Source organism: Dipodomys spectabilis, unplaced genomic scaffold (genome assembly GCF_019054845.1).
Source record: "Dipodomys spectabilis isolate Male_0828 unplaced genomic scaffold, ASM1905484v1 ptg000018l, whole genome shotgun sequence".
In the NCBI taxonomy this organism is placed as follows: Eukaryota; Metazoa; Chordata; class Mammalia; order Rodentia; family Heteromyidae; genus Dipodomys; species Dipodomys spectabilis.
The window spans coordinates 13,080,406-13,147,588 of record NW_024870695.1 but is presented as its reverse complement, the minus strand read 5'-3'; the positions used below and the strand labels follow the sequence as shown (position 1 = coordinate 13,147,588).

General features: G+C 53.4%; 5 protein-coding genes across 7 annotated transcripts in view; 4 read left to right on the top strand and 1 right to left on the bottom strand.

Moving 5' to 3' along the window:
• Positions 1-13,979: 13,979 nt before the first annotated feature.
• Ppp1r1b (protein phosphatase 1 regulatory inhibitor subunit 1B) lies at positions 13,980-24,406 on the top strand. Its single transcript, XM_042673839.1, has 7 exons — positions 13,980-14,227; positions 15,687-15,747; positions 16,050-16,072; positions 16,449-16,524; positions 21,030-21,224; positions 23,404-23,523; positions 23,612-24,406. Exons 1-7 carry the CDS (start codon positions 14,147-14,149, stop codon positions 23,659-23,661), a joined length of 606 nt encoding a protein of 201 aa, XP_042529773.1. The 5' UTR covers positions 13,980-14,146; the 3' UTR covers positions 23,662-24,406.
• Positions 24,407-25,559: 1,153 nt separating this feature from the next.
• On the top strand, positions 25,560-51,686 carry Stard3 (StAR related lipid transfer domain containing 3). Of its 2 annotated transcripts, XM_042674006.1 has the most exons (16): positions 25,569-25,667; positions 33,512-33,656; positions 41,623-41,895; positions 45,796-45,873; positions 46,188-46,265; positions 46,396-46,449; positions 46,930-47,047; positions 47,270-47,368; positions 47,596-47,651; positions 48,004-48,096; positions 48,636-48,698; positions 48,838-48,933; positions 49,231-49,310; positions 49,403-49,507; positions 50,491-50,584; positions 51,006-51,686. In XM_042674006.1, exons 3-16 carry the CDS (start codon positions 41,674-41,676, stop codon positions 51,108-51,110), a joined length of 1,341 nt encoding a protein of 446 aa, XP_042529940.1. In that variant the 5' UTR covers positions 25,569-25,667; positions 33,512-33,656; positions 41,623-41,673; the 3' UTR covers positions 51,111-51,686. The 2 variants fall into 2 exon arrangements, with proteins under 2 accessions (XP_042529939.1, XP_042529940.1); XM_042674005.1 differs by lacking the exon at positions 33,512-33,656 and having other exon boundaries at positions 25,560-25,667.
• A 1,248-nt stretch (positions 51,687-52,934) lies between these two features.
• Positions 52,935-54,782, top strand: LOC122103357 (titin-cap). The gene is made up of 2 exons (XM_042673932.1): positions 52,935-53,706; positions 53,983-54,782. Exons 1-2 carry the CDS (start codon positions 53,597-53,599, stop codon positions 54,374-54,376), a joined length of 504 nt encoding a protein of 167 aa, XP_042529866.1. The 5' UTR covers positions 52,935-53,596; the 3' UTR covers positions 54,377-54,782.
• Positions 54,783-56,426: 1,644 nt separating this feature from the next.
• Pnmt (phenylethanolamine N-methyltransferase) lies at positions 56,427-57,974 on the top strand. Its single transcript, XM_042670675.1, has 3 exons — positions 56,427-56,595; positions 57,209-57,416; positions 57,527-57,974. Exons 1-3 carry the CDS (start codon positions 56,427-56,429, stop codon positions 57,972-57,974), a joined length of 825 nt encoding a protein of 274 aa, XP_042526609.1.
• Positions 57,975-59,196: 1,222 nt separating this feature from the next.
• Positions 59,197-67,183, bottom strand: part of Pgap3 (post-GPI attachment to proteins phospholipase 3) — a 13,147-nt gene continuing 5,160 nt past the window's right edge. Inside the window, exons 4-9 of one of the 2 annotated variants that reach the window (XR_006146734.1) lie at positions 62,181-62,243; positions 61,352-61,413; positions 60,971-61,107; positions 60,557-60,761; positions 59,647-60,373; positions 59,197-59,424 (exon numbers count right to left, since the gene is read on the bottom strand). Coding sequence is in view for 1 of the 2 variants with exons in the window: in XM_042673819.1 (XP_042529753.1) it covers positions 60,310-60,373; positions 60,557-60,761; positions 60,971-61,107; positions 61,352-61,413; positions 62,181-62,243 (531 nt within the window). In the remaining variant the exon portion in view is untranslated. Of the gene's footprint in view, positions 60,374-60,556; positions 60,762-60,970; positions 61,108-61,351; positions 61,414-62,180; positions 62,244-67,183 lie in introns of both variants that reach the window. The other variant, XM_042673819.1, reaches the window with a different exon arrangement.

Below are 67,183 nucleotides of genomic sequence, written 5' to 3'. Positions count from 1 at the left end.
TGCACACTGGCATTGAAAAGAGGACTCAGGAGAGGGGGGCCTAATAGATGGGAGGACATGGGCTCCTGCTAGGGCAGTGCAGACCAAGTACAGAGGGTCTGCTGCAAACTTTCTGTGAGCTGGGTATTTCTCAGCTGCTTCACCAGGAAGTTAGAGCCAGACTTCTGGGAACCTGATACTGCACAGTTCTGCAGTTTCTTGAGTCCAGCACTAGTGCTGGGGAAAATAGGAGCTGTCAGAAGGCACAGATGCCCAATATCACAGCAGTGTTGGTGTTCACAGGGCAACAGCTCAAGGTCCACTTGGGCAGGGTGTATGTAGAGGAGATGGCCAGGACAGGGGATCACAATTTAACTAGAGACCTCTGGGCTTAGCCTAGTGAGGCTAAGAATAACATGGATCAGATTTGCCTTTATTTCTTCCAGTTCACTACTCTAGGGTTGGAGGCATGGTTCAGGTGGTAGAGCACCAGTCAATGAGCGAAAGCAAGTGTCAGAGAGTTCAAGTCTTGGTTTCAGACAATAAATAAATAAATACTTAGAAAATAAATAACCAGCCTGGCACTGGTGGCCTGTAATCCTAGCTACTCAGGAGGCTGCCATCTGAGGAAAGGATTGAGGTTCAAAGGGATCCCAGGCAAGAATGTCCATGAGATTTTTAAATTCTCCAATTAACCACCAGAAAACCGGAATTGGCTCAAAGTGGTAAAGCACTAACCTTGAGCAGAAGGAATGCAGGGATAGCTCCCAGGCTCTAAGTTTAAGGCCTGACCAACAAAAAAGAAGAGAAAGAAAGAAAGAAAGGGCGAACCAGCTGAGTGTTGGTGGCTCATTCCTGTAATCCTAGCTAGCTACTTTGAGATCTGAGAATCAAGGTTCAAAGCCAGTTTAGGCAGGAAAGTCTATGGGATTCTTGTCCCCAATTAACTACCAAAAAGCTGGAAGTGGAGCTGTGGCTCAGTGGTAGAGCACTAGCCTTGAGCAAAAATCTTAGGGACAGCACCCAAGCACAGAATTCAAGCCCAAGGACCAGTACAAGAAAAGAAAAAGAAAAGAGAACCATTTTACTACCCTGAGGAGTGGGGTGTGGTGGGTGGCAAAAGTCTTTGTCTATAGGGTGAAATTGCCTCCTCCTCCTCCCCCCCTCTTCCCCCTCCTCCTCCTTCCCCTCTCACTCCCTCCCCTTTACCCTTTATCCTCCTCCTCCTCTTTCCTCTTCATTTTCTTTTCCTTCCCCCCCTTTTTTTTCCCCCAGTTGTGAACTCTGGGTCTGGGCACTGTCCCTCAGCTCTTCAGCTCAAGGCTAGTGCTCTACCACTTGAGCCACAGCCCCACTTCCTGCTTTCTGGTGATTAATTGGAGTTAGAGTCTCCTGGACTTTCCTGCCTGGGCTGGCTTTGAACCTTGATCCTCAGATCTCAACCTCCTGAGTAGCTAGGATTGCAGGCGTGAGCCACTGGCACTCAGCCATTCCTTTTCCTTTTCTTCCTCTTCTTCATTTTCCTTTTTCTTCTTTCTCTTCCCCCTCCCTCCTCCTCCTCCTCCTCCTCCTCCTCCTCCTCTTTTTTTTTTTCTTGCCTTTCAGGATCAAACTCAAGGCTTGCACATGCTAAGTAAGCATTCTCCAGGAATTTACACCCGTGACCATAGGAGTGCTGAGTGGGGCCAAGCAGGAAAGAAGGTAGATTCTCTAGGGGTAGAATCTAAGGGTAGGAGCTTCCTGGACCACCCCCTATTTTAGAAAGGAGGAACCACAGCACAGAGACTGGGAGTGATTAGTCTAATGTCACACAGTAAGCAAAACTGAGACTAGAAACCAGGACCCTGATGCCTACTCCAGGGTCTTCTGTCCCAGGAGCTCAGAAAGCTCAATAATGTCATTGTGATGGTGGATTACAGTGGTGTCCGTGATCTGTGCCCTGCCGATTTCTGGATTTACAGTGATCATCTTCCTGCGTTCTCCACAGGATCTTCTAGGGAAGGAAGAACTGGTCCCACTTCTTCAAGTCCAGGGCTGGAACAGAGAGAGGCTGAGGTTAAGGACGATATCCCAAGATCATGACCAGACACGAAGCAAAGCTCTATCCCTGAGTCATGCACCATTTGTTATTATAAACTGCAGAAATAGTGTGTCACTATCCCCCGAAGTCCCAGTAACCCCACAAAGATCAGGACCAGTGACCCACCATGCAAGGAAGGGAGGAGGTCTTGGGAAGGCTTGTGCCTAGACTTTGCCCCATGTCCTGGCCCCCAACTTCCAGGAGCCAGTGCCCCTGCTCTGCATCTACAGAGTTCTCTTCAAGGGCAGGGGGAGCTTCCTGCATTCTGAGAAGAGCAGATCAAACACGGGCTCCTCGGCTCTGCACCTCTTTGGCCCCAGTTCCTACACGAGGTGTCCTCTGCACCCTTGCAGGCCCTGGGAGGGGGCTTCCTCCACCAGAAATTCCTCCTGGCCTCCTCCGAGGAAATAGGGCTCCCTGTGGCCGTTGGCACACGTTGAGCACCTGGGGATGGATGGACAGGCTCCGGGAACGGCAGCTTTACCGCTTGCTCCCTGCCCACGCCCCTCCCCACACCCCCGGCAGCCCTGTCTGTGGAATGGGACTGAGGAGCCCCGTCTGGAAGAATCACCCGGCACCCCGTTGGACCCTGACACTCTCTTCTTCTCCACCTCGTCCTTCTGCCTTGCTCTGGATTCTCTGCTTACCCCGTTCCTCACCCCCCCCGCCCCCCCCCCACATCCCCCGCCCCAATCCTGGCGCAGCGCCCGGGCGCGCCCCTACCTCCCAATCCTGCCCGCAGCCCTGACTTCGTGCCCGCCGCCGGGCTCCCTCGGCACGTGCCCCCGCGCCCTCCCTCCTCCCTCTAGACCCCCCACCCCACCCCACCCCACCGCGCCCCTCCCAGGAGGCCTTGGCGCGCGCGCGCCCGCCCCGGCCCCGAGCCAGCCTTGGGGCTCGGAGATGGGGGTCGGCGGGGACCGGGGTGGGGGTGGAGGGGGGGCAGGAGGGCAGCGGCGGCGGGGAGAGGACGCTGCGCCTTTAAGGTGCCACCGCCGCGTGGCAGGGAAACAGCTTGTGCCAGCCCCATTCCGCCCGGCTCCGCTCGCAACAAGAAACACAATGCATAACAATCAGGCGCGCGCTTGGAGCGGTGCCACGCGGCGGGGGCGGGGCGGGCGCGGGGCCGGCCGGGCGGGGCGGGGGCGGCGGGGTCGCGACCCCCCCACCCCACCCCGGACCCAAGTGGTGGGGGAGGGACGTGGGGGGGGGCCGGGCCCCGCGGGTCCGCAGCCCCTCCCCCCGCGGGCGCCCCCTCCCGCCCCGCCCCTCCCCGCCAGCCTCCCCGCCCTCCCCGCCTCGCGCTCCCTACAAAGTTCATTCCCACTAACTCTTTTCCAGGCCACTTCCCCCTCACATCTGACAATCCGGGGCCCCTCATTCTCCCAGTAATCACTCCACTGCACTAATTGCACATGCAAATATGCAAATGCGTATTAATTAATTACTATACTAATTAGTTCTGTGGTATTTGCGAGTAATAAATCATTGGATGGGAGCGAGGAAGCTGGAGACCTGGCCCATTTTCATTCTGCATAAAATTTTAATGGTCTCTCTGGCTGATCCGGGACGGCAGCGCGCGGAGAGGCTCTTAAAGGGCCAGTGGAGGCGGGAAGGGGCTGGGGCGCGGGGGCGCCCGGTGACCTCAGCGGGGGCTGGCGCCCAGGGCGGGCTCGGGACACAGCCCCACGCCCAGCAGCGGTGCTCGGCAGCGCGCCATCGGCCTTTTCGTTTCCCTCAGGGGGCTGTGTCCCCTGGGCGGCTTTCTAAGGAGAGAATCCGATGGGGTGGGGAGCAAGGGAGGAGGGCCAAGTGGGTTTCTTTAGGAAAGAGGGCAAGGAGCTCTGGGATGCCAATGGCAAAGCTTGGGGACGGGGCGGGGGGGGGGGGGACTCAAAAAGCCTGGGAGATCGGGATGGAGACGCCATTCTGCCTGGAAGGCTGGGTAAACCGAGGCACAAGATAGCTCCATCTATGTTCATATCCCCCCCCCCCGCCCCCGTCATGTTCCCAGGGGATGCCACGGGTACCCCCAGAATCTACTTATCTCTCTCTGATGGGGAGAATGCACCACGGGGGGGGGGGGCATGTGCCTCTAGCTTTCCCTTTCCACATGATCAAACCGCTGCCCCGCCCCCATGGGCACCAGCTGGCACCCTGGCAGAGCAGTCCTGGGCTTGAATGGCCCCCAGGGACCCTGCTTTATTTCCAGGACATAGTCAAGACCTAGGCACAGGAGGGAACTGGCTGCTTCCTTAACTAGGGGAAGCAGACAGAATGAGGTAAACCCAAGCTAGGGTAGAGGCAGATGCCAGAGGCGGGCACACTGCACAGGTGGGGGTGGTGGGGGCTTGTCCTGAGCCAGAACCCCAGTGTATGTCAGGGCCTTCAGTTTGGTTGTGCCCAGCCTGCTGCCACCAACATGCTCCTGGGTGGGGCAAAGCCTCTGAACATCAGCACTCTAGTAGGAACTGACAATAGCCTAGGAGTTCATTTACTTAGAGAACTGTCCTAAGAGCGCTAGATGCTCACAACAACCAGTACCATAGGTTCTGTTATCTCCATTTTATATATCCATTTTCCATAAGAAACGGGCACAGTAGTTGCTCGGGAGGCTGAGATCTGAGGATCATGATTCAAAGCCAGCCCAGGCAGGAAAGGTCATGAGACTCTTATCTCCAATTAACCACCAAAAAGCTAGAAGTGGAGCTGTGGCTCAAGTGACAGAGCACTAACTAGCCTTGAGCAAGAAAGATCAAGGACAGTGCCCAGGCCCTGAGTTCAAGCCCCAGGACACACACACACACACACACTCACACACTCACACACACACACACACACACACACACACACACAGGGCAGAGTCACTTAGCTGTAAGCTATGAAGTGAGATTTAAACCTAGACAGGCCAGCTCTGGCATCTCTCTTCTTCCATCACCCCTACTTTGCCAACCTTTCCACTACCAAGCCAGAAGTTCCTGAATGGGCCAGGTCCTGTGGGTGCTGTGAGTGCCTGTGGTCCTGTGCTAGATGCTTCATAGTCCCATCCCAAGTGCATCGCGCCCCCACTGCCCCAGAAGCAAAGCTCTGGGGTTGTCTTTCTTTCCTTCTTTCCTTCCTTCCTTCTTTCCTTCTCTTTTTCTCTCTTTCTTTTTATGGTCAGACCTGGGGCTTGACCTCAGCACCTGGGCACTGTCCCTGAGTCTTTTCTTCAAGGCTAGCATTCTACCACTTGAGTCACAGAACCACTTCCAGCTTTGTGTGTGTGTGTGTGTGTGTGTGTGTTTTGTTGGTTGTGGGGATTGAACTTTGAGCCCGGGCGCTGTCCCTCAGCTCTTCAGCTCAAGGTAAGCCCTCTACCACTTGAGCCACAACGCCATTTCCGGTTTTCAGGTGGTTATTTGGAGATAAGAGTCTCATGGACTTTCCTGCTTGGGCTGGATCTCAGCCTCCTGAGTAGCTAGGATTACAGACATGAGCATGGTTGCCTGGTCACTTTTTCTGTTTATGTGGTGCTGAGGAATCAAACCCAGGGCTTGGTGCATGCTAGGCAAACACTTTCACTAAGCCACCTTCCTAGCCCTTGTCTTCATTTTATACTTGCAGAAAACCAAGTCTCAAAGAGGTTGAGTAAGTTGCTCAGGGCCACACAGGGAGGATGTGGCAAGGCCAGGCCCACTCAGGGGCTGTGGGACAGCAGAGTACAAAGAGACTGTCTGGCCTTCATCCTGCTGGGGGAGGCTAGGCAGGGGTCATGGTGAGGGAATGCAAGGGCTTTCAGTTAGACTGTGAGGAGAATTTACTTCTTGGGAGGTGGGGGGGGGGGTGGAGGAGGTAAAGGGGGTTGCTAGTAGTTGGGGTGGGGAGGGGAGCCTTTCCTTCCTTTTCCAGGCTGGGGAGAGCCATGGCTGCTGGCATGGGTTAGGGGATGGGGTGGAGGTTGTAGAAGACAGAAGCGACTAGAAGAGGAAAACCCAGGCAGGATCATGACTCCAGAGAATCTAGGTAGTTTTTTCTACTTAATTTTTTTTTTTTTTTTTTTTTGTCGGTCGTGGGGCTTGAACTCTGGGCCTGGGCACTGTCCCTCAGCTCTTCAGCTCAAGGCGAGCACTCTACCACTTGAGCTACAGCGCCACTTCCGGTTTTCTGGTGGTTTATTGGAGATAGGAGTCTAACAGTCTCTCCTGCCCGGGCTGGCTTTGAACCGAGATCCTCAGATCTCAGCCTCCTGAGTAGCTAGGATTACAGGCGTGAGCCACCAGCGCCCGGCTTTCTACTTAATTTTGTCCCTAGCATTCTAACCTGTTCCTCATTTCCCTGGATACTTTCTCTCCAAGATTTGCTACTTGGGGCAGGAGGGGGAACTGCTAACCTACTCTTTCCAGCAGGAGGAAGAGAAGATAATACTGTTTGTAACAAATCACTTTTAGGGGGGAAAAAACTGTATGCTTTTGTGCATCATTGTTTCATTTTCTTTTCTTTCTTTTTGCCAGGACTGGGGCTTGAACTCAGGGCTAAGGCTAGTATTCTATCACTTGAAGCACACCTCCACTTCTAGCTTTTTGGTGGTTAACTGGGGAGAAAAAAAGAGTCTCACAGACTTTCTTGCCAGGCTGGCTTTGAACAACTATCTCTTGAGCAGCTGGAATCACAGGTATAAGCCACTGGTGCCCAGCTAATATGTTCAATTTTCCTGACAATTCTATTATTATCCTCATTTTGTAAATGGAGACAGAGGGAGAAAGGAAGGAGGTTAAAGGAATTGCTCAAGGTCACACTAATAGTACATGAGAGAGCCAGGATTTGAACTTCTGAGCTGGTGTGTTTTACCTCCCAGATCCTTGTCTTAACTGAATTTCTGGAATGGCTAGATCAATACCCCTGGGCAGCAGAGTCAGGGATACAGCAGAGCTGCACCTTGGGTGCCTTTGGACCTTGCAGATAAAAGAGAAACCATGTGCCTCTTGTCTGCCCCTCCTCCACGTGGATTTCATGTTGCCTTGTCTATACTAGCAGAAGCTGAGCCAAGAGAATATTCAGAAGCCCAAGTCCCTCCCCTCTACTCTCCTGAGGAGAGGAGGGGGATGTGGGCATCTCCCTAGAGTGGAATACTATCCCAGAATCCCTTGCCCCCTCTTAGCCTACCCTTGAGAGCAAAGCAGGGTCAGAGCTTCAGTTAGCATCTGTCAAAGGGACCACCCTGATAGGGAACCTGAGATTCCTGTGCTTTCAGGATGAGCCCTGGGCCATCACAGTAAGGAGACCACGATCTTCTTATTTCCCAGTAGCACAGGGGAACTTCTCCAGGGAGGCTGGACATTCATCTCCCCCCAAATTAGGGAAACCTTGGATGTCCATCTTCTGGGCCTGGGAGTCTGGGGTGGGGGGGCGGGTGGGGGTTGTGGGGCATTGGGGTGGACCGCAGTTGGGCTGCAGCCCACTAGGAGATAATACTCAATCTCATTTCAGTTCTACCCTGACAACCAGGAAGTCTGGGTTCATCAAGGGCTCCCCACATGGGCCCCATTTCTGGGAGAGTGGAGGGAAACTGGGGGGGTTGGGGGCGGGAGAAGAGGGTTGGGGAATGGAAGCAGAAGGGGCAGGCTGGCAGCTCTGAGCTTCTCCATGCAGCCCCCCGGGCCGGGTGCCTGGGCAGGAGGAGGGGGCAGAGCAGCTGCTGGCGATTTATTAAGCAGTCACGGAAAAATTGGTTTATAAATTAACAGCTGTTTTAACTTTAGGGCCTCTTCTTCAGGGAATGGAAGCAGCCGACTGGACCGGGATTGGAGTGTGTGTGAGGCTGGTGGAGGGAGTGGGAGGCGGCGAGCTTCAGCAGCTGGCATTCTTCAGGGGCAGCCTCAGCTGGCACCTGGGGGGCACCAGGCAGTGGCCAGAGCAGGGGGTCTCCAGGTGCCGGGGGCTGAGGCTGCCCCTGCGGTGGGCTGCAGCTTGCTCTCCCCTCACCAACATCCCCGCTTCCTAAGCCACCACCTGGGGGCGCCGAAGGCACAGATGTTACAATACATGTTCCTGCCACCAGAGGGCAGCCTCAGCACGCCGATTCCTAGCTGGGAGAGAGAGGGGTGCCCGGGCTCAGGTGCATGCTAGGGATCCAACGATCTTCCTCTTATCTATCCTGTTTTTAAAACCAGCTACAAAGCTGGGCACCGGTGGCTCATGCCTGTAATCCTAGCTACTCAGAAGGCTGAGATCTGAGGATAGCGGTGCAAAACCAGCCCGGACAGGGAAGTCCATGAGAGTCTTATCTCCAATAAACCACCAGAAAACCAGAAGTGGCGCTGTGGCTCAAGTGGTAGAGCGCTAGCCTTGAGCTGAAGAGCTGAGGGACAATGCCCAGGCACAGAATTCAAACCCAGCTACATGCCGGGAACCTTTAATCCTACCTGTTCAGGAGGCTGAGATTTGAGGATCTTGGTTCAAAGCCAGCTAGGCCAGGAAAGTCCATGAGACTCTCATCTTCAATTAACCACACAAAAGTGAGGTGGAGCTGTGGCTCAAGTGGTAGAGCACCAGTCTTGAGTGAAAAAGCTCAGGGCCAAGTTCAAGCTCCCAGGACCCTCCTCACCTTCCCCCTCCCCCATACACACAACCCCAATTATACAGATAAGGGTTCCAGGGCTAGAAATGTAGCTCAGAAATAACCTAGCAGAATAAGGTTCTAGGTCTGATATCTAGTGTGGAAGGAAAAAAAAGCCAAGGGTGAGGTCACTGCAGAGTTAGACTGTTTGAACCTAGGTAGGAACCCGGGGAATGTAATAATAAATGGAATAATGAAGTGGAATGATAGTGAAGGCTAAGTGAGATGCTGAATACATAGGACTCTGTTTCTCTGTTGCATTTCTATAATTTAAGTTTTGTTTTTGTTTTTGTCAGTCGTGGGACTTGAACTCTGGGCCTGGGCACTGTCGCTGTGCTCTTCAGCTCAAGGTGAGCACTCTACCACTTGAGCCACAGCACCACTTCCGGTTTTCTAGTGGTTTATTGGAGATAAGAGTCTCATGGATGTTCCTGCCTGGGCTGGCTTTGAACTATGATCCTCAGATCTCGGCCTCCTGAGTAGCTAGGATTACAGGCGTGAGCCACCAGCATCCGGCTTCTCAGTACATCTTTTCTACATTGTGTTGTGCCTGCTGTATTTTGGATACTATGTGAAAATAGACACTGAAAAAGACATATCTCAAAACACAGTGTTAGGAATTATGATATGCCCGTTTGGGTGGGGCAAATGGACATTTGGGGTAATAAAGCATCCTCTATTTGCATTGTGATGGTGGTGGTCACATTAGATAAAAATGTCAAGAGTGCCAGGTGCCAGTGGCTCATGCCTATATTCCTAGCTACTCAAGAGGCTGAGATCTGAGGATCACAATTCAAAGCCAGGCAGGCAGGAAAGTCAGTGAGACTCTAATCTCCAATTAACCACCAAGAAACAGGAAGTGGCACTGTGGCTCAAGTAGTAGAGTACTAGCCTTGAGCTGAAGAGCTGAGGGACAGTGCCCAGGCCCAGAGTTCAAGCTCTACAACCGACCAAATTAAAAAATGTCAAGGGTTTATTGAAATGCATGTTTAAAATTGGTACATTTTGTTGCTTATAATTCAATAAAGTTGATTTTTAAAAATGTACCTAAGGGGTGACAGAATGGCTCAAGTACCAAAGGGTCGATTAAAAAATGAAAAGCCCCAAGTTCAAAACCCAATACTACTCCCCAAACACTTCAGCACCTAATCTGAATACGCTGAATGGGCAAAGAAATGGAGGTTGTGAATACATAAATCAATGTGTGATTGAATACCTTAGATGAGTGCCTACCTACATTATCCCAGCCTATCCAGCACTGTCGCCGCTGAGGGCGCCCTTGCCCTCTATTTCTCCTCGTTCACGAGTTTCCCTAGAGATGGGCTTTGAGTTCTAATCCAGGTTTCCATCCACTGAGCCCCCTTGACAGTGCTCCTCAGGCCCCAAAAGTCTGGTTCCCAGGACTCCCAGGGGCTTCCTTGCAAGCTGCCACACACCAGCCCAGCCAGCTCCAGCTCAGCTCAGTGGTGCCAAGGTCACCAGTGCTATGCCCAACTACTGACCTACAGTGCCAACACAGCAGTTCAAACCCTGGCTGATTCTGCCACCTCCTGGCTAAATTTAGAACTGCATCTCTAGAGCTGCCAGGAAGATGGAACCTTTGGAGACTACCAGGGGTCCTAAATTGGCTGGGGGGGGGGGGGGTGGAGGGAGAGGGAAGCAGGGACGGGGCGGGGCTTAAGTTTTATCCTATTGAATCATCACAGCCACCATTGCAAGATGGGCAGATAAAAGCTAGGAAATTTATTCAAGTTTTCCCAGTAAGCTGCAGAGCTGAGGTGCTTACCCAGAGCTGTCAAACTTCCCGGTTGAAATTCTGTCCATGCCGGTACAATTTGCTCAGGGAGAAGGAGAAAATTTTCTTGATTGCCCTCTCTCCTCAGCCCCTGCCAAGGAGGACAAAGGCCTCACAGCACCTTTCCAAAGTCACCTTTCAACTGGGCACTGGTGGCTCACACCTGTAATCCTAGCTAGTCAGGAAGCGGAGATCTAAGGATCCCAGTTTGAAGCCAGCCTAGGCAGGAAAGTCCATGAGTCTTTTCTCTTCCACTGAAAAAGATGGAAATGGAGCTGTGCCTCAAGAGCTAGAGCAAGCACTTAGCCTTGAATGAAAAAGCTAGGGGTCAGCTCCCAGCACCTGAATTCAAATGCTTAGTTTTGGCACCCCCACACCTTCCAGAGAAGTGGCTGCTGTGGCTTCTGTATGCCAAGCCCTGTGGCAGGCATGGGGCAACAACCAGAAGGCAAAAGGCGGGAAGACCACACCCCAAGACAGTGTGATGCAGTAACTGACACCCAACCATAAACTTTGTTAGACCATGCAGGAACACCTAATAGTTAAGTTAATTGGAGTTAAGTCAAACAAGGTCTTAAATTTGTTCTTTGGACCTCACCACCCGTGCTTCTAACTCAGGAATAATAACCGAGGAGTGGCATATTATTTTTACATCTTATTTGCATATGATTAATTCCAAGTCAGAGTGAATGGAAGTCACCCTGGCCCCTTGCTTCTCAGCCCCCACCCCATGTGTCTGGCCCTAGCCTTCTCCTCCATCCCCCCGACCCCCCAAAGCTTCTGCCTACCCCTCCCCCAGCTCCCAGAAGTGCTTGTTCTCTTCCTTTTCTGTCGCCCCCACAGCCCCCACCACCTGGCCGCCCACCGGAAAAACTTTTCCTCAAGTTCTTGAGAAGTGGCGTAGGATCCAAGAGAGAAAAATCAAAGTAATAAAACCTCATTTAATTCCTAACGGAGGGCAGAGCTGTGAGCTGCAATTATCTTAATGCTGAGCTATTTTTACTCTCTCTCTCCATCTCTGTCTCCTGCCTCTGTCGTGAAGCTTTCTCCTCTCTCTGCCTCCCTTTGTCTCTCCATCTCTCACATGGGTTTTCTGTCTTTCTCTTTTTGCCTTCGACCTCTCCCCTTCTTTCCTACCTCCTAGCTTTCTGCCTGTGCTTCTTCCTCTTCCTGCCTGTCCCTTGGGGACAGACCTCTGTCAATCCTCATGCCTTTGGCCTCAGGGTTCAGGAGCCAGAGATGCAGTGCCTGGGCAAAGGCTGGGCAGAGATAAAGACCCCTTTCCCCTCCGCAAAGCCCCCGCCTCACTCCCTTCCCAGGTGTCCCAGCCTGGGCTCAAAAGATATGATTTATCTGACTTGGGTCTCCTAGAGCGCAGCCTCTACGGACAAGCTTCCAGGTCAAACCAGGAGTCCTCAGCTCCGATGGGCCCTGAAATGCCACTGAGTATTATGCCCTGCCCCTGTCCCCCCATTGCCCACCTAGCTGTCCTCTGTCCCTTTCTCCCTCTCCCTTACGCCCTACCCAGGGCCACCTAGGGCCTAGTGGTTGTTTTTATTTACTTTCTGAAGGTTTTGCCAACCTAGACTTTTCAATTCCCCACCACACCCCATCTGGAAGAGGGATTCTGGGCCAAGCCAGGGGCTGCCAGAAATGCCCACACCCCTGGGCCAGCAACCTGGCATCAGGCTGTTTCCCAACAAGTACATAAGTCAACAAACATGCAGGGACTGCAGCCAGGCCTGTGGCTGGAGGATGCAAGGCTGAGCTGCCCGGATACCCCATTCCCATGAGCTCGCCCCTCCCACCACTCCTTTCCTCACCCCCCCACCCCCAGTGGGCACTGACTCTGGGGCAGAACATAGTGCCCCTGACCTCATTTCCATGAGACTCCTCTGGCCTGCTCCCTCTGCCAACGAGCCAGCACCGAGGCTGGGAATGGAAAAGTTGCTGGTGGAGTTGGAGGGTAGGGAAGGCTCCTGTTGTCCCTGAGAGTGACCAGGAAATAAAACAGCCAACACAAACAGGGCCCCATGAGGGTGCGCGCACACGCGCGCGCGCGCGCGCGCGCGCGCACACACACACACACACACACACCACCACCACCACCACCACCACCACCACCACCACCACCACCACCACCACACCTTGGGGGTGCTACAGAGAAGCATTCAGACCCTCACACTGAGCCCCACAGGCAGCAATACCAACCCCTGCAAAGACCCCAGGGTCTGGGCAGACAAACAAGGCCACCCCACCCTCCGGAGCAGCTCCTCCCCGCCCCTCCAGAGACACACAAGCACCTCTGTAGAGGAGGAGGCTCACACCTCCGAATGAGCACACACACCTCTCTCCCCCAGCTTGTTCCCAAATGCTCTGAGCTCACACACGTGATGGCACGTGTACTGCTAAGGCAGCCCCCCCCCTGCCCCCTGGGCTGGCACGGTCCTGTCCCTCCCCCCCAACAGCAGGAGAGAAAAGGCTAGAGACACGTGAAAGCAGGGGCACATCCTCCTCCCTCCCGGAAATACACTCACAGTTCCCAGCCCCAAGCCCCTGGACTGCACGCACAGGCCGCGGGGGGGGGGGGTAGAGGCAGCCCCCCCAAACCCATCACCTTGACAGCCTCTGACATCCTCCTCCACACCCACACTCGCCCCCGCACACACGAAGCCTTCCCACGCTCTGCCACTCACACCTACATCTTTGACACTCTGACACACTCACCAAGACTCACACTCACCCCACACCGACCCCCTTCCCCCAGTCACACACACACTCCCAAAGTAGCGCACCCCAGGCCCCTGGCACGCACTCCGCGGACTCCCTGCCAGGATGACTGACAGGTGTCCTCCCACGCGGGCACGCACACATACCTCGCTCACTCGCACCCGCTTGCTAGGACACCCCCATTCACAGCGTGACCGGGCTGCGCTCCGTCCTCGACCTCCCCGCCCCCCGGGAGACGCGGAGGGGCAGTGCCACGCAGTGGTCAGGCCCCCGGGGTCCCGCGGTCCCGGCCCCCTCCTCCTCCACGCCTCCCGCTGGACCCCATCAGTAATGCAGCTCGGAGTTGCGGGGAGACGGCGGTGGGGGGCTCGGGGGGGGCCCACTCCCACCCCGCCCCGCCCGCCCCGGGGCTGGCTCCGGGGGACCCGGCGCTCACTCCCCGCCCTCCTCCCGGCCCCGAGAGGACGCGGTTCTCGACGCTCATTGGCCGCCCTCCCCTAGGCCCTCCCCTCTGAGCAGCCGGGCGCCAGTCCCCGGCCGAGGGGCCGGGCCGGGACCCCGGGGCTGGCACCGGAGGGGCGAACCCCGCAAAAGGCAGAGGGAGGCAGGGCGAGGCAGGTGGGAGAAGGCCGGGAGGAGCTCCGCGGAGACCCGAGGAGAGCGGAGGGCGGGAGGGCGAGGCTCGGCGCGCGCGGTCGGGGCAGCGGGTGGCGGCGCGGGGGAGCCGGGCTGCGGGCGCCCCGGCGAGGGCGCGGGAGCGGGAGCGCGGCGGGCGAGCCCGGGCGGGGGGCGCCGAGCCCGGCGCGGCGGGCGAGCCCGGCGGCGCGGTATTTTTATCTGGGCGGGAGCCGCCCTCCTCCTGCCTCGTCCTCGTCGACGTCTCCCGCGCGGCTGGCAGTGCCGGGGAGCCGAGCCGGGAAGCAGCCGGAGACCCCAAAGCTCAACCCCACCCCACCCGCCAGCCATGGACCCCAAGGACCGCAAGAAGATCCAGTTCTCGGTGCCCGCGCCCCCCAGCCAGCTTGACCCCCGCCAGGTGGAGATGGTAAGGGGGTCGCGCCCCACTTCCAGCATCGCCCCCAACGTGCGCCCCTCCCGGGGGCCGGGGCGCCGGACAGCGCTCCAAGTTCGCGTCCGACTCGCAACTTCCCCCCCCCCCTCCCTCCCCCTCTCCCTCCCCCTTCCCCGGGCCGCCGCGCGGCTGGGGCGCGAAGATCCCGGCCGTGAGCGGAGCGCAGGCTTCGGGCTCGCGGCTTGCTCCAGGGCCACCGACCCGGTCCCTAAACTACCGCCCCGGACCGCCGGGCCCAGCTCCGGAGCTGATCCCGCGAGCGAAGCGCGGTTCCTCGCACAGGGACTCTGTTACCTGGGACATCACCTTGGCCACCCACGGCCCCGCTGGCGTCCGGTCCCAGCCTGCATTGCTTGGCCTGGGGTCCCCGGAACTGTGTTCTGCCCTCTTTTCTATCGGCCTCCTGGCGTCCTAACCCTAAGGAGGCGAGGTCATCCCTTCTCCAGATGGGAGGCTTCCAAAGGCAAGGCAGGGGGAGACAGAGGTCCACACCCCCAAATCTAGCAGGGAGCACTTGTTGCTTAGATGCTGTTGGCTTCCGATGGCGAAGTAAGAATGGGACCAAAAGACTGGGGCCTGCGGGTGGGTTAAGCCTAAGCAGCTTTCCTTCTGGGGTGCTGGAAGCCCGGCAGGGGGAAGGTGACACGTTCAGCCGCACTCACCTGGTTCTCTGCATTTCCCTGGAGCTCCAAGGAGACCTAATTAACTGACAGTTGGTCTGATTGCCAAGCTGGGGCAGCTGTTGGGAGCGCTCAGTGCCCCTCCCCATGGTCTAACGTGGCTCGTGTAGCCAGGAAGGTAACTTTCCATGGGGCCTGATAAAGACTGCAGGAAGGAGCCGACCCTAGTCTACAGAGACACCCAAGTCCCAGGATAGCTGGGACCCAGGCCTACACCTGAGCCTCTGTGTGAGGCTAGAGGTGCCTGCAGGGCTTTCTTCAGTCCCCTCTAAGGCTGGTTCTAGGGTTTTTTTTGGGAGGGGGGATGGGGAGCTTTTTTTTGTCTCATTTTTTGAGCCCTGGAGTTGACAGGGCAGGATCATACGGGTGTCAGAGGGCTCCTGACAGCCGCATCCAGCTCCAGCCACAAAAGCTACAGGAACTGGAGAGAATGAGGGCTTGGCTTCTGTGGGAAAACATGAAAAGGAAGATGTTGGTTCTGGAGTAGCCATGGCGTGGGATGGCTTGCGCTAGGAGTCAGTAAGGGGGGTTTTCTAGTCCTGTGCACACTGCTGAACCTTTCAAGGGCCTCAAGGTTTTCATCTCTGTAGAGGAAGGGGTTGGGTAGGCTACTGAGTTCCTTTGGCCCTGACAGTCTTTGATGCAAAGGCTCCCTGTGGACTCTAAAGCACTGTTCCCTGCTGCTTGTGGGTGGGGGAGCAGGAGGGATACCTAGGGCGTCTCTCCTGTCCTCCCTTCCTCTATCTTCTTAGATCCGACGCCGCAGACCCACTCCTGCCATGCTGTTCCGGCTCTCAGAGCACTCCTCCCCAGGTAGGGCTGCTCCCAATGGGCTAACACTCCCCCCCCAACTCTGGTGTCTTCCTGGGGTCTCTGCCAAAGTCCAGTGAGCAAGGGACAGAGCTGAATGAAGACGGGAGGGGACGAAGTCTGCAAGCCTCAACTTCTTTCACTGGGTCTTGCGTTGGCATGACACCTCGCAGTGCCAGGAGGAAAGGGGCGCACTTCCCCTCTCCCCAGAGGCTGAGTCTTTGGGGGAAAGTGACTCAGATATTTTTCTTTTTCCCTCTCTTCTTCCTCCTCTGCTGGTACATTTGGTGATCCCTCCCCCCCAGAGGAGGAGGCGTCCCCGCACCAGGTGAGTTTCCTGGGCTACTGGAAGGGGGCAAGTCTGGGACCCTGGGTCCTTTGGGTCAAGGTGGACAGGCTCCTGCAGAGCCAGCCACCTACACGGGGTGCCACGGGACACATTAGCATATCAATCACACCACCTCTGAAAAGGGCAGGTGCCAGTGTGTACCAGCAAGTCCTTCTTCCCTCAGACTTGGACCTAAGGTCTTACCAGAGCCAGGGTCTGACTGACAGGTCCAAATAGAGGGTGAAGTAGAGAGGGGCTCAGCTTAGGTTCATGATCTAGCTGCAGAGGTTATAATAGTCTACCAGGTTACTGCAGGGGAGGAGGGGGGTGGGGGGGTGGCCTGTGGGAACTCACTTCACCCGGCTTTTTCCTGCAGAGAGCCTCTGGAGAGGGGCACCATCTCAAGTCGAAGAGAGCCAATCCTTGTGCCTATACACCCCCCTCACTGAAAGGTATGATGCTCCACCCTCAGGGCTGGCTGCCCTGTGAAGGCCTGAGACCGCACTGACATGGGGGAAGGAAGGAAAAATGTCAGCTTTGTCAGGGGTGGGAGGACTGTTTCCTCCGCCACCACCTGACTTGGAGACCTGTTCTTTCTTAGTCTCTCCCTTGCAAAAGACAAGAGGCTGCCAGGAGCCAGTGGCTCATGCCTATATTCCTAGCTACTTAGGGAGCTGAGAGCTGAGGATCATGGTTTGAAGCCAGCCAGAGCAAAAAGGCTGAGACTCTTATCTCCAATTAACCACTAGAAAACCAGAAGTGGAGCTGTGGCTGAAGTGGGCAAAAAAAAAAAAAAAGCTCAGGAACAGCATCCAGGCCCTGAGTTCAAGCCCCACAAGAGGTTGAAAAGCACAGCTGTGAGTCTTGGCAGATTGCGGAAGCTGAGTGCTGCTGGCTCACTCGGGAGGCTGAGATCTGAGGATTGAGGATCATAGTCAAAGCCACCCCTGGGCAGGAAAGGTCATAAGACTCTCTGATCTCCAATTAAACACCTGAAAAAAAAAAGCCAGAAGTGGAACTGTGGCTCAAGTGGTAGGCACGAGCCTGTTCTTTCTTAGTCTCTCCCTTGCAAAAGACAAGAAGGCTGCCAGGAGCCAGTGGCTCCCACCTATAATCCTAGCTACTTAGGAAGCTTGAGAACTGAGGATCACCATTTGAAGCCAGCCAGAGCAGGAAAGGCTAGGAGACTCTTATCTCCAGTTAACCACTAGAAAACCAGAAGTGGAGCTGTGATTGAAGTGGTAGACTGTTAGTCTTCAGCACAAAAGCTCAAGAACAGCGCCTAGGTTCTGAGTTCAAGCACACACACACACAAAAAAAAAAAAAAAAAAAGAAAGGAAAAAGGTATAAAAAAGCAGGTTATAGGGTTGAAAAAGAACACCTGGCCTCAAATGACAACAGCCATCAAGAGAAAAGAGACTCCACTGTGCAAGTGCCTCCTTGACCACCCATCAGAGGGCACCTTCTCCCCGTGAGCTCCCCTATCCCCCCTATCCCCCCTTCCTGTTTGCCTGGCATTTGTAGCCATCTGCATCCTAGACTCTCCCCTAGTCTGTCTCCCCTTCTGTATTAAAAGGCAAAGTCATTCCTGTAGCACGTACTTGCTGAGCACCTCGTATATATGCTAGACTTCCCTGGTGGGCAGGGAGAAGAATAAGTAGGATTTGGGAGTTAGGGATGTAGCGCTGTGGTAGAACTCTTGCCTAGCATACACGTGTCCTCAGATTTCCAGCCCCAGAATGGCTAAAAATTTAAAAGTAAGAAATCCCTGTGTTCCTGGCCGTCTACCTTCAAGGCTCAGAGTTCGAAGAGGGGGCATGATTAGGCCTAGATTGGAAGAATCATAGAATCAACAAGTAAGCAAGACCAAGGGAAGAAGATGTGAAAGGGGCAGGAGGTGTGATCAGTGTGGGGGAAGAGTGGGATTTAGGGCTAGCCTGGAATCCTGGTTTCTGATCAAGGAGCTATGGGAGAGAGGCCTGAGGGAGGAGGCGAGGCCTGAGCACAGGAAGGGACATCGCCTAACTAGGCATCAGGTGCCTTCCCACCCCCTGCTTCAAGTCTAGCTTGAGGCACCTCCTGCCTGGCCCAGCCTCTTCTCCAGTGGCAGGAAGGAGGGAGACCCAGAAGGGTTCTGGATGAATTATGTTCCCAGCACCTGCCAAGGTCAACAGGTACAGCTGTCAGCCTTCCTGCCAAGGCTGGGAGCAGAGGGATAAAAGAAGGGGTTCCTTTTCTTCTCCCAGGACAGGAAAGTGAAGGGGCAGAGCTATAGCCACAGGCAGTGTGGAAGGACTTTCTCATCTGTAGGGATGTGTGTAAGGACTCAAAGTAGGCATGAGGGCCACCGGCCAGTGGCTCAGGCCTGTAATTCTAGCTACGCAGGAGGGTGAGATCTGAGGATCGTGGTTCAAAGCCAGCCTGGGCAGCAAAGTCTGTGAGACTCTTATCTCCAATTAACCACCAGAAAACTGGAAGTGGCGCTATGGCCCAAGTGGTAGAGTGCTCACCTTGAGTTGAAGAGCTCAGGGACGGCGCCCAGGCCCAAAGTTCAAGCTCTACAACTGAAAAAAAAAAAAAAAGGCATGAGGGCGAAGAGCATCTTCTCAACAGATATCATAAGAAGGCTGTCTGCTTCCCACTCTAGCAGAGCAGATATAAGCGGGGAGAATTGTCTCCTGGTTTGTTTGGGGGGAGGATGCAGGGGATTGAACCCAGGGCCTTGAGCATGGTGAATCATGTTCTACAGCCCCAGCTACATCCTCAGATCTCACTGGTTTCTTTTTCCCTTCCTCCCTCCCTCCTTTTTCTTTCTTTCCTCCCTCCCTTCCTTCCTTTCTTTCTCCCTCCCTCCCTCCCTCCCTCCCTTCCTTCCTTCCTTCCTTCCTTCCTTCCTTCCTTCCTTCCTTCCTTTCTCTCTCTTCCTTCCTTCCTTCCTTCCTTCCTGCTAGCCCCGAGACTTCAGGGCATAGACGCTGTCCTTGAGCTTTTCTTTTTTGCTTAAGGTTAGCACTCTATCACTTGAGCCACAGCTTCACTTAGTGGTTTTTTTATTGGGGGAAATGTTAATTGGAGATAAGAGTCTCACAGGGCTTTCCTGCCAAGGCTGATCTTCAGTTGTCAGCCTCCTGAGTAGCTAGGCTTATAGACATGAGCCATTGATGCTTAGCTTCTCCCTGGTTTCTTGATTATGAGCATGGGGCAACTGGGCTGGGGTAGGATTTTAGGTCCAGGGCCCTACCCATGTATTCCTACAGTGATCAAAAATGTGCCTCACCTCCAGTCAATCCCCTGTGAGCTAGTCTCAGAGTCTAAGTGGGTACAGGCAGGATGTAGAAAGCTGTCAGAAGAGGGATGGACAGCCTGAGGGCTGTGTTGGAGTTCTCAGATTTTAAAAAGGGAGACTCGAGGAAAGGGGAAATTCAGGATCTCCAGAGGTAGAGAAGCTAGAGAAAACAGCCGGGGTAGAAAAAGTTGCCCCAGAAGGTCCAGGGAGACCCAAGGGAGGATGAAGCATGTGGAGGCTCCGGAGCACCAGCACCGGCAGGGGCTGCACACACCTATTGTCATTATGGCTCAGGAATGAATTCTCCACCCTGGGCTGGGGGAAGAAGGCTGCCCAGGATGCCACCTTCTCTCTCTCCCAGCCTCAGGGCCCCTTCTGTGCCCAGAGGGCCTTGCTTGACAGACTTAACCCATTTCTGGGCAAGGGAAATGCCTGGCAAGTTCAGGGGCTCCAAGAGGAGGATTCAAGTCCCCCGCAGCCCTTCAAGGAGGGTAGACTGAAGTAAGTTGGCTGAGAGGGGTCCAGGGGTGCTCCAAAGCTCCACTTGGCTCAGAGTGAAGCTTTGCCAAGTCCCCAAGGTCAGAGGCAGGGAGATTTATTGTGCTTTTATTGCCTAGGTAGCTTGCCCAGAGCCAGCGGGAGGTGCTGGGCTGGGAGCTGGGGGCAGGGAGGGGCAGCGGGCACACACAATGCACCCTCTGTGCCTGTCCCCAAGTTGGCAGAATCCCTGGCCCAGTCCACGGCACAGAGGTTTCCAGCCAGTATCTACCCACTGGGCTGCTAAGGGGAGGGGCAGCTGGCGGGCTAAGAAACTGTGCGGCCCCGCCCTTCTGGGCAGCATCTGCTCCAGGAGCTGTGAACTTAGTATCCCACCTGCTTCCAAATCCCATCAGTCCATGCTTCCTGTTGATTCTGAACCAGTCTCTGCTCACAACATCCTGTCAGCTCCCCGCCAATCCCTAGACTCCCTCTAGCCCTGGCCCCTTTCTCCCATCATATCTATGGCAAACTTCTCCAGTTACCCACCCTAGCCCCTTTCTAGGCTGTATATGAGCAGGCATTGGTACTGGTGGGGTGTTTTCTGCTTTCTAGGTCACTGCAGAGGGAACTGGGAGCCTAGGGATGTGGGTCAAGATTGTGGGGGCTGTGTTGGAGTAGGACATTTCTCTTGCACACACTTCACCAGCCACAGAACTGCTGTGACCTTAGTCTCTCAGTCACATTCCTGCCCTTGGAGTCTGGGGCAGGGCATGTGAATTGGCATCTAAGACTAGGCAGTATGGTGGAGGGGACACAGAGTGCAGAGAAGGTCGGGATAAGCAGGGAAACTGGCAAATGCCCCAGGCCCAGGGACTTGTGCTGAGGCTGAAGTTGGTCAGCCTTGTCCATATGGAATATTTGGAAATACAACATTCTAGCCAGAGAATGTTAAACTGCTGCTGTGCCCGCCTGGTCTTGCCCAGCTTGGCTCCCCATGGTGTGAGACTTTGGGGGGAGGGCAACATCTTGGGACAGCTTAAGAACCTGCCCCCTGCTGTTCCCATCTTGGTTTGGTCTGGTCCCCAGAAAACTGGGCTCTAGTTTTTGGGCCTTGAACTCAGGGTCCTGAGGTCTTTAATCTGCCTCAGGCCCCTGGCTGACCCTTGCATTCCTGGGTCCCCTTTGTGCCAGCCGTGCAGCAGCGCATTGCTGAGTCCCACCTGCAGACCATTAGCAACTTGGCCTCAGAGGAGGAGGATGAGCTGGGGGAGCTGCGGGAGCTGGGTTACCCAAGAGAGGAGGATGAGGAAGAAGAAGAGGATGATGAAGAAGAGGATGAAGAAGAAGACAGCCAGGCCGAAGTCCTGAAGAGCATCAGGGGGTCTGGTAAGCTGAAGGGGCTTCAACATTCAGGTCTCCACCACCACAGGCTAAGTGTGGGTGCTCCTTGGGTATCCTGAAGGCCTCCCAAGACAGTTTCTTGCACTGAAGTGACACCACAGGGCACCTCCCACTGGGCCATACCTGAGCCTAGACTTACTCCATCTTGGATTTAGCTTCTCCCCATCCAGTTTTCCCCAATACTCTTCTCTTCCCTAAGAATTAGAGGTTGGTCTGAAAAGGTGGCTCAGTGGTAGAGTGCTTGCCTTGCATGCATGAGGTCCTGGGTTCGATTCCTCAGCACCACATAAGCAGAAAAAGCCGGAAGTGGGACTGAGGCTCAAGTGGTAGAGTGCTAGCCTTGAGCTGAAGAGCTGAGGGACAGCGCCCAGGCCCAGAGTTCAGGCCTCATGACCGGACCCAAAAAAACAAAAACAAAAAAGAATTAGAGGTTTGAGAATAGACACACAAAAAGGACTTAACGTCCATGGCTACAAGGGGGTGAGAGGAAAAGGGGTCCCAAACCCCCATTTCTGATTGTGTGGTATGATTTCTGCTGGATTCAGGGGCCCAGCTGGTTGTCTTCTTCAGAGCCTAGAACTATTTTCTCCTTTTACTTCCTAGGGTGGGGTGTAGGAGGGTGCCCTCTAGTGTCCACATGAAGAACCCAGGATTTAAGAACCAATCTGAGCCCTCACACTTGTAATCCTAGCTACTCAGGAGGCTGAGATCTGAGGATCACAGTTCCACTCCAGCCTGGTCTAGAAAGTCCCCATGAGACTCTTATCTCCAAAAAACTACTCAAAAAAGCTGGAAGTGGCCTGGTGGCTCAAGAGGTAGAACATCATCTTGAGAACAAAGAGGCTCAGGGATAGTGCCCAGGCCCTCCTGAGTTCAAGCCCCAAGACCAGAAAAAGAAGAAGAAGAAAAGAACCAATCTGATCCTTTGCATATCCAATTTCAGCTTCCTGGGAGAAAGGGGACCAGAAAAAGGCCTACAACCTACACAGAGGTCCAAACACCTCACAGAGTCTCAAAGCCTAGAGAACTAGCAAGCAGGATCCTCACCCCTTCCCAGGGTTGTTTTTTCCATATCCGGCCATGCAAGGTTGTGCCACATCTATTCCTACAGGTGTACATTAAATTTTTGGTCCATTGTTAATATTTATTCTTCTAATTTGTTCATATGTTTATTTAGTGCTAGAGACAGAGGATTGGATCCAGTAGACATTCTACCACTTGGGCCATGCATCCAGCCGCCCTTTTTGCTTTAGTTGTCTTTGGAATAGGATTTTGTGCTTAGGTATGCCTGGGCTGCCCTGGACCATAATTCTCCTATTTACACTTCCTGGAGTCATTTTTGGCTGAGATGGGCTTTTACTTTTTTTTTGGCCCAGACTGGCTTTGAACCACAATTCTTCAGATATTTACCACCTGAGTAGTGAGGTTACAGGTATGAACCACCACTCCTAGCCTATAGGCCCATCACTTATAGGAATTGCAGTCCCCTGCTTGAAGCATTTAGCCTTGCACCCTGACAAGATGGCCTGGGCTTCTGTCCCTGGCAGCTGGAAGGGTTAAACCAGCTCCCACTGAGAACCCTAGAACAGAGGCGAGAGACATCTCTTCAGGACAAGCAGTAGGGCAGTGGGTTACATGACTTGACTATCAAGGAGTAACAATAACCTCTAGTACACCTGAAAGGCTTCTGAGTGCTGGCACTAGCCCAGGCAGGTATTACTTTACTTAAGGTAATCTGTAATGGCCCTCTTACACAAAATCTCCTTCAGAAAGGTGACAGCTGACACACCTAAGTCACATGGCCTGTTATTGGGAGAGCCATTTAGTCTAATACTCTGTCTGCTATGCTTCAGAAAGCTTGGCCTCAGCCCTTAGATGTAGCTTATAGCTCTAGGACAGTCAGATGGGCACTCAGAACCTGTTCTTTTTTTTTTGGGGGGGGGGTGGTCTGGTCGTGGGGCCTGCACTCTAGGCCTGGGCTCTGTCCCTCAGCTCTTCAGCTCAAGGCTAGCACTCTACCCCTTGAGCCACAGCGCCACTCCCGGCTTTTTTTATGTGGTGCTGAGGAATCGAACCCAGGGCCTCAGGCATGCAAGGCAAGCACTCTACCACTGAGCCACCTTCCCAGCCCCCAGAACCTGTTCTTATATGCCCTCTTTTCCAGGTGGGCAGAAGATAACCTGTGGCCAGGGTCTGGAAGGGCCCTGGGAGCGTCCACCCCCTCTGGATGAGCCCCAGAGAGATGGGAGTTCTGATCAAGTAGAAGATACAAGAGCACTAAGTGGTAAAGCTTGAAGAAGGGAGTGGGAGGCCATTGGGGATGTTGGTGGGCAGGACCTAGCTCCTGAGTCCTTCTCTAACTTGCCTTACAGAGCATGGGGAGGAGCCTCAGCGCCCTGGTCCCCCTGAGCCTGGCACATAAGCTTCCAGTCCTGCATCTGCCAGGAGGGAAGTGAAGGCATCACTATTCCCCAGAAATCTACTCTGTCCCCATCTTGCTTTGTACCCTTCCCCACATCTGCTAGGGCTGCGGCTTCTGACTTCTAGAAGACTAAAGCTGGTCTGTGTTTGCTTGTTTGCCCAAATTTGGCTGATGCCCAGAGTTACCCAATACATATCCCTGCCAGTCATCCCTCCATTCACCCAGTGAGAAGTGGGATATGAGAGAGTCCACCATGGAAACACCAAGAAACCAGAAATAATCATTCTATTCCCCAGATCCTCTCCCCTGGGCACCGGAGACCCACAGGGCAGGACCCTAAGATCTGGGCAGAAGAGATGCTGAGAACCTGCAGGTGTCTTTAGCTCTTCTTCATCCCCTCCCCTATGGGGACCTCAAGTTACCACTTTTCTCACTGGTCTCTATAGGGTCCAGGACTCAGCCATGTTTCTCCACAGTCTCAACATTTTGGACATATTCACATATCATCCCTGCCCCTCCTGGGTGCCTGGAAGATGGACTGGCAGCAGCTGCTTTGTTACGTTTTTTTTGTTTGTGCTTTGATGCCAGGAATGCAGCCTAATATATATAGTAAATATCCTTACAGGGAGCACATAGGGTGGGGAAGCCAGGTTCTCCTTGTTCTCCAGCTGCTCTGCCCCCTTCCCCCTTTTCCCTAACTCCAGACCTGAACCTCTCCTGTGCTGTAATAAATCTTTGTAAATAATTGTGCTGAGATTTCTTCTTTCAGGGGAGAGGGAAAGGGTGTTAATCTGATATGGAAAGCTGGTGACAACAGGTTCAGGGCATTCTTTTTTTGGGGGGGGTCGTGGGGCCTGAACTCTGGGCCTGGGTGCTGTCCCTCAGCTCTTCAGCTCAAGGCTAGCGCTCTACCACTTGAGCCACAGTGCCACTTCCAGCTTTTTTCTTTTTGCTTATGTGCTGCTGAGGAATTGAACCCAGGGCCTCATGCATGCAAGGCAAGCTCTCTGCCACTGAGCCACCTTCCCAGCTCCTAGGGCATTCTTTAGAAGGACCATGGAAGTTCTACCTCCTGCAGAGGATGGCTGAAAGTGGGTAGCAGGAAGGAAATAGGAGTCCTTGAAGAGTAACCGTGGGTTGAGAATGGTGGTCGATGCCTTACTTCCCAGCATTGGGAAGGCTGAACAGAAGATTCCAGTATTCAGAAGGCTGAACAGAAGATTCGAGTTGGAGGCCAGCTGGGGCTACAGAGGGAAACTGTCTCATATAATAAGCTGGATTTCTTTTTTTTAATTGTGAAAATACTGTACAAAGGGGTTACAGTTACATGAGCAAGGTAATGAGTACGTTTCTTTTCTTTTCGGGGTCCGGTTGTGGGGCCTGAACTCTGGGCCTGAGCGCTGTCCCTCAGCTCTTCAGCTCAAGGCTAGCGCTCTACCACTTGAGCCACAGCCCCACTTCCGGCTTTCTTCTTTTTGCTTATGTGGTGCTGAGGAATCGAACCCAGGGCCTCAGGCATGCAAGGCAAGCGCTCTACCACTGAGCCACCTTCCCAGCCCATGAGTACGTTTCTTATCCAGCACTGCTGCCTCCTCCTTTGTTTTTCCCTGACCATCCCTTCCCTCCCACCTCCACAACTACCCCCCACGCCACCCCGTAAGCTGGATTCCTCCAGGAGAGCCTTCCCTCACCCCCACACACCGCTCCTCAGGCGAGTCTTCTTTCTTCAACCGTGTCAGGTTAAAGTGCCTGGTCTTCTATCCCCTCCCTCCCATCCCAGACCGCAAACTTTTCCGTCTTAACTTCGCTCGCAGCGCCGCTTCCGGGCCTCCCACTGAGCCCGCCGGCTCGGGGGCGGGATAAACCCGGTTCGCTATAAAGGGGCGGGCTCAGAGGCGGAAGTGGAGCCGCGAAGAGATCTCCTTCCGCCCTGCCAAGCTCCCGGAGCGGCTGAGTGGTACTGCGACTGGGGGAGGAAGAGCAGGGCCCGTACCGAAATGGAACAGGTGGGTCCTGCAGCGATTTCTCGGACTGGGAGGTAGTGCGAGGGCTTTCTGTTGCTGGTGGCTCCCGCTTTCCGGCCGGGCGTCCGTTCTTGGTTCCGTCCGACCCTTCCCACGCCCCCGGCAATCCAGGTTCCGCCCCCTTCCTCTTCCTCGGCCTGTATGCAAAGCGCGTGCGGGGTTCGTGGCGGGGCAGGGGTGGGGGGGTCTTTTGCGTTCATCTCCAGCCGCCCGAGAGGGTCCCCCAGAGGACGTCGGGGATCACTGTTCAGAGCCTCCCCGCTCAGCAGTGAGAGCTAAGGACTGTTACCTGGGTGTTGGGGCGGTGGGTTGGGAGGGGTCTGAATGTGAGGATGAGTAAGGAAACATCTCCTCAGTCCCACAGCCCTGTCTCTCCCTGTCATCCAGTCTGCCCAAGTTCCGTGGGAGACCACCGCGTGTTAACTTCCTAATTGATATCAAAAGGGCCCTTTAAAACTATCTTTCTTGAGTTCCTGCAGGCGCATAATACCACGGACACTCATTTCTGGTTGACATGCCTTACCCCTTCCTTCGCCTCACCCGATTTTCCTTCTTCCTCTCCGACAATAGGTCAGAGGTATCTCTTCACATTCTTTCTTGCTCGACTCATCACTCTGTGTACTGATTCTGGTGGTCCCTTCTCCCTTAGCGTCGGCGTCACACCAGCCAAATACCCAGATGTAGATGTGGATGGGACATCTCCACTTCCATGGAGCTCTCTGGTTCCAAATCTGAACTGATCCTTTCTTTGTAGATTTGTCTTTCTTTGCTATCCCATCCCAGCACGAAAATCATCTTGCATTTCCTCTTCTCTCTCAATTTTCACATTTATGAAATAATGTTGGAGAGCTAACTTCCTGAACTTCTTGCTCCTCTTTTTTCTCTGTTACCCCACTTGTTGACATGTTTCTCACCAAGATGACTGCAGTAGCTCCCCAGAAACTTCCACACATGGCCTGCAGCCAGGGTCTAAACTCTAGCTTCCAAAGATCTTTTAGAACACAAGTCAGATTGTGTTAATTTCTTTCTTATAACCCTGCTGGCTTCCCCTGGCCCATGGGAAAAGGCTGAATACCAAACCCAGTTTATGATATTCTCTGATCTGATTTTTTCCCTAGCAATCTCCAGTATGCACCCTAAGGTTTAATAATTGGCCCTGCATGGTCTTGCTCACACCTTCTTAGTCATGTCTCCATGCCTTTGCACCCACTACCCTCTCTGATCTGCTGGGCTTCCTTCTACTCATCCTAAAGTGTACTGCTCACACAAAGTGATCTCTGGTTCTCCACTTCAAACTTTGTATCACCTGTTTCACCTTTCTGATTGCTGGGACTATAATCATGGACCTCCAGACCTGCCTAACTCCCTCTATAATGCCATCATGGCTGAGAATCTAGACCTTCTGAGTCATACTACCTTTTTGTTTTTGTTTTCGTTTTTTTGGTGGGGATTGAACCCAGAGCCTTGTTCTTACTAGGCAGGAGCTCTACTACTTGAGCCCCACCTCTAGCACCTTTTTGAATTGGATTATTTTCAAGATAGGGGTCTCATTTTATGCCAGGGCTTTATGGGCCGTTGTCTTCCTAATTGTGCTTCCCCAAGTCGCTAGGGATAATAGTTGTATGTCCAGCCAGTGATTGAGATGGAATCTTGTGAACTTTTATTATTGGGCTGGCCTTGAAGCACAGTCTCCCAGCCTCTACCTCTCTAGCTACTAGCTACTCTAGTTGTGCTTGGTATTGAACCTTGGGCCTTATGCACATTAGGCAAGCATTCCACCACTGCTCCAGTGATTTTAGGACTTTGAAGAAGTCAGCACTTCACTTTTCTTATTTATAAAATGGCGATAGTTGCCGGACACCGCTGGCTCACACCTGTAATCCTAGCTACTCAGGAGGCTGAGATCTGACGTTCGTTGTTCAAAGCCAGCCTGGGCAGGAAAGTCCCTGAGATTCTTACCTCCAATAAACCACTAGAAAACCAGAAGTGGCTCTGTGGCTCAATCAGTAGAGTGCTCCTTGAACTGAAGAGCTGAGGGACAGTGCCCAGGCCCAGAGTTCAAGCCCCACAACTGACCAAAAAAAAAAAAATGGTGTAGGGCTGGGAAGTTGGCTCAGTGGTAGAGTGCTTGCCTCACATGCATGAGGCCCTGGGTTCAATTCCTCAGCACCACATAAGCAGAAAAAGCCAAAGTGGCACTGTGGCTCAAGTGGTAGGGTGCTAGCCTTGAGCTGAAGAGCTGAGGTACAGTGCCCAAGCCCAGAGTTCAAGCCCCATGACCGACAAAAAAAAAAAGTATAGTGTCTTCCTCATATGGTTGTTGTAAGAATTAAATGAACTAGGCTTTAAACTTGCCAGGTATGTGAGAGCTCAGTAAATAAGCATTAGTTATTATGACTAATACAAGAGCAATCAAGTTCACTGGTTATGATTTGTAATTTTATAAGCTGCTTGAAGATAGTTGATGTGGCTTATTCTAAGGATATGATATGGATTTATTAAATGAGGATTCAAGGGTGAAAAGATCTAAGTCTCTGAGGTTGGGGAGAGGGGAATCAGAAGGAAAGAAAGGAAGATTGGAGATGGGATCGGAGATAACTGGGGATCTAGCTCAATGGTAGAATGTTTGCCTAGTTTGTGTGAGGTACTTATGTCAGTCCCCACCAGTGAAAAAAATGAAAAAGACATACAAAAAAGGCCAAGACCTGCCAGGTGCTAGTGACTCATGCCTGTAATCCTAGCTGCTCACCAAAGAGAATGAGATCTGAGGATTGCAGTTCAAAGCCATCCTGGGCAGGAAAGGCTGTGAGACGCTTATCTCCAATTAATTACCAAAAAACTTGAAGTGGAGTTGTGGAAGTGCTAAACTTGAGTAAAAAAACAAAAACAAAAAAACATCAGTTCAAGCCCCAGAACTGGACCAAATTAAAAAAAAAAAAAAAGTCCCAGACTTGATGTGAGTCTGTTCAAGAAAATGGACCTGGTAAATGTTCCAAGATTAAGCATTAATTCTAGAATGCACCCAAGGGAGAAGATAACCAGGTGCAACTTCACAGAGACGTGAGGATACCCAAGGGAGGGAAGTTGAGGTTGGAGTGGTTTAGAGAAGGAATTGCTGGGGCCTCTAAGCAGAGCTCTGATGGGTGCCACAGCATGGGAAGAGGAAAGTGATTCCTTTCCTCCATTGACCATGAGAATGTGTCCCCTTGGCTTAGGAGCCCACAGAAACTGTACCCTGGGGAGGTCTAGAATACTGGTGATTGAGGCTAATTAGGCCTCACCAGACCTGAGGGTCCTGATGGACCAGAGCAGGTCCCTGGGGACCCAGAGACTTGCTTGGGTCTAGCACACTGCAAGCTCTCAGTTCCTGTGAGCTGCTTTCTGCTGAACTCTCATACATCGAGGCTTGTCAGAGGAGAGCATAGTGAGTGAAATCCCAAATCCTGTCTCCCCATACCCCAGACTGGGGCTTGAACTCAGGGTCTAGTGCTCTAGCTTTGGCTTGCTTGCCCATGGCAGGTGCTCTGCCATTTGAGCCACACTCCAGCCTGACTTCTTTCTAGGAGGTGGAGTTTTACAGACTTGTCTTCCCTGGGATGGCTTCCAACCATGATCATCCAGATCTCACACTCTGAGTAGCCAGGGTTACAAACAAGAGCCATTTTTAGCACCTGGCTTATTTTTCAATTTTCTGGATGAGGCTGAACCTAGAGGAGGTAAGTTTAAGATTACTCAGCAGGGATTTGGAAGCTGTTTCCTGACCCCAGGTCCATAGCTGGCTCAGAAACGGCCTCTTTCCCCTTCTCCAGGAGGCACCTGCTTTATGAGCGTGACAGAGATGTCCCATGTGGCCAGGCCTGTGTACCTCTGGACTTTCCCTGGCTAAGGAGAGGCTTTTATCTGATGGGCTAGTTCTCAGTGCAGCCTGTATGGCAGGGCCTTTCCTTGAGAGAACAGAGGGCTCTCTGGGAAGTCTTTCCAAAAACTGACCTTAGGAACTTAACTTCTTGGGGCTGGGAAGGAGGCTCAGTGGTAGAGTGCTTGCCTTGCATGCATGAGGCCCTGGGTTCGATTCCTCAGCACCACATAAGCAAAAAGAAAAAAGCTGGAAGTGGCGCTGTGGCTCATGTGGTAGAGTGCTAGCCTTGAGCTGATGAGCTGAGGGACAGCGTGCAGGCCCAGAGTTCAGGCCCCACGACTGGACCCCCCCCCCCCAAAAAAAAAAAAAAAGAAAGAAAAAGAAAGGAACTTAACTTCTTCCACCCAAGTTTTACCCACTGGCACTAAAGGGTGAAATCAGACCTGACTCACAGTCCCCTAAGTTGGCCAAGGGTCATGTAGTCCCAGAGCTGGGTCATCCTTGGTATTTATTTACCAGGGCCTGCATGGAGGTGGTGGAGGATGGAGAGTGCTTGGTGAGGAGTCTAGCTTCTGTTTCAGCTTGATTCCCCTCCCCGTCCTTCTTCTTCTGTAGGAAAAGAGAAACAGACTTGGTTTTGACCTTGCTATCTTATCGGTCATTCTCATCCCAATCCCTTCCCATAAACTTCCACTTCCCCAGGGAACTGTTCCCAAGGGCCATTGAACTCTGAAGAAAACCCCAAGTAGGCCATCTGTGCTTAGCTCCCTGAGACCAAGACACCGCCTTCCAACCAGCAGGACTAGTGAACCCTCAGCTTGGACAAAGGCTATGCTGGAAATGCCTGGCCCAGGCTTTGCTTCTGCCATGAGCCCACGAGGAGGGCAATGAATTGAGCACATACACCATTCATGTCACATTGCTAGTTCCTTTGAGCTTTGTGACATGGATACTGTACTGTGCCCATTTTGTGGATAAGGACACTGAGGTTCAAAGACACTCTGTGATTGGATCTAGGGCACACAGAGTAAGGAATGGCCTTTGGCTGATGGTCTTGGGTCTGATGTTGACCTTAGACCTGGAACGTCTCCCCTTTCCAGGATGGACTTATGCATCCACAGATCAGCTAATGTCCAGGACATGCAGGAGTTCTAGTGCAAGGCCTTGGGTTGGAGCATGTAGGATATGTCCATCAGTGAGGAACCAAGTAATAAGGTAGAGAGTTCAAGAGGAAGAGCCAAGGGTCTTGTGGGCCAGGATGGGAACTAGGTGAGCTGAAGCCACTGAGGTTTGAGGCACTGGGGAAATTACGCTCTGCTTTTTTTTTCCTTTTTGTGTGTGTGTGTGTGTGTGTCAGTCCTGGAGCTTGAACTCAGGGCCTAGGCACTATCCCTGAGCTTTTTTTTCCCCCTCAAGGCTTGTACTCCACCACTTGAGCTACAGCTCTACTTTCAGCGTTCTGGTGGTTAAGTGGAAAGTCTCAGGTAGGGCTGGGAAGGTGGCTCAGTGGTACAGAAAAAGCCAGAAGTGGGACTGTAGCTCAAGTGGTAGAGCACTAGCCTTGAGCTGAAGAGCTGAGGGACAGCGCCCAGATCTTAGCCTCTTAAGTAGTTAGGATTACAGAAGTGAGCCACTGACCACTCAGCTTTCTCTGCTGTTCTTTCTTTCCTCCTCTCCTCTCCTTTCTGTCCCTCCCGCTTCCCTCCTTCTTTCTTCTTCTCCTTCCTTCCTCCTCTCCTTTTCTCCTCTCTCTCCTTCTCTCCTTCTCTCTTTCTTTCTCTCTCTCTTTCTTTCCTTTCTTTCTTTCTCTTTCTTTCCTTCCTTTCTTTCTTTCTTTCTTTCTTTCTTTCTTTCTTTCTTTCTTTCTTTCTTTCTTTCTTTCTTTCTTTCTTTCTTTCTTTCTTTCTTTCTTTCTTTCTTTCTCTGTCTCTCTCGGTCCTGAGGCTTGAACTCAGGGCCTACGCACTGTTCCTAAGCTCTTTTGCTCAAGGCTAGTGCTCTACCATTTTGAGCCACAGTGCCACTTCTGGTTTTTGAGTGGTTAGTTGGAGATAAGAGTCTCTTGGGGACTTTTCTGCCCAGGCTGTCTTTGAACTGTGATCCTCAGATGTCAGCTTCACCAGAGCCTGGCTTGTTCTCTGCTTTTAGCAGAGCGGACTGCTGTGTTGGAGATCCAGAACTTGTAGCCACTGAGAGACAGTGGCATAGCCTGGGTAGTATAGAGGTAGCTGAGCAGCAGGCAGATACCAGTTGGATCTAGAAGTACTTGATCACCCCCACCCCCATCCCCATACCCCATTCTCAGCAAAGGCTCTTGTGTTTAGCAGGCCCCCGCCCCAGGGGAAACTCACGTGCTCCTGTAGTGAGGTCAGCTGTGCTCCTTCCTTGTGGGGGCCTATGGGTGAATCTCTCAGAGCCTACCTCCTTCCCATGGCAGGTCCTCACCCCTACAAGGAGTAAAGGAGATGATGTCTTTGGGGCAGCACTGTGGGCCACTGCCAACTGCCTTCTGGATGGCAGTCCAGCCTCTAGTCTGCCTTCTGCCTCCCTCCTCATCTTCGAGCCAGCTCCCTGCTGGGCTGGCTGGCAGCAGGACACAGGCTGAGGCCAACCTCCTCCACACCCAGAGCCTGGCTTCATTCCCAGCTGTCCCCTCTCACTTTACCTGGGTGCTAGCAGACTGTTTGACTCAGACATCCCAACCCGGCATGAAGTCAGCACACTGCCAGTCAGCACCCAAGACTCTTCCTCTGAAGAAGAGGCAGGATAGGAACAATAGCTGACTCTCATGTGATGGTCACTGTGTCAGGGAAACTGTAGGCCATGATATGGAATGAGTCATTTGCCCATAGAAATAGGTTCCAGGCTGGAGATGGCATAATGGTATGTGCATGGAATCCCAGCAACCTGGCCGATGGAGAGTAGAATAGAGGTTTAGAGCCAGCCTGATCAAAAAGTTAGTGAGAACCCATTCTAAACCAAGAAGCCAGGTATGGTGGTTCAGAGATGTGATTCCAGCCTACTCAGGAGGCATAAATAAGAGGATCTGGGTATGAGGCTGGCCTAAGGCAGAAAAATGAGAGACACAGATCAAAAAAGTTTAAAAATAAATGTAAACACAAAACAACAAAAAAGAGATTGTTTTTCAATTGTTTACCTCATTTTACAGTGGGGGAAACCAAAGCACCAGAGCCTAAATGACCAGGGAGATAGAAATCCACAGTTTACCCTTTTCCCAGCTTGGAGGTTGGTTTCTTTCTCTCTTTTTTTCTTACCTTTTTCTTTTTGACTGTCGTGGGATTTGAACTCAAGGTCTAGCATTAGCTGGGCAGGTGAACTAACTTGAGTCTTCCTCCAGTCCTTGGAGTCCAGTTCTTGCCTGCTCCCCCTGTTTTGTTCTGAGTTAGGGACACCCGTGGGCAGCCCTCAAGGTTAGTCAGGGACTGGTTTCTGAGGAAGGCAAGATAGCCATCTGCCCTTCTCCCTGGGCCCTGAAAGAGCTTGGAAAAGCCACACTGCCCAGAAGTGTGTCCCTTCTGGGTCTAGGTGACATTTGTCCTCTGTGGAACAAGCCCTTAGACACCTGAGAGTGTTGGTGGGATGAAGGTGTCAGCGTTTCACAGGCATCATTCTTCCTGGATGTCCATAGCCCAGGTAACCCCACCTTGTAGGTATGATGGCTGAGGCTTGCCAGCCTCAGTTCCATGTTCATGACACCGGCTTGCCTTAGCCAAGAAATGCCCATGGAGCTGCAGCTCACAGGGCTCTTGAGCTGTAGACCTGTTCCTATGACTTTTGGCTTGGGGCTAAGAGCTGGTAAGGACTGACCCTACCTTTGCCCCTGCCACTTAAGACCTGTGGAAATCAGGATCTAGGGTAGGGGTGAGGGGTAGGAGAAGGCCTCAGCTGTCTGCATTTGAGGTCACAGGTGGGAGGGGGTCATGGAAATCAGTCCTCCCTCTACCAGGAACCAAGACTACTCTCCACAACTTCCTGTCCCTGACCGCAACCTGAAGATCCACTCTCCCCTGGAGCTGAAATAACTTTACCCTCCATATGACTGAACCGGGGCCCCTGTGGGAGGAATGAGCTTGGTGTGGGCTACACAGCAGGTGAGTTCAAGTTTGAAGCCAGTCCACTTAGGTCAGCTCTTATTACACATCTCTCCCTGGAGAGAGGGGGGGAGGGGGGACAGAGAAAGAGAGAGAGTGTGTGTGTGTGTGTGAGAGAGAGAGGGAGACACACACTACCATCAACCCCGCCTTGCTTTCTTGAAAGCCACTTGATTTCTTGCCAGCCACTTGTGTAACTGACCAAGCACTGACCAAGCACTTTCCTCCCTCCCCCTGCTGCTTACATCATTCTCAACTCTGAGGTGGGAAATCTCCAGACCCTGGGTTTACCGAGAATTGGGAAACAGTGGGAAGAAGCTAGAAGGAGGGTATGCTTGGTAGCATACATAACACAGTTTAGCAATTTAAAGTAAAAGGGTCAAGATTGCTCAGTATATTATTGGCTTTTAAAAATACACTTAGCTGGGAGAGAGTGAAGGAACAGAAAGACACTGTGTGAAAGGAAATGTACTCATTACCTGACTCATGTAATTGTAATCCCTCTGTGCATCACCTTTATAATAACAATAAAGTAAATTAATTTTAAAAAATACACTTAGAGCCGGGTGCCAGTGGCTCATACCTGTAACCCTAGTTACTCAGGAGGCTGAGATCTAAAGGATTGTGGTTCAAAGTCAGCCTGATCTGGAAAGTCCATGAGATCCTCCTCCCTCCCCCACTCCCCGTCAGTTGTGGAGTTGAACTCTGGGCCTGGGCACTGACCCTCAGCTCTTCAGCTCAAGGCGAGCACCCTACCACTTGAGCCACAGCGACACTTCCCATGAGATTCTTATGTCTAATAAACTACTCAGAAAAGGCTGAAGTAGCACTGTGGCTCAGGTGGTAGAGTGCTAGCTTTGAGCCAAAGAGCTCAGGGACAGCACCTAGGCTCTGAGTTCAAGCCCTAGGACTAGCACATGCACGCGCGCGCGCACACACACACACACACACACACACACACACACACACACATACACACACACAAATACACTTAAAGAAGGGCTGGAGGTGCTGCTAAGTGGTAGAGCACTTGTCTAGTACATGGAAAGCCTTGGGTTCAAGTGTCAACACTGCAATAATAAAAACACAGTTGAAGAAACTGAGTCTTAGAAAGGTTTGAGCACAGGGCCAGGAAATCAGCTACCCTAGCTTTGAACCCTAGCTGCAGAATCCTTTTTTTTTTTTTCATTTGCTGGGGTTCTACTCCAGGATCTTGTACATGAGAGGCAAACACTCTACCATGGAGCTACATCCCCAGCCAGTCCACTACTTTTATCAGCCACGTTCTGAATCTATTATCCCGAGTCTTGTACCATTGCACGTGTGGCTGTTCCTAGCATGACCTGGGGGCTCATAAGGGAAGGGAAGGGAAGGTCTGGAAGGGGTGTAAGGCCTGTACATGGCTATCCACCAAGAGCTGCAGTGACTCAAAGATCCCCTGGGCCACACATTGATTCCCACCCACTCCTCCCCTCTTCCACCCTCCTTCACCCTCTAACCTAGGAAAGCAAAACCTCCCTTCTCCCCATCTTCTTCCCCCTCATTCTCTCCCCCTCCCTCTCTGCCTCCTCTGGCTCCTTCTCACTCTCCCCAAGCTTTAGCAGCTCAGCTTCCACAAACACACAGGTGTCAAGTCTGCAGCCATCTTGGGCCGGCTGCTTCACTGCTTCACGCATGTGGCATGCTCCCTGTTCCCTTCCTGACACCTCTGAAGGCGCTTTGGAGGGGCCGGTGACAGCAGGCGGTGGGTTTGGCAGGGGGGTGCTGCTCCCAGGGGACTGGGTGGCAGCCCTGCTGTCATTCCTGCCTCCTGCCTGGTGAGGGCGAGCGCAGGCAGTGGGTGGAGCCTGTGCAGCCAGCTGCCAGCCTTGGCTTTTGGGCTGGCTTAGCAGTCTTGAGAACTCATACCAGGCAGGCCCAGGCCTGAGGCAGTTTTCACTCCACCTGCATGTGGTCTGGGCACCTCCCAGGCTTTTTGCTGTCCAGTGTTCACCTGCCTTCCACAGAGCATCTATCAAAGGCCTCCTGTCCTGAGGAACTTTGAGGAAGCTCTGGTCCTTCTTGGTGGCTCCTCATGACACCTCCACTCATCACAGTCCAGTGTTTTTGTTTTTGTGGTGTTGAAGGTAGAACTCTGGGCCTCACTAAGTACACTAAGCATGAGCTACACCCCAGCAGTCAATTTAAAAAAAATCTTTTATATATTGAAGATTTAAGTAAAGTTTTATTTATTTATTATTATTATTATCATCATCATCATTATTGTTGTCTATGTCTTGGTTCTAGGGCTTGAACTCAGGGCTTGAGTGCTATCCTTGAGCTTTTTTGCTCAAGGCTAGGGCTATACCACTTAAGTCACAGCTCTATTCCCAGTTTTTTGTGGCTAATTGGAAGTTACAGTTTCATGGGCTTTCCTGGCTGGGCAGGCTTTGAACCATGATCCTCAGATCTCAGCCTCCTAAGTAGCCAGGTTTCAGGCGTGAGCCACTGGTACCTGGCTTCAAGTTTCATTTTTTAAGATTTCTTTAAAAAATAAAAATATAGGATCCTGGCAGTAGTGGCACTTACCTGTAATTCTAGCTACTTAGGAGCCTGAGATCTGAGAATTGTGAGACTCTTATCTCCAAAAAGCTAAAAGTGGAGCTGTGGCTAGGGTGATAAAGTCGAATGAAAGAGCTAAGGGACAGTGCCCAGGCCCTGAATTCAGACCCCAGAACTGGGGGGAAAGATGAATTTGTAATACCACTGGCCTTTTCCCAGATAAACAACAGGCTTGGCAAGTAGGACTTCCTGCAGTTACTGAGAGTCAGTGGCTGCCCCAGCTGAGGTACAGATGTCTTGCTTTGGGAGCTATACTCTGGATTTAAAAGTCTCATTGTGGACTTGGAGCTGCTTTCCTGAGGTGGCAAGCTGTGTCCCCCACCCCCATCTCCCACCACCCCTTCCTCTGCCTTCAAGCCCTGGAGCTTGGCTCCCACACCCTCACATCTTCAGCTCTCCCAGGCTTTCCAGCACCTCTGCTTTCAGCCCCAGCCATGTCTCTCGCTTCCACAGGACATGTCTGGGTGTGTGTCAGTGTAGTTGGTTGCCACTCCAAGTGTGTCTCACACCCAAGCTGCTGCCGCCCAAGTCCTGTGCCCAGAGAGGGAGGGGAAGATAAGTAGGAGAGCCATGACACTCAGAAGTGAGACAGGAAGATAGGGATGGGGGAGAAGAGAAGGGGGGTATAAGAGAGAAAAGCAGAGACAGAAATGAGGCGAGTGGAGAGAAGGACTCCTAACAGTGGGGGAGGCAGGGGATGGGGAGAAAAAGGAGGGAGGATGGGAGAAAGGAAGGGAAGGAGGGAAGAAATCCCCATGCAGACACGGATGTGATACCTTCTGGGGCTGTGGGTAAACAGGCATTTTTATACATAACTGGTGGGAAGGCAAACTGCAAAGGGAATTTGGATACTCTGACAAAACTATACATGCAGTTTGACCCAGCAATGTTACTTCTAGTAATCTATACTAAAGATAAACTTCTGGCAACACGCCTGTAATCCTAGCTACTCAGGAAGCTGAGATGGGAGGGTCACTGTTCAAAGCCAGCCTGGGCAAACAAATCTGAGAGACTATTACCTCCACTTAACCAGAAAAACAAAAAAGTTTGAAGTAAACTGGGCGCTGGTGTCTCACACCGGTAATCCTAGCTACTCAGGAGCCTGAGATCTGAGGATCGCAGTTCAAAGCCAGCCCAGGCAGGAAAGTCTGTGAGACTCTTATCTCCAATAAGCCACTCAGAAAACTGGAAGTAGTGCTGTGGCTCAAGGCTAGCCTTGAGCTGAAGAGCTGAAGGACAATGCCCAGGCCCAGAGTTCAAGCCCCAGGACCAACAAAATAGAAAAAAGTAGAATTGTGGCTCAAATGGTAGAGTACTAGCCTTAAGGCAAAAAGCCAAGCAAGAGTGCGAGGTCTGAGTTCAAGCCTAGTACCAGTAAATGTACACATGCGTGCGCGTGCCTGCACACACACACACACACACACACACACACACACACACACACACACACACACACACGATATGGAGCAGTTTTCCAGGATATGATGTTAAGTGAAAAAAAAAAAACAAAACATGTAAAAGACCATCTGGGGGCTGGGAATTTGGCTTAGTGGAAGAGTGCTGGCCTAACATGCATGAAATCCCAAGTTTGATTCCTCAGTATCACATAAACAGAAAAGGCTGGAAGTGGTGCTGTGGCTCAAATGTTAGAGTGCTAGCCTTGAGCAAAAGAAGCTCAGGGACAGTGTCCAGGCCTTGAGTTTAAGCCCCAGGACTGGCAAAGAAAAAGACCATCTGTAAGAAGGGTAAGATAGGGCTGGGAAGGTGGCTCAGTGGTAGAGCGCTTGCCTTGCATGCATGAGGCCCTGGGTTCCATTCCTCAGCACCACATAAGCAGAAAAAGCTGGAAGTGGTGCTGTGGCTCAAGTGGTAGAGCACTAGTCTTGAGCTGAAGAGCAGAGGGACAGTGCCTAGGCCCCGAGTTCAGGCCCCATGACCAGAAGAAAGAAAGAGAGAGAGAAAGGAAGGGAGGATAAGGGGAAAAATACATATTTGTTCTTTTGCATTTAGCACTAAAAAAATAAGTTCCTATTATGAATTGAATTGTATGGGGGGTGGGGGAAGATACAATGAAGTCCTAACACCCTGTACCTCAGAATGTAACCTTATCTGGAAATGGGTCATTGTGGATCCATCAGTTAAGATGAAGTCATATGGAGCAGGTGGGCCCCAAATCTGACTGGTGTCTTACAAGACGACAGCCATGTGAAAGGAGAAGTATGTGACAGTGTAGAATCGAGAGGCTGGAGCTAGGCAGCTGCAAGCCACAGAATATCAGACGTTGCTGACAGCCACGCAAAGTCAAAAGGGGAAGGAAGGCTGAGGGAGAGCTGACACCCTGATTTGGACTGTGGCTTCTCAAACTGAGGTGATTAAAAAAAAAAAAACACACAACCTTTTCTTTTTCTTTGCTGTTCTGATGGTGGAACTCAGGACTTCAAACATGTTGGTTAAGCATTCCACTGAGCTATACTCACCTAATTTTTTTTTCCTTTTTTCTTTTTTTTTTAATGTCAGTTGTGGGGTTTGAACTCTGGGCCTGAGTGCTGTCCCTGAGCTCTTCAGCTCAAGGCCAGCACTCTACCACTTGAACTACAGCACCACTTCCGGTTTTCTGGTGGTTAATTAGAGACAAAAGTCTCACGGACTTTTCTGTCTAGACTGGCTTTGAACCCTGATTCTCAGATCTCAGCATCCTGAGTAGCTAGGATTACAGGTGTGAGTCACCGGTGCCCGGCTCTCACCTGAATTTCTAATTTCTGTGTTTAACAGAAAAAGACATGAAATACAAGTGGATGCTAGAGATGTGGCTTAAGTGGTAGTGCTCTTGTCTAGTAAGTGCCAGGCCCTGTGTTCACACACACACACACACACACACACACAAAGTTACTTTTTTAAAGACAAGAGGGCTGGGAATGTGACTTAATGGGAGAGTGCTTGCCTAGCATGCATGATGCCCTGGGTTCATTCAGCTCCTCAGTACAACATAAACAGAAAAAGCCAGAAGTGGCACTATGGCTCAAGTGGTGGAGTGTTAGCCTTGAACAAAAGAAGCTCAGGGACAGTGCCCAGACCCTGAGTTCAAGCCCCAGTATTGGCGCGCACACACACCAAGAAACAAAAAAAAAAAAACCCACAAAAGAGAGGAGAAGAGCTGAAGTTGGAGAGGGAGATGAGTCTGCAGGATACAGGAGAGCCATTTGAGACATGGAAATGTCAGCAGCCCTGGAGCTGTAGCAAGGGCTACCCTGATCCTGTAGTCTGGTACTGATCTGGCTGGTGGATGTTGGGGGGAAGGTCCCTTTGCTGGTGGCCTTTCACATCCCCTCTAAGTTCTACAGCTTTGTTTTAGAGTTGGGCCTACCTTCTCTCAACTCCAGACAAACTTGACATGAGGACCCAGTAGGTGGGCCTGATGGGAGGCTATGGGTTGGGTGAGCTGGCTCTGAAATTTCTGGCCACAGACCAGCCTATTTGGGACCTGATATATATTGAGGGCCCAGGACAACAAACCAAACAAAGGCTCAGGGATAGCATCTCTGGAGGGAGGGTGCTTAGATCCTGCTTTCCCAAGAGTAGGAACAAATCTCGTGGGCTCTCCTTTCACTGTCCCCTACACCTGTTCCCAGGTGGTTTGGGGTATGAGAAGACTAGAGATGCCTGATCAGGTCCCCAGCAGCTCAGGCTCATCAAGCTATGCATTGTTGCACCCCAAACTCAAGTCCTCTGGCTCCCAAGAGGACCTTCCTTTCTCCTGGATGACAAGGTCCCCTCCCCACTAGGAGCCCAGCAGATTAGTAGGGCAGGGACACTAGAGCGGTGGGCTGCGTGAAAGGGATGGAGTCCTCTGGGCCTCCTTTGCTCTTTAGGGGTCACGACAGCCCCAAGGTTGCACAAGATGTTAAGGGTGGGGATGAGTCCATTCCCTCAGAGCTGCAGTTGTATTTTTTCTAAGTTGAGTGGAAACATCCTGGGTTGAGCATGACTGTGGACGAGGGGGCATTGGGGAGCAGAACACTGGGCTGGACTTGGGAATGGTGGATTCTCAGAGTTTGTCCTGTTCCCCTCTGCTGCATAGCATGGGGCTGAGGGCTAGGAGCCCCTCCGGAGGGTTGTTTATCCAGCAGTCGGTTGTGAACCTCTATCAGGTGTCACACATTTTTTTTTTTTTTTTTGTGTCCGGTCATGGGGCCTGAACTCTGGGCCTGGGCGCTGTCCCTCAGCTCTTCAGCTCAAGGCTAGCACTCTACCACTTGAGCCACAGCGCCACTTCCGGCTTTTTTCTTTTTGCTTATGTGGTGCTGAGGAATCGAACCCAGGGCCTCTGGCATGCAAGGCAAGCGCTCTACCACTGAGCCACCTTCCCAGCCCTGGTGTCACACATTTTGCTGGACACCTGTACAATGTGACCAAATTGGGCAAAGCTTCTGTGCCTGAAAGTAGAGTTTACAGTCTGTGCGAGAGAGGACAAACCATAACGTGAAACAGTCAGATGAGATTCCAAATGCAATGAGTTCACCGAAGAAAGTCAAGCCAGGTGATATGTGCTGAGTGGGGGCCCAGGAGGGGGTCTGAGAGGAAGGCTTTGGGGCTGGAGAAGAATATTCTAGGCAATAGAGCAGGTTCAAAGGCCAGCTCTAGGACAGGGTGTCACATTGAGGGACCTGAAAGAAGGCTTGAATGGCTATGGGGTGGTGCGGGGAGATGGGACTGTCTTATAGGAATTGCTGGACAGAGCAGTCCCCCATAACCCCCACCCCACCCTACTCCTGGGCCTGGGATCAGGCCCTAAGAACATGGGTAAGTAGGGAAATGGCAGCTGCCTTGTGGAGCAGGGCTTGTTGGAGACGAGGGTAGGCAATGATGGTTAGGCTTGGTGTGGGTAGGAGGTAATAGAGAAGGTAGAGAGAAGGGATGTCAGCTGCCCTCTTGAGCAGGAACACACTCTATGTCTCTTGTCTCTACTCTCTTCTGTCTCCTCCTAGTCCCTCCCAGTTGCCATGGATTAAGGGTGGAGGGGAGGGCTGGCTGCTGGGAGGGACTGTGGCTTTGTGCTGGGAAAACAAAGAACAGAGCCTGGGGCCCTCTTCTCCTGGGGGTGGGGTGGGGGCTGGCCCTGGGGCTGTTGACTGGATCCTGGGAGGCTGAACTTCTCTCTGCCTCCGTTTTCCCCCTTCCTCCAGGTCTGTGTCTCTAGAATTTGGGAGGTGGGTATGGCTCACTGAGGGAATTTGGGCACACACTGCCCTGGGTTGTGGGGTTGGGACAGGATTGGGCACCTTTCAGGGGGTGCTCGGGGCTCTGTGGGAAGGAACAGAAAGTACCAGGACCTCCAGTACTGAAGATCATTTGCCTGCTCCCCCAGCCTAGCCGTTAAGGCCCTGCCCACCCCACTTCAACGTGGAGGCCCACCAGGATGAGCAAGCTGCCTGGGGAGCTGGCCTGCGACTTGGAGCGCAGCCTGCCAGCTGTGGCCTCCCTTGGCACATCGCTGTCCTGCAGCCAGAGCCTGTCCTCGCACTTCCTCCCGCCAGCCCCAGAGAAGCGCAGAGCCATCTCTGATGTTCGGCGGACCTTCTGCCTCTTTGTCACCTTCGACCTGCTTTTCATCTCTCTCCTCTGGATCATCGAACTGAACGTGAGTGGGGTGGGGCTGGGAGAGAAATTGGGTCATCAGACCTCTGTTTGTCTATCTGCCACTCGTGAGGATTGCTCTGCCCATGGAATGGAGTATCTGAAAAACAGGACATAAGAACAGCGGCTGTTAATAGTTTTAACTTTGATGAGGGTGGGTGGTGAACAGACTTCACCTTCCTGTTCTGCTGTTGGCCTCTGCACCATACTGCCCCCTAGTGGGAACACTAGGACAAAGTAAGATTGGGGGGGCCTCTGACTGGATTAATGAAACTTTTTTTTTCTTTTTGTCCTCCTTTGCGCTCTGGCTCCAATTCATCTATCCATCACTCACTCACAGAGTAAACATTTTTTGAGTCTCTGCTGTGTCCCAGGTATTGTGCTAAAAGCGCAGGATACAGTGGGAAGAACAGATGAACTCTGTCCCTGGTGGCCAGGGTTTTGGTGAGATGCAGTTCCCTAGGCACAGGTCCCTGTTTCTACCTTTTTCAGGGTTTGGCCCACCCTTGGCCCTTCAGTGCCACAAAGGCAGGCAGAATCCTGCCCCAGTTCCTCCTCTGTTCATGCATGACCTCACCTTCTCAGAGCCTCTCCCCATTTTCCTTGTTTTTTTTGTTTTTGTTTTGTTTTTTGCCAGTCATGCGGCTTGAACTCAGGGCCTAGGCACTGTCTCTAAGCTTCTTTAGCTCCAGGATAGCACTCTACCACTTGAACCACAGCACCACATCTGGCTTTTTCTGTTTATGTGGTACTGAGGAACCCAGGGCTTCATGAATGCTGGGCAAGCTCTCTATCACTAAATCATAATCCTAGCCCATCCCCATTTTCCTTCTGTAGCATGGGCTCAGAAAGAAATCTGGATGGTAAGGGCTCAGAATTTTGGATGGTAAGGGCTCCTCCCAAGTTTCAAGTTTGATTGATAGGAAAACCAAACAATGCCGCACACGGACAGTACTATGAGGCTTGAACTTAGAGCCTGTCACTCTTGGCTTTTTCCACTCACAGATGAGCCATACTTGTACTACCAGCTTTTGCTGTGATAAAAGTCTCATGGACTTTCCTGCTCTGGCTGGCATTGAACTGAATAGCCTACTGAATAGCTAGGATTTCAGGCCTGAATCACTGCACCTGACTTTCCTGATAGACGTATTCAGGTGCTTGGGGCAGGGCTAGAGGAGAGGTAGGGGAGGTAAGTTTGGCTGTGGATTAGCGAGCTGAAACAAAAGGCAGGGCCCTGAGGTGGATGACTGTCCTTTACATACTGGAGATGCAAAAGCACCATCAGTGATAAGGAGCCACCACTATGGAGGGCTTCTGGCCATCCATCAATGTGAGGGCTGATGCCAAAGAGGTTCAGAGGTCTCAGGCTTCTTCCTTATGAAGGTGTCAACTATCATCAAAGCAAACACTGAAATTCACCCACACCCTACATTCAATACATATTTTATAACCAGAGAGGAACGGGGAAAATGTTTTTCTCATTTTACTTTTGAAGTTATTTGGCTGTCAGCTGTGATTGCTTGCCATTCTCACATTTACTTGAGAACGTTTGCAAAGTGAGAAAACCTAACCTACAAATTCTTTTCAATGTAATGAAAAAAACCAGAAGATTGGAAACTATTAGTAGTATTGGCATGGGGTTTCACTTGGCAGACATTTAATGAAAATGTTGATTTCCAGTTTTATTTCTATTTATTTCAGTTTATTTAATTTCCAGTTTATTTTCTTTCTTTTTTTTTTTTTTGTATTTGTTTTTCTGCTTATGTGGTGCTGAGGAATCGAACCCAGGGCCTCATGCATGCAAGGCAAGCACTCTTATCACTGAGCCACCTTCCCAGCCCCCCAGTTTATTTTCATACTTAGAACTTTATTGCACTGGGGATAGAACTGGTCATACTAACTCAGTGCTCTGTCCTGGGTAATACTCCTATCCTGTTTTTCATACTTTTTTTTTTGTCAGTCGTGGGTCCTGAGCTCTGGGCCTGGGCACTGTCCCTCAGCTCTTCAGTTCAAGGCTAGCGCTCTACCACTTGAGCCACAGCTCCACTTCTGGCTTTTTCTGCTTATGTGGTGCTCATGCATATGGGCCTTATGCATGCAAGTCAAGCACTGTACCACTGAGCCACCTTCCCAGCCCTGTTTTTCATACTTTGGAACATATTATTTTTAGTTTTCTGGTGGATTGTATCTATGTGATCCATGAGCCCCCGTATGGTTATGTGACCAGCACCAAGTTTTATAACCAGAGGTTTCAAAGCAGGAATGGAAACCCGACTCTCTTCAGTCATCCATTCAGCGCCACTGTTCAGTAACAGGACTTCCAGGCTAAGGGTGAAGAGTGTGGAGTTCAGAGCTCTGATGGACAGTGGTTGCTAGGGATGGGAGGGGCTGTGGAACCCAAGAGGGAGCTGTGTGAGGAGGATTAGGAGGATTGGAGTAAGGTGGTGGGGAGGGGGTCAGGCTGAGGGCTTTGCCAACAAGCAAAGGAAAGATAGTGTCTGGTTTTACAGGGCTTTGTGTTTTGGGGCCAAAGGCACATGGTGAAGGTACAACAGGTGTACTAGTGTCAAGAGAGGAGCTCTCTTGACTGCAGCCCCCACCCAGCCTCCAAAACACTTGGGAGCTGTTTTGTTTTGTGGAGACAGGGTCTTGCTATGTAGCCTAGGCTTAGTCTTGACTTTACTATGTAACCCAAGCTGGCCTTAAAACTCAAGATCATTACATATTAGCCTCCTGAGTGCTGGGATTTGAGGTGTGAGCCACCATGACCAGTTTACTTAGGAGTATTATAAAGGTTCCTGATACTTGACTAGGTACTATGGTTCTGTAATCTGAGCTCTTCTGGAGGCAGAGATTGGAAAAATGGTGGTTTGAGGTCAGTTGGGAAAAAGTGAGAACCCAAGTCAACAAATAAGCTGGGATGTTGTTCATATCTGTAATCCCAGTTATGTGGGCCTTAGATAGAGGAAAACAAAGTAAACTAAGCTGGAAATTTGGCTCATGTGGTAAAGCACCCACAAGCAGGCATAAGGGCTGAATTCAAACCCTAGTATCACACACATACAGACACAGATTTCTTGATGTTCAGCTCACCCTGAGGTTCAAGCTCAATGGCCTTAGCATCTGTGACTTAACAAGTCTCCCCTAAAATCCAGATGACCTGCCAGCAACCTGAGTTGTCATTGAGAGATTTCCTGGGTTCCATTCCCAGAATCCTGTGTTCCTTCTCTTCTCCTGGGGCCTAGAACCCTCGTCCCTTCTGAGGATGTCAGCCGCAGTCTGTCTTTTGGAATCCATCTACCCCTCCCCGCTATCTCACAGGACACCTCCACCCCTACCCCAACACTGGATCCAGACCAAGGTTCTGGTGTCAGTGTGTGGTGGCCGGGGCAGAGACAGAAGCAGGACAGGTCTAGCTTCTCTCTTACCATGCTGTCCTCTCCAGCAGTGTGTGATGGATTTTGCTCATTAAGTATAAACCTAATCAATTGATCCTACCACCTGGGGCTCTGTCTGACTCCACTACCCACCCTGGCCCATTACTCCAGATGGATTGTTGGCTGGGAAGATGGAGGGAAATGGAATGATATGAAGCAGGTCCCAGCATCCATCCCTCTCACCCTGCCTAGCCCCTCACCTCCCCTGCAGAACTCTAGGCCTTTAGGTCTGCCCATTCTCAGGCAGTGTGCTTTAACCCAGCCCTTCCCTCCTGAGCTGCCGGATCCTTGGGCACAGTATCGGTGCCAGGGTCTTAGACCTCTAGACAACCTCCCAGGATGCTTCAGGAGCCCCTTTGGGTGATGGTTTGGCACTTCTGCCTCTCCTTCAGGGTCCCTAGCCCATGCTGCCTCCTAGAATCAGAGGAACCCCCTGGCTTAGTTCTTTTCCTTTCTTCTTCTCCCAGACCAACACAGGCATCCGCAAGAACCTGGAGCAGGAGATCCTTCACTACAGCTTTAAGACCTCCTTCTTTGACATCTTTGTGAGTGGCCTGGCAACATCCTGGGATGCTAGGAACACAGAGAGAGCCAAGAAATGCCATCTCTGGATTCTCTTCCTTCTGCTGCACATATCCAGCCCCTTGGTCTTCAAAGGGCTCCTTGGCAGGGCCTCACCTTCAGACAGCCCCAAGTGGGACCATGCCTGACAGGGTCCTGTCCAAACTGTGCCAAAGAACATTGGTCCAGCCATTGTCTCCCGAGGCGGGTGTGCCCATGGAGGAAGAGGTTGGGGGCAAGAGTGCAGCAGGGGTGGGGACAAGGCTGGCCTCTGATCAGCGGATGCCCTCCCTGCTAGGTACTGGCCTTCTTCCGGTTCTCTGGACTGCTCCTGGGCTACGCCGTGCTGCGGCTCCGGCACTGGTGGGTGATTGCGGTAAGATGCCACTTTGCGGCAGATCTGGGGCCCAGCGGGATGTGGGGGTGGGGGTGCACAGGGTGGGGTTGGGGAGGACTCACTCCCCAGCCTTGGCTTCCCTCTTGCCCCCACCTTCCCTTCCCTGCAGGTCACTACACTGGTGTCCAGTGCGTTCCTTATTGTCAAGGTCATCCTTTCTGAGGTCAGTGGCTTAGGGTCTAGCTGATCTGGTGGGCATTTAGCCTGAGGGATGGGCTTTTCTCAGACTTGTAATCCTAGCTTCTCAGGAGGCTGAGATCTGAGGCTCAAGGTTCAAAGCCAACGCAGTCAGGGAAGTCTTTAAGACTCTTATCTCCAGTTAACCACCAAAAAGCCACAAGTATCTGTCCCTGTCGGCTGCATTGCAGTGAGGAGAATTCTGTCCTTTGAGGTTTCCAAGGAGTCATTCTCACTGATTCTTTGCTCCTAACATGCCAGAACCAGAAAGGTCTTCTTGCAGCCTGACCACAATTTATCCTGTTCCTGACTTAATTAATTTCAGAATTAATTTATTTCATATGCCTAAACAGCTGGGACCAGGAAGGGGTGTAGGTTAGTTTGGTTGGCCAGAGCTGGTGGTCATGGGATAGTATTGGTGTTGGGTGACCCCTGCATGTCACTCAGCCCCTTCCTTCTACTTCAGCTGCTCAGCAAAGGGGCATTTGGCTATCTGCTCCCCATTGTCTCCTTTGTCCTCGCCTGGTTGGAGACCTGGTTCCTTGACTTCAAAGTTCTACCCCAGGAGGCCGAGGAGGAGCGATGTGAGTGCTGGGGTAGGGCCTGGGTTCAGTGAGGGTCATCTTAGCTCTGAGAGAGGAGAGTTGCAGGCAATTGTGAGCCACTTTGCCACTTCCCAGAGGCCCAAGGGTAAGCCTGAGATGGGGTGGGGAGGGAGGGTGGGGGGGGAGGTGCAGGGTTTCCAGACTGCTGTAGCATAGCTGTTGGTGGTCTCAGTTAATGGTTACCCATGTCTCTTCCCCCAGGGTATCTTGCTGCCCAAGCTGCTGTTGCTCGTGGACCCCTACTGTTCCCTGGTACTCTGTCGGAGGGGCAGTTCTATTCACCCCCAGAATCCTTTGCAGGTGAGGGCTGGTGGGTGGGGGAGCTGCCTTCACCTTCAGGGAGGGGCCGTGTGAGGAGCAGGGTAGGCTGGGTCTGTTCTTTCTGTTCTGTCAGGCTCCCTAGGGAAAGCCAGCAGCCCTCTCCCACACTCTTAGCCCCCACATCCTTGCACTCACATCCCGAACCCACCACCTCCTACGCGCTCTCCCTCCCCTCTGCCATTGTCGTCTGCACTTATTTTTCACAGGGTCTGACAATGAATCAGATGAGGAAGTCACAGGAAAGAAAAGTTTCTCTGCCCAGGTATTTGGCTGCACATTGCCACCCTACCCTCAGAGAGGCTAGGGCTGGGTTTGGTCAGAGTCAAGCCAAGTTTCCCTTGCAAGGGTGGACCTTGGGCAGCCTGAGTGCCAGTCAGTGCCCATCCATCCCAATGTCTTCCCATCAAGCCCCTTGGTCTTCCTCATAACTGGGGGCATAGGAGGAGCCCAACTCCCAGGCTTCAGGAGGCCTCCAGGACCTGGGGATACCAGCCCCAATCCCCTGATCTGGCTCAGCCTGGTTCCTCTGGGAGGAGATGAAGAATGCCGGAAAGAACAGGCCATGAGCAAAGGAGGCCACAGGGTGACACCTTTTCATCTCCCACCCCTGGCAGGAGCGGGAGTACGTCCGCCAGGGAAGGGAGGCCACTGCAGTGGTGGACCAGATCTTGGCCCAGGAGGAGAACTGGAAGTTCGAGAAGAATAATGTAAGGAGGGCCTTTTTCTGAGGCCTGAGAAAAGCTGAGGATTGCATGGCCATAATTACATTCCTGCTCCAGAAGAGAGGGACTGAGTCCTGGGATAGGCCTTTGGGAAGGAGGCCAGGGGGGACTGGCATTTCCTGTGTGTTCCCTACTTCTGTGGCCTCGTCCTCACCTCCCTGCTGCTTGGCTTCTTTAGCTCCAGCTTTGAAGGGGAAGCCAGACTCCATGCTCTGCCCTGTGTCCGGTGTTTTGTTTCATGATCAAAACAACATCTAAAAGGCTTGCAGAGAGCTTAGAGAACCCGGGGCCCGCCTCATTCCCTCCTGGCCAGTCCCTCTGGTGGTTCTTGTGATCACTGCCATATTTCAGCTTGAGAGCAGAGCCTCTCTCCTTGTAGCCATTCTTGTCAGAACCACTGTCCCTGGACGCCTGGAGTTTTCCACTCTGAGTTGCTGGAAGACTTTGCCTGTTATCTGTTCCTCTGCCGCTAGTCTACCCCTTGTGCCCCCCACTCACCTCCCTGCCACCTGTCCCTTCCACAGGAGTACGGGGACACTGTGTATACCATTGAGGTTCCCTTTCATGGCAAGACCTTCATCCTGAAGGTGAGTGGGGGAAGGGGCTCCAGGTTCCATCTGGGGCTCCAGGAAGGGGCCAAAGATCCCCTTAGCAGGTTTTCCCAGCAGAGGGAGCTGGGGTACCAAGCTACTCTGGCACCACCCAGCCGTGGCCTGCCTTTCACAGACTTTCCTGCCCTGCTGCGCTGAGCTGGTATACCAAGAGGTCATCCTGCAGCCCGAGAGGATGGTGCTGTGGAACAAGACGGTGACTGCCTGCCAGGTGAGCCCGCCTGACCCTGCCCAACCCCCCTCATCACAAGGATGGCGGTACAGGCATTTCCCTATGGAACCAGTTACGCAGTCAGTCACTGGCTGGATCATGGGGGCCCCCTTTGTCTCATATTCTCTGTCCTCTGGGAAGTTGCATGATGGTCAAGGCCAGGTGGGTTGAGTGCCCAACGCAGGGTCCACACACATGGACATGGCTCTGGGAGCCATGGGAGCTTTCTGCGGTGCTGAGACTCCCTAGGGCAGTCAGGGGAGAGCTGTACCCCACATCTTCCTGACTGGTCCTCAGATACTGCAGCGGGTTGAAGACAACACCCTCATCTCCTACGATGTGTCTGCAGGGGCCGCGGGCGGTGTGGTCTCCCCCAGGTGAGTGTCCCAAGCCCTCTCTTCTCAGCAAGGCCTGACCCAGACCTTGGGCTCCAGGTTCCCTGTTCTGACCTTCCCTTCCCCCTCCCCAGGGACTTTGTGAACGTCCGGCGCATTGAGCGGCGCAGAGACCGATACCTATCATCAGGCATTGCCACCACGCACTGTGCCAAACCCCCAACCCATAAATATGTCAGGTGAGTCTGGTCTTGAAAGAGGCAGGGCGGGTTGTACCCAACCTGAATAAGCAGCTCAGAATACAATGTTTGCAGCTGGGTGCTTTCCCCTGCTGAGGCCTTGTTCCTGCTTCCTGTCCTGCCGGCCTTCAGTCTCCCAGTCCTTAATCCTGCTAATCTGGCTGGCTGGAACCGGGCCACCAAGGAGGGGACTGAGTGGTAGGCAGCTGGCCCAGAGACTACAGGCCAGAAGTCTAGTCTAGGGAATGGGAATGGGGCTGAGGAGCTATAATGTCATGCTGGGCTCTGAGTTCTAGTTTCATCTTCCTGCCTCAGGAGATGTAGGGCCCCTTTCCTCCTCTTCCTCCCCTGTCCCTACTGCCTGGACCTTGTCCTACTCCTACATGATATGAAAGTGCCCTCAGAAGAAAAGGTGTGTCTTGCTTATTGCCAGTCCTGGCCTCCTCACGGCGCCCCCTGCTGGCTAATCCTGGAAGCAGCGCTGGAGGGACACAGACACAGAGCACACTCTTCTTAGAACTTGAGTTTGGGGCTCTGTCATGGCACTAAGATAGACATGCCAGGTGCTGGGGCAAACACACTTCTTCTGCCTGCCAACTTCCTTATCTGCAGAATGGGCTTAAGCGTGCTCTGTGAAAAGGCCATAGGAGGTGAGCCCACACCCAGGACCTGGCTGTGTCCTTAGAAAGCCCCCTCTTCTGGGGCCCATGGTACCACACTGCTTCCTGAGTTGAGCAGGGTGAGAAGTGCCACTCCAGGCCATCCCTCCCTCCACAGCCAGAGCTGGTGTCACAGAGTGGATTGGCCAGGCAGGTGGTGAGCTCTATGCCAGTACTGGCAGACAGTCTGAGCCTGAAGCCTTGGATTGGGGGTTCCTAGACCAGACCCCTCTTCCCCCACTGTCCAAGTTGGGCCAGAAATGGGGGAGAAGTGGAGGGGCCTTGCTCAGCAGGAAGTCTCTCTCAGCGACGCTGTTGTCCTAGGGGGGAGAACGGACCTGGGGGCTTCATCGTGCTCAAGTCAGCCAGCAATCCCCGAGTCTGCACATTCATCTGGATTCTTAACACAGATCTCAAGGTGGAGTACTGGGGGGGCTATGACATGGGCCTCAGGCTGCTGTGTTATCTTTGAGGTCCTCTGCCAGGCCCAGAGCCTCCTAATTTCAGCCTCCTTTCTCACTCAAGGACTGGGGTCAGAGTCCGATGGCGTCCTCACCCTGAGTTGTAGGAGTCGCACGCCTCCTGCCTCATTTCTTACCTCTCCCAAGGCCCTGGCAGCAGTGGCTGGCTGCCAGCCCAGCCCACTCGGGCCTGTTTGTATTGCTGGTGCCAGGAACTGGGCACAGCATGTTCTGCCCGCCACCCTCGGGAGAAGGGGGGCCCAGGCAGATTCCAGAGCTGCACCTGCCCTCTGGTCTAAGGCACTCCTGCTGGTGTGAGCTGTGGGTAGAAAACCCTGCCGGGGGCAAATCATGGTGTGACTTCCTGCCTTCCCCCAGGGCCGCCTGCCTCGGTACCTCATCCACCAGAGCCTTGCAGCCACCATGTTCGAATTCGCCTTTCACCTGCGACAGCGCATTGGAGAGCTGGGAGCCCGGGCATGACCAGACCCCTCACCCACCCTGCAGGCCAGGGTCCTGACACCATAGCCTCCGGAGCTGGAAAGGGGAACTAGTTGGGCTCTCTGCTGCAGCCCTCCACAGGGCAGGGAGCCTTGGCCTCAGCAGGTGTGGGCTTGATCATTTGCATTGAGGACCACTGGCTGAAGGAGGAGTTCCGTTCTAAAGCTCTGTCCTGCTGCTGATTGCATGCAGGCCCTGCCTCAAGGAAGAAAAGATCCATGTCCTCTGCTTTGCGTTTGAGGAGCAGGGCTGGAATGGAAACCTTAGACTTGGTTATGGAGGGAGGCAGAGCGGGAGGGCTGAGTCCTGAGCAGGGCTGGGCAGCTGCCACTAGTGTAAAGGTGGCAGGCCCTTCTGCCTGCTCTCCCGTCACGTTTTCTTAAGGTTATTTAAGGTCAGGGACCTTTTTCCATACATACTTATGTACTTGTGTGGAGGTGGGGGCGATGGGTGTTGGCAGCGCATCTCTGTCTCTCCTAGGTCCCTCCCCTTCTCCCCATGGCCTTCTTGGGGATGTTTGTAATTTGAGCCAATTAAAAAAATATGAAATCAAACTAACCCAGCAGCCTTCCCTGTGCCTGTGCCCTGGCCTTGGCTTCAGCCTCACTTGTACTCTTGAGGGTAGAGCAGGGTAGCACGTACATGGGCAAGCAAGGGCCACTACTCATGCAGAAATGCCAGCTCACCCAGAAGGCATCTGCAGGAGCCCCGTTCCTGAGCTCCCCTTTCCCAAGTAGTCCAGCCCAGCTGGCCACAGGCCTTGGTGAACACAGGCTAAGGTCTGCAGCCCAGGATGAAAGGTGAGTTGCCCAGGAACAGCCACAGCAGGCTGTCTCAACTCCAAGGAGACCTGGAGTTGGGGACTGGGCTTCCAGATCATTGATCTAACTGTGAGACCCCAGCCCACCAGACCCATAGACCTCTGGATTGTGCTCACTACCCTCTTAGTCTCCACCGCCTTCATAGAAGAGGGATCCAGGAAAAGCAAGGGCCTGCTCTCCTCTGCCTGCCTTCTGCTAGTAGGCTTCCAAAGCTACCCTCAAGCAGAAGAATCCTGTCTTAATACTGGGTGGGTGTGTGACCCTGGGCAAGTCCACCTCTCTGAGCCTCCAGTTCTTGCTTCTACATGGGACCCACCATGTATAGCTGTGAGATGAGAGGCACCCAGAGGAGGCAGAATGCTCAGTAATCAAGCTGGACACAGGTGGCTCATGCCTGTAATCCTGGCGACTCAGGAGGCTGAGATCTGAAGGTCATAGTCCAAAGTCAGCCAGGACAGGAAAGTCTTTGAGATTCTTATCTCCAGTTAATCAGAAAAAAAGGTGGAATTGGAACTGTGGCTCGAGTGGTAGAGCACTAGCCTTGAGAAGAAGAAGAAAAAAAAAAAAAGCCCAAGGACAGCACACAGGTCTGGAGTTTAAGCCCCAGGACTGGCAAAGAAAAAAAAGAAAAAGACTGATCAGGAATCACCCAGTACTGCCTCTTCCTAATGCCCACCATGCTGCTTGTTAGCTATTTGAAGCAGGTGCTGCTCCCTTGGGTGGCCTCAGCATCGTTTCTCCTGCTCTCCCTGAACAAAAGTCCCCTCCCAGGTAATACATTGGAGTTGACTCACCTGAGCTCTTCTGTCAGCCCATTATGGCCAAAAAAAAATAGGGAAAACGAAGCCCCGAGCTGGCCCATGGTCAGCTCCACAGCGAAACTTGGAGCTAGAGCTAGGTTTTTGCCTGCGACTCTCAGAATGTCTGGTTCCCATCTCACCCTGTTTTCCCCCTTGAGGACCTGGGTGTCTGAAGGACTGTCTCTCATAGCTACCCTCTCTACTCTGGCTGCATCTAAGAGACCTTTGGCCACTGGCTACTGGAAGGAGAGCTTCATATCCTAGGGTCCCTGTTATGGAATTAATCTCCCCTCCTCCTTGCTGGCGTGGGGTGGGGCCTTCAGTACACAAGCCTGAGGACATGGTTGCACTGTCCAGGGGCCCAGCTAGGGATGTGCCCTTGAGCTCAGGATGGGTGGTGGGGGCTGGGGGGGATCAGCAGCCCTGGAACAGATCAAGGGGCATCAGTTCCTGCTGTCTCCTCTGTTTACAAGCTGCTATCGTCCCTGAGCAAGGGGGAACAGGCGGGGCAGAGGGCACTGCCAAGGTGGCACGAGGCGGGACATGTGCCTGGTGTGAGTTGGTATCTGCCGAGTGTCAGGCACCTGGAATTGCTCCTTTGAGGCCCCCAAGCCCCCACCAGAGCATCCTGATCCCTTGAGAAGCTGACCTCTGACCTAAAGGCAGCTAGACTCCAGGGACCCCCTGCCCCCGCCCTGACTCAGAGCCCCTACACAAGTGAGTCTTGGCTCTGCTTATAGCATCTGACGCCAGAGGGGCTGAAAATAGCCCCTGGAGAAGGGGGAGAAGGGGACTATTTAAAGGGCCCAGGAGACGCAGAGTGGTGTAGAGGGAACAAGGAGTGATCATGGCCACTGTGGAAATGAGCTGCCAGGTATCAGAGGAGAACCGGGAGCGCCGGGAGGCCTTCTGGGCTGAATGGAAAGATCTGACTCTGTCCACAAGGCCGGAGGAGGGGTGAGTCTGGGTCAGATGGGAGCCCTGCCTCTGCTTCCCCAAAAGCACCCTCCCGAGCCATCTGAGGCTAGAGTACAAAAACCCCCAAGTTTCTGTGGATAAGGGCAAGAAGGGTGATCACATAGGAGAGCAGAGTGGAGTCAGCCTCCGCCCCCCCCCCCTCCCCCCCCAACACCAGACCCACAGCGGCTGGGTCCGAGGAGCCCCTATCTGGCCTGAGCCTGGAGGGCGGCAGCTCTCAGGAGCTCACTGTCCCCCCGCCCCCCCCCCTTCCAGCTGCTCCCTGCATGAGGAGGATAGCCAGCGGCATGAGACCTACCACCGGCAGGGGCAATGCCAGGCCCTGGTGCAGCAATCCCCCTGGCTGGTGATGCGCCTGGGCATCCTGGGCCGTGGGCTGCAAGAGTACCAGCTGCCCTACCAGCGAGTGCTGCCGCTGCCCATCTTCACCCCAACCAAGTTGGGAGTCGCCAAGCAGGAGCGCGAGGAGACCCCCATCCAGCTGCGGGAGCTGCTGGCGCTAGAGACAGCTCTGGGTGGCCAGTGCACAGAGCGCCAGGACGTGGCTGAGATCACCAAGCAACTGCCTCCCGTGGTCCCTGTCAGCAAGCCGGGAGCCCTCCGCCGAACCCTGTCCCGCTCCATGTCCCAGGAAGCACAGAGAGGCTGAGAGGGACTTGACTTGGGCTCCACCGTGCCTACCCTGGGCTGGGCCCATCCTGGCTAGGACCATGGAGCTGCTGGCCGTGGCTGCTTTGTAGTTTGCCCAGAGTTGAGGGGCTATGGAAGGTGGGAGCCAGAGGCCAGGATGCCTGGGTCCCCTGAGTTCCCAAAGGGAGGGGAACGAAGATGGTGGACACAAGGGGTGAAGAGCTGGGGGTCCTCACAGATGAGCACCCTCAGCTCCAGAAGTGACTGAAAGATGGTAGTGAGGGCGAGAGGCCCCTGAGAACAGTGACTTGGTCCAGGTTTCAGCTTCAGAGAAGCCTGGGAAGGAAGTTTGGAGACTGGAGGGAGGGGGATGTGAAGAGGGCAGAGGCAGGGCAGGGCCCCGGCACCCTCTGTTAGTACTGCAATAAAAGCTCAACCATGTTCCAGTCTGTCTCTTTCCTTGTGGTTACTGGGGGGGGGGGGGGGGGGGGAGGCGGGGAAAGTGGGGCCAGCCCATTGGTGCCTCTCCATGCACTTCTGGGAACAGCCCTGCATCTGAGCTAAATATGGCCGAGCCAGAGGGTGCACCTCATACTTGGGAGTGGGGTTCAGAGCAGAGCTGTAAAATGAACGGTGGCTGGCTGGTCCTCTTCCCATCTCCTGAGTGTTGCCCCACTCCTGGCTTTCATGCCCAGCCCCTGGCACTGGGTGGTGCCTGGCAGGCCAGCTGGCACGGGGGTTTGTTTAAATGGTATCTTGTGGAGAATAGGAAGGGGCTTGGCATCAGGACTGTCCTTGGCTGTACCTGGGGTATGTAGGGGTCAATGACCCCCAAGGCCTCTCAGCTACATATCCAGACATAATCAGTCAGTTGCTGGAGTCAGGTTCTCTACCCTTTCTGGCCGGGGGGGGGGGGGGGGGGGGGGGGGGGGGGGGGGGAGTGCGGAGAGGGATGGGGTCAAGTTCCTGTGTGTGACCTCTGCAGCTGCTGCAATGACTCATGTCCCAACTGGCTGCCTGGCTCAACAAGGAGAGCTTCCCCTTGGGACAAGGAGGGCCACAGAGTCGGCCAGAAGCTGATCTTAGCAGAGGCAAGTGGCCTACTCAAGGCAGAGACCATGGAGATGCTGTGGACAGAATGGCTTCCCATTTGAGGGGATTAGCATCCTTCATGCCTGGTACCTGAGAGACAACAGGGTTCAGAGAATGCCAAATATGTGGTCACACCACCCCTAGGAGTCATGGCTAGGCAGAGTGTGTTCAGCACCCTCTGCTGTCACCTGAGTTGGGTGTCTCTAATGTGGCAGGAACATCAGGAACTTTCTACCCTGGGCAGCCCAGATAAGCATCTCAGCGCCCAAGGGGCCCCCAGCGAGGCTGTTCTGCTTGCTAAGTGAGTGCATTAGCCCCATTCACCTCCCCTATCACTGCTTCCATCCGACAGGACAGGGAGGAGGGTGAACCCAACTCAAGGCCCCCGGGGCAATTATGGAAGAGGCCAGGACAGACTGTTCTTTGAGGTGGGGATGGCAGGCACTGGAGGAGGGCCCTAGGAGAGTTGGGGTGTTAGTACAAGGGTGTCCCAGAGGAAAGTGGGGGGGAGGTGGGGGGGGCGTCTGGAGGCCTGTTAGGAGGGCACGGGATTTGGGGGACTGGGCCTAATTCAGACCCCGGAGAAGAGAAGGCATGGGGTGATGGGCAAAAGGGGGTAAATAGCTGCCAGGAGCTGACAAGGAGAGGAGGGGGAGCAGCGGGGAGGGGTGCAGCACGCAGGATCAGGAGCTGGGGTGGGGGCCCAGGGAAAGGGTGAGGGCTGTTGGAGTCCTTGCAGAGGGAGGGAGGGTGGGGCGGGTCCTGCTGTTCCATGGCGCCCCCCCCCCCCCGCACCTCCGGCGTGTCTGCTCCCAGGACACTAAGGGAGATGGATGGGTGTCGGGGCGCGCGGCCCCCGGGGCGGCTCATCGCTCAGCCGCCGCCCCCGCAGCCCAGGGGTCGGGGCGGGGGTCCAGAAGCAGATAAAGGGGCCGCGAGGCGGGGGAGCGGGACACACGGCAGGCCAGGGCTGCAGGATGAGTCACGCCGCGGACCCCGGCCGGGCGGCAGTGGCCTCTGCCTACCAGCGCTTCGAGCCCCGCGCCTATCTCCGCAACAACTACGCACCGCCTCGCGGGGACCTGCGCAGCCCCGACGGCGTCGGGCCTTGGAAGCTGCGTTGCCTGGCTCAGACTTTCTCTACTGGTGAGCTGAGCGCAGGGAAACGGAGGCACCTGTGCAGAAAGCGGGGTGGAGGGCCGGCGGGTGGACCCGAAGCAGAGATAGGTAAGAGGTAGAGGAAGAGGTAGCCGGGCGTAGCGGCACACAGCTGTAATCCCTGCTACTGCAGAGGCCGAGGCAGGAGGATTGCGGGAGCTGAGGAGAGCCAAGCCATCCTGAGCAACATGGCAGGACTCCATCTCTTTAAAAAGAAGCAAAGAGGAGTGTAACTGCGGGAAGGATGCTCAGATCTGCCTGGTGAAGTGGGAGACTGAGAGGAAAGCAGATGCAGAGACTGGGGAAAGCAGCGTGAGGGGGAAGGCCAGGTGTTTCCAGATCTCCCCATTTAGCCCTTCCCAGAGCCACAGTGTTCTAGACGTGGAACCTGAGTCAGAGGGTCCAAGAGCCTTTCCCAAAGCCACTCCAGGACGGACCATCGGGACAGCCTGGTTCCGTCTAATCTCAGAGGGCCATTGAGGAGGGAGGTAGAGGAACTGGGGAAGGGTGAGGAGAGGGCAGAGAGGAGGAAGGAGAGGGTGTGTGAGGCAGGGGCAGCTGCTCGGGCAGACATAGGACCCCTCTTCCTTTGCCCTGCCAGGTGAGGTGTCTGGACACACCCTCATAGACATTGGCTCTGGTCCCACCATATACCAGCTGCTCAGTGCCTGCAGCTACTTTGAGGACATCACCATGACCGATTTCCTGGAGGTCAACCGTCAGGAGCTGGGACTCTGGCTGCGAGAGGAACCCATGGCTTTTGACTGGAGTGTGTACAGCCAGCATGTCTGCCTCATCGAGGGCAAGGGGTAAGGGCAGGGGGTAAGGGCAGGGGGCTTCCCATGGAGTGGCTAGTGGGGGACAGCAGAGGACTGAGGGTGGGGATGAGACCTGCCTTGTGTCCCCCTCCACCCCCCAGTGAATCCTGGCAGGAGAAGGAACGTCTGCTGAGAGCCAGAGTGAAGCGAGTCCTCCCCATTGATGTGCACCAGCCTCAGCCTCTGGGAGATGGGAGCCTGGCACCCCTGCCTGCTGATGCCCTGGTGTCTGCCTTCTGCTTGGAGGCGGTGAGCCCAGACCTTGCCAGCTTCCAGCAAGCCTTGCACCACATCACCACGCTGCTCAGGCCTGGGGGGCACCTCCTCCTCATTGGGGCCCTGGAAGAGTCGTGGTACCTGGCCGGGGAGGCCAGGCTGGCTGTGGTGCCAGTGTGTGAGGAGGAGGTGAGGGAGGCCCTGGTGCTGAGTGGCTATGAGGTCCGAGACCTTCGCACCTACATCATGCCTGCCCATCTCCGCACAGGGGTGGATGATGTCAAGGGCATCTTCTTTGCTTGGGCCCAGAAGAAAGGGGGGGTGGAGGTGTGAGAACTGTGTGCCCATACCCTGTGGCCTTCACCCACCTGCTTCCCTGTTGCCTGAGGTGGCACCTAATAAAGATATCCTTTCCTGATGCCAAGCGTTCACGATCTGCAGTTCTGGAGAGCAACAAGGGGGCAGAGATCTCCTGTAGGGGTGGGCAGCACCCACTTTCGCCTTTGTTTTTGTTCAGAAGCCTCCGTGAGGGTAGCACTCTGTATGCTCATCCTTCTCAAAATCAGGAAGGCCCTGTAGCAGTTACTGCTGGCTTTACCTTGCAGCTCAGCAGTGGCTGGGGGAGGGGGGGTCCTGTTATTCTGTTGCCAGGAGAAGCTCGGAGCTGTTAGGTAATAAGCTGCAGTGACTCAGGTTCAGTCCCGAAGAAGCTGGAGAGTCAGGAGATAAGTGGAGTGGTGGCCCGGTGGCAGGGAGTTAGGGGGTGTTAAGGCCTGAGAAGTGAGTGGCAGAATCAGTGTCAGCTCCCCCTCCCCCCCACCCCCGCCCTGCAGATTGGACTTGAGCTCTGCCCAGCCTCTGCTCCTAGCCCCTGGTAGAGACCCAGTCTCTATCTGCTTCTCCTTCTTCCCACCAGCCCACCCTACACACAAATCTGAGCCTAAGGCAGGTGAGTGAGGCAGGGAATCAGTTTATTACACATGTCCCTTGCTATCTCCCACTTGAAAAATAGTTCTTTAGTATCAAAAGAATCTGAGGCTGGAGTCCTGGCATTGCACCCCTCCCTGCAAGGAGGGACAGGGAAGGGACAAAACACAAGTCCAGGCTTCCAGGCTGCAACACACTGCCTTCAGGATGGAGGAGTTGTGTAGCTACACTCTATCCTGCAGAGGACAGTGTCACGGCTGCACACACTGCCAGGGGTCACCTCCTCCAGGATGCCAGCAGTGGAGCTCCTGCCTGTCCCAGCTGTCCCCAGGCCCTTCTGCAGAGGGCAGAAACCGACTGCACCACAGCTCTTTCCCCTGGCCTCCAGATTAGCTGATACACCCCAAACCAGGCTGTGCTGAGAGCCTAGAGTCAAGAACTGGAAAAGGAGGGCAGGGAAGGAGGCTCAGTGGTAGAGCGCTTGCCTTGCATGCATGAGGCCCTGGGTTCGATTCCTCAGCATAAGCAGAAAAAAGCCAGAAGTGTGCTGTGGCTCAAGTGGTAGAGCACTAGCTTTGAGCTGAAGAGCTGAGGGACTGCACCCAGGCCCAGAGTTCAGGCCCCACGACTGGCAAAAAAAACAAACAAAAGAAAAACAAAAACCAACTGGAAAAGGAGGCCAACCATGGAAGGCAAGGAGACAGGGAAGCCCGAAGATGTTGGAATCCTATTTTCCTTCCCTCTATCCCCCAAGGGGCTGGTTCTAGAGGGAGCTCTTAAGTTATGTGAGGTCCTATGAGGTTTGGAGGAAGATGTCAAAGAAACACACACACACACACACACACACACACATACACTCACACAGAGCCTGGCTGCATCCTTGGTGTTCAGGTGACTGCTGATGGTGCTGACTCTCACTCTGTTCCAACCGCGCCGCCCCCCCCGCCACACCACGTGTGGCACGTGCACCTGCATTCGTGCTCATCTCAAGCAAGTATCCACCGCACACTCACACTAAATCACACCTTTCCCAAACTTATGCTCACCCATCTGTATCTGAACACACACACACACATACCATACACATTGCATGCTCAGGTCTGAGTTCTCCATGCCCAGGCCTGGTTACCTCTGTCCTACACACTACTGTGTGGGCTCCCAACCAGAAGAGCAGCACAGGATTCATATCCTGGAGCATCTGGGGTCCTGGCCCTAAAGGAAGTGTGGTGAGGCTCTGGAAGTCTGCATGGAGTAGGCCAGATGAAATGTCAATCCCAACCAATCCAAACATCTCCGTCCCTTGAAACCCCCAGGATAGAGCTGGGCAGAAGAACAGGCATCCAGTGCCACCTAGTGGCACTCTGGAGGAGGGCAGGGCTAATAGGAGACCCCACTGTATCACTGCATCCCAAAGACCCATGGTACTAGTATCCCACAGATGAAGGATGTGGTGGGGGAAGGGCTGATGGGGGGTGGGGGGAGATAGAAGCAGCGTCCTTCTGAGTAGAACTTGGTCCAGGTCCAGTTCATCTAGAGGTATCAGAGGGGCTGCCCAGATGTTTGGAGGCCATCACAAGGACAGACTCCAAGCCCTGGGAGTACAAACAAGGGGTGGGCAGCTCCATGATTCTCAGCCCACCTCTATCATGAGTTCAAAAAGCTAAAAGGAGAAAATAAGTCATTTCATGAGGAAGGGAGGAGGGGGGAGCTGGCAGGAAGGGAAGATCTGCTCCTAGGGTCTTCAATCCAGCTTGAACTTGTCTTCTGATTCTCTCAGCAGGTATAGGCTGTCATCTTCCAGAAAGCTGTAGGCAGGAGGAGAAGCCCACTGAGGCTGGCACCTCGCTCTGGGAGCTCCCTGGGACAAAGTGGGAGGGCATGGGCAAGCTGGAAGGAGGCCAGCAACACATGGAGCCCTCAGTCTTCCTTAGGATTGGGCAAGGAAGGGCACAAAGAAAAGTGAACGCTGGGCTGGGGCTGGTACCCACCTGAAAAAGAGGATGTAGACAGGGATGGTGCTGATGTGCCAGATGGCATGGGCGTCCAGGATCCAGAAGAAGGGTGGGAAGTCAAGTAGTTCAAGCAGGGACAGCCCCTGCAGCAGCAAAACCACCACCATGCACTTGTGGACATGAGGCAGCTGCCGGCGGTTCCACAGGCACCAGGCCAGCCACCATACCATGTTCACCACACCTGGGGATCGGTGGGCACCACAGGCTCACTCATCAGACCTCCTCCCTGTCCCCAGGCCACCCTCCAAGTGCTTAGTCCTGGGCCCATCCTCAGCCTGTCCTCAGCCTCACCTCTCCCTCCTCCTCCCAAGGCCTCTCCAGAACCTCTAACTTCCTCCGCCCCCCTGTTCTGCACATGGCCGGACCTCTGGGGCTTCTGTCCTGCCTTACCAATTGCCACGTTGACCACCAAGTTGTAGCCATAGTCAAAGTGGATGAGGCTCAAGTAGGAGACGTGTGCGGTCAGCAGCAGCAGCAGGAGGGCGCGGAAGGCACTGGCCACAGACGGGTGCTGCAGCCCCACGGTCCTGCCCACCACCCAAAGCAGCTCAAGGTGGCAGGCAGCTATCCCGCTCCCTGAACCACCTTCTTCAACAGGAGTGCACCTTGCTGAAGCCACTGCCCTCTCCCCTGCCCAAAGAGGGCAGCCCCTCCCCCAGGGCAGCCTGGTGGTGTTGGGGAGGCCAGGGAAGAGGCCCTGAACAGTACCTCTGGGGAGGATGAGGAGCCCCTCACTGCCCACCTGTTCCCCAGCCCTTCAGATAGACTCACCTGACACAGCACAGGTAGATAGAGTGCAGGATGACAGCAGAGGCACAGAAGTAATCCATCTTCTGAGGATGGGGAGAGCCCACAGGGCCATGTAAGGAGACTAGGGTACTCAAAGGCTTTGCAGAGCGCAGAGCCCATCAAAGGAGCCACTGGGGACAGGGGCAGGGAGGGCCTGGGCCTAGGCTTGCAGTCAACAGAGATGTGGCCATATGCCCAGGGTGATTTAACCCTGACGGATTCACTATGTTCACATTGCACAATGGTTTAGTGTGCATACCTGTGTGTGTGTGTGTGTGTGTGTGTGTGTGTAAACTGGGGCTTGAACTCGGGACTTCACACTCAAGGCTGGTGCTCTATTACTTGGCCTACACCTTCATTTCCAGCTTATTTTCTGGTTAGTCGGAGATAAGAGTCTCAAGGACTTTTCAGTTGGGCCTGACTTCAAACTCTGATCCTCAGATCTCAGCCTGCTGAGTAAACTATACCCCTCAACTGTCATCCGAGCTAGGATTGCAGGTGTGAGCCATGGTTGCTTGGCCCTGGCATCGTGCTTTAACACTGCTCTGCAGCCAGGTTTTCATGGCATCAGTGGGTGTGCCACATGAGTGCACACCACTGAATTCAGAGCTGAATTCAAGGACACTGGTCCCGATCACTCCTACTAGCTGGTAGCCTTGAGCAAATGACTTCACTTCTCTGAGGCAAAACGAGCCAGTGATGGAACCTTAAAACCTTAGGAGCCTACAGAGGGTACACATTACAGGCCGTTCTGCCCAAGCCGCCTGTTCCCCTCTGGCACTGTCCGTGCAAGAGGGATGAGAGCACTCACCTCTGTGAGATCAGTGTCCCTGGTGTGGAAGACCGTGGACCAGAACCACGCATTGAGGGACACCTGAGGAAGGAGGGGTGGGTGAGTGCGCTGTGTCCTGTCTGGGGGGACTCCCAGAGGTTCACAACCGCGGCCTTTGGGATGGGCTCTGAGGGAGAGAAATGTGCTTTTTGGGTCCCCAGATCCCTGTTGAATTACCCAGGCCCTCACTCCTACTCAGCCTAGTTTCCTCAGAAGGACAATTCCCCTCAAAACTGTGACATACCCCCCTAAGGTCCCCAAAGCCACAGGGGCTACAGCCTCCACAGGTTCTAGCCTGGCCTGGGAACCAGTCCTGGCAAAGCAAGTTCCCAGGTTACTCAACAGCTATGGCAACAGCCCGAGGGGCCTGCCTCCTCCTCCTCCTCCACCAACCAGGTGATGACAGCCCCACCTGGGCCCAGGGGGAGCGGGTGACCTCAGCTTCTAGGGGTGGGATGAAGTGGGAGGAATGAAAGGGCTTGGGCCAGCCTTGGGGTGTGTCCCTGAACACTGAGGCCCAGCCTCTGAGGACAGCTGCCAATCTAGCCCAGCTCTCTCCTGGCCAGGCCAGCCTAACTCGCCAAGCCAGAGCTTCGTCTGAGCCCTGGGGAAGAGCAAGGGCAAGACAGAAGCGCTGCAGCCAGTGAGGGCCCAGGGTAAATGACATGGAGAAAGCAGGAGTCTTATGGGCGTGGTTGCTGGCACTTTCTTCCAGGATGGCTGTGTTCTGGGATGCAGTGCAGAGGCCAGGCAGTCAAAGGAAGAAACCACAGGGCCAGGCCTGGTGTGTCCCGGAGGAGGGGAGGAGTGCTCAGGGTGGGACAGGCCTGTCAGAGATGAAAAGGACAAAAGAGCTGCCAGCTTTAGTACCCGGATAACTGACCAGACCAGGGGCAGAAAGCCATTCCATAGGATCCTGCTGCAGGAGGGTTAGGCAGGCAGCGGGGGACGGCAGGCAGAGAGGGAAGGGAGGAGGCGCAGGACTGCAAGGCTAGCCAGATACCCGTTCCACGGCTGGGCTGAGCTTGGGAGAGTCAGGGCAGCCTGTGGCCTGTGCAGCCTGAGCCTTGCTCTTCTGTTGCTCTAGACTGTGGCAAAGGCCTTGCCTCTTAGGCCAGCTCCCTGCTTGGGACATATCTGGGCTAGCCAGTTTTTGAGATAAGATTCTCACTCATTCTTGTCTGGACTGAGTGGTCTTCTGTTCCTTCCTGGCCCTGAGGGCTGATGACTTCTCAGGCTAGGCTGTTTCTTCCTTTTTTTTTTTTTTTTTGGGTCCAGTCATTGGGCCTGAACTCTGGGCCTGGGCGCTGTCCCTCAGCTCTTCAGCTCAAGACTAGCACTCTCCTACTTGAGCCACAGCGCCACTTCTGGCTTTTTTTTTCTGCTTATGTGGTGCTGAGGAATTGAACTCAGGGCCTCAAGCATGCAAGGCAAGCACTCTACCACTGAGCCACCTTCCCAGCCCTGCTTCTTCCTTTAAGGATGGCCATTCTGTCCCTGCCACCTGCTTCCAGGCTTCCTGCTACTGTCCCTTCCTCTAGAGGTTGGGAAATGGGGTGAAAGCTTCTGACTTCTTGGACACTGGGGTACACAGGGTCACAGCTGGGAGAGGAACCACCCTGGGCTGGAGACAGATGCAGGCAATCACCAGGGCCATGACCAGGAAGGTCAGGTGCAGGGTCAGCTTAGGGAAGAGATTGGCCCAGGAGCTAGTGTAGGAGGAAGAAGAGAAGGAGCAGGGGCTGCCAGCCAGCCAGGCCTCCTTGTCACCCACAATAGAAAGAGAGAGGTGACAAGAGGATTAAGTGGCAGTTGGAACATCTAAAAGCATCAGTGGACATGCGCTGGGCCAGGCCTTCACTCCACAGGAGGGACAGGCGGGGGCTGCTGGGTTCCCTGCCAAACCTCTACCTCCGACACCTTCCACTTTCAGAGACCCACCTCAAGACTGGACTCTGGTTGCCCGCTCTCCCTGAGAGACTATCCTATATGGGGAGTGACTCTTCTGCCAATCCTTTCCTTAGACTTAGAATGCAGGGCTTCAGTAATCCCAGCTACTCAGGAGACTGAGCTCTGAGGATGGTGGTTTAAAGCCAATCAGGTAGGAAAAACGGTAAAACTCTTATCTCTAATTAAAAACCAAAAAAGCCAGAAGTGGAGCTGTGGCTAGTCTAGAGTATAAAAAGCTCAGGGACAATGTCCAAGCCCTGAGGTCAAGCCCTAACACTGGCATCACACACACACACATACACACACACACACACACAATGCAAGCCCTAGAGCCATACTTCCCAGGTTCAAACCTCAGCTCTGCCCGGGTTCTAATTTTCTTGTGTGTGTGTTTGTTTGCTAGTCCTAGGGCTTGAACTCCGAGCCTGGGTGTTGTCCCTGAGCTTCTTTTGCTCAAAGCTATTGCTCTACAACTTGAGCCACAGCTCCACTTCTGGCTTTTTGGTAGTTTAATGGAGATAAGAGTCTCACAGACTTTCCTGTCCGGGATGGCTTGGAACAGCAATTCTCAGATTTCAGCCTCCTGAGTAGGTAGGATGACAAGTGTGAGCCACCAGCCTGGCTCAGCTGTATTCTTGAACAAGTAACCAAGCTTCTGTGATGACCTTAGTGGCCTCACCCACAGAGTAGTGTTAAAATAGCACACACACCTTCCAGGAGAGCTGTCTTACATGCCTGGTCAAAGGAGCCACTCCACAAATGGCTACTGTTATTCCTGCGTGGTCCACAGCTGATGTCCCATAAATGTTGTTTTCCTTCATTCTGTCCAGTAGGCTGACCCCACCGCTTCCTTCACGGGTTCCCCTATATTTTCACGGGTTCCCCTATATTTTTAAGTGCTGCCAAGTTCAAGGTTAAACCTTGGGATTCCTGGAATGTAGACACTTCACCTTGGGTAGAGCTTTTCTTCCTTGTTCCTGAGCCACTAGCCCAACAATAGGGTCCCAGCTGATACTGTTGCTCTTCTGCGTGTTTAATCAAGGCCCAAGCAGAGGACAGATGGACAGAGAAGGAAGGGAAATCCCCAGACACAAGTGCATGGCTGCTCCAGGCTCCTCAGCCAGGCTGGAGAGGAGTGGAAGGGGCAGACACCATAACCAGCCAGGGGTCAGTGGGCTGGCCCAAGCACCGAGAACTTCAGCAAACACTGAGCAAAGGGGGTGGCCGGGGCACGGCGCCAGTGCAGGGGACGGGATGAGGGGCCGGTGCAGTCTGCTGGAAAATAGGAAAATTGAGACAAAAATATCACAGCCATGAAACTGGTTGCATGCCACGGGAGCCAGATCTGTCAGGAATTCGACCCCAGTGCTAAGCCCCAGTGCTTGGGGCTGTCATTGACACCGTAGTGGTGGGGACAAGTGGGTCTTTAAATAGCTCGGTGTCTCAGAAGTGGGGGAAGCAGAATGTTAAATATGATGCCTGCTGCCATCCTGTCCCCTCCCAGGGGCCAGTGTCTAGCTCTGCCTCAGGCATAGTAAGCCTGCCCGGGCTCATTCTTGAGAGAACAGGAGCTTTTTCTACATCAAAAAGGATTCCTTGATTTCCTGCCATTCCCCATTCCACTGGCTCTTGTCGGACCATCAGGAAGTCCTTCCTGAAGTCTAACCACCATTTGACTGCAGGGGCAACTTATCTCTTGTAGTTTCCTCAACAGAGGTGACCTATCAGGCCTTACCTCCATAAATCATCCTATAAAGACAGTCAGGGGACTGGGAATGTGGCTTAGGAGTGCTTGCCTAGCATGCATGAAGTCCTGGGTTCAATTCCTCAGTACCACATACATAGAAAAAGCTAGAAGTAGTCCTGTGGCTCAAGTGGTAGAGTGCTAGCCTTGAGCAAAAGAAGCTCATCAGAGACAATGCCCAGGCCCTGAGTTCAAGCCCTAGGACTGGCAAAAAATAAAAAAGATAGTTGGGGCTTCCCTTCTACTTCTTCCTCTCACTTTTACACTCGAGGACCTTTCTCTATTAGAGGAAGCAGTGGGGAACTGGTTCGGCCTCCTAGATGCAGCAGAAAGTCAAGCCTCCTTCATGAAGTCAATGAGCCTTTGCTAGGTGCCCGTGGCTCATATCTATAATCCTAGCTACTCAGGAGACTAAGTTCTGAGGATCACAGGTTCAAAGCCAGCTTATGCAAAAAAGTCTCTGAGACTCTTATCTCTAATTAACCACCAAAACACTAGAAGTGGAGCTGTGGCTCAAGTTGTAGAGTGTTAGCCTTGAGCAAAGAAGCTCAGGAACAGTGAGTTTTTTTCTTTTTTCTTTTTTTTTTGGGGGGGGGGTTCAGGTGTGGGGCTTGAACTTTGGGCCTGGGCACTATCCCACAGCTCTTCAGCTCAAGGCTAGTGCTCTACCACTTGAGCCACAGCGCCACTTCCAGCTTTCTGAGTAGTTTATTGGAGATAAGAGTCTCAGGAACTTTCCTGTACGGGCTGGCTTTGAACCATGATCCTCAGATCTCAGCCTCCTGAATAACTAGGATTACAGGCGTGAGCACCTGACTCAGGGACAGTGTTATGCCCATAGTGTCCCAGGATACCTCCCCAAACACACTCCCTCAACACACACACACACACACACACACACACACACACACACACACACACACACACTTTTTGTGCAGAACTTAGCAGGCTTTCTAGCCTTTCCTGGTACCTGCCCAGCTGTAGCCCAGGTCTATACAGCAAGGCAGGGTGGCTTTACTAGCCCCTCTAGGGACCATGGTCTCTTAATTTCCCAAAGGCAAAGCTGTGGCATCCTTATACCAAAATAGAACCGAGAATTGATGGGACTTCCCACTGTACCCCAATTCAAAGAGGGGCCTCATTCTGTCTAGAAGACCAGCCCAAGACAAAGTCCACTGCCACACCCTCCAAACAACTCAGGCTGTCTCCCTCCTGCAGAAACATACATACAAAGAACTTAATGTCAAGTATAAAATCTGAAGTAGATGGGCTGGGTCTGGGGACAAGC

What these genes read in the sequence shown, in the direction of transcription:
- LOC122103357 (XM_042673932.1), top strand. Translation starts at nt 53,597, where the DNA reads ATGGCCACTGTGGAAATGAGCTGCCAGGTATCAGAGGAGAACCGGGAG. An exon ending in TCCACAAGGCCGGAGGAGGG is followed by an intron (nt 53,707 to 53,982) that starts GTGAGTCTGGGT and finishes CCCCCCTTCCAG; the next exon opens with CTGCTCCCTGCATGAGGAGG.
- Stard3 (XM_042674005.1), top strand. Translation starts at nt 41,674, where the DNA reads ATGAGCAAGCTGCCTGGGGAGCTGGCCTGCGACTTGGAGCGCAGCCTG. An exon ending in TCAAGGTCATCCTTTCTGAG is followed by an intron (nt 46,450 to 46,929) that starts GTCAGTGGCTTA and finishes CTTCTACTTCAG; the next exon opens with CTGCTCAGCAAAGGGGCATT. An exon ending in TTCTTAACACAGATCTCAAG is followed by an intron (nt 50,585 to 51,005) that starts GTGGAGTACTGG and finishes GCCTTCCCCCAG; the next exon opens with GGCCGCCTGCCTCGGTACCT.
- Pnmt (XM_042670675.1), top strand. Translation starts at nt 56,427, where the DNA reads ATGAGTCACGCCGCGGACCCCGGCCGGGCGGCAGTGGCCTCTGCCTAC. An exon ending in GGCTCAGACTTTCTCTACTG is followed by an intron (nt 56,596 to 57,208) that starts GTGAGCTGAGCG and finishes TTGCCCTGCCAG; the next exon opens with GTGAGGTGTCTGGACACACC. An exon ending in TGCCTCATCGAGGGCAAGGG is followed by an intron (nt 57,417 to 57,526) that starts GTAAGGGCAGGG and finishes TCCACCCCCCAG; the next exon opens with TGAATCCTGGCAGGAGAAGG.
- Ppp1r1b (XM_042673839.1), top strand. Translation starts at nt 14,147, where the DNA reads ATGGACCCCAAGGACCGCAAGAAGATCCAGTTCTCGGTGCCCGCGCCC. An exon ending in AGGAGGCGTCCCCGCACCAG is followed by an intron (nt 16,073 to 16,448) that starts GTGAGTTTCCTG and finishes TTTTTCCTGCAG; the next exon opens with AGAGCCTCTGGAGAGGGGCA. An exon ending in AGATACAAGAGCACTAAGTG is followed by an intron (nt 23,524 to 23,611) that starts GTAAAGCTTGAA and finishes CTTGCCTTACAG; the next exon opens with AGCATGGGGAGGAGCCTCAG.